The following is a 72,089-nucleotide window of genomic DNA, read 5'->3' as shown; positions in this document are numbered from 1 at the left end:
GTTGTCCTCCAACTACTTGGCTTCCATGATAGGATAAACTGTGTGCCCTTCAGGTGTGCTCTAGGAAGCACCAGGCATGTGCTGAAGTGCTGTGTGTGTTCTCCTAGGGGCCTTGTTTTACTTAGCCTGGCATCCAGAAGCCACTGGCTGATCTCCAAATTTAACTATGAATTCTCACAGTTGGAGTATTTTTAATGCTTAATGACAAATGGCATTTTAATTTGAACTCCATAAGGCAAGAAGCTTCCATTAAGTGAACAAGTACACATAGACATGAAGAAGAAGAGCGACTGTCTTCATTACGGCTGTGCAGTTCAGCAGAAATGATGCTCTGAGTGAAATCTTAAATAGTGGAGCAAACTGTAGTCCCATCCACTCAGCTGTGCAGTCAGTGAATATGGTAATCTGTGTGGCAGAAGCCCACGCAGCTGGTCCTCAGCAGTGCAATCTGACTCAGGGATTTGTTTGTGAAGCAAAGCACACTGAACTCTCCATAGCACATGAAAGAGAAAAATGTGACCCAGATTAGCAATGGGTAACTCTTTAGATGCTGGTTTTTTAAAAATTTGATCTTGTTAAGTATGAAGAGTAGATAATGAAATTTAATGCGGAAGAATGAATTTGAGGTCCACCCCCACACACTTCCAATTCTGTATGCTCATAGTATACCAAAGATGATGATTTGAACATAATTGTAGATTTAAGGCCACTGATTTGCCAGGTCAAATTGTGTGTGGCTTGTTGTTGGTCCTTCTTTGTCCTTGTTCTGAAGGAGGCATGATGAGACTGTGGATACAGCAGAAAGATGGAGGGATGGAGGGCATTGCAAGTAGCCACAGCTAAGTTTCAATTCTGTCTCTGCTAATTTATTACAGTTAGAACCTGGTCAAGTAGTAGAATATTTGTTACCCCTCTATAACATAGAGGTAGAAGAATCATGGTCATAGAATCCATGTTATGAGAAAATGGTATCTCATCAGGGAATCTTCCTCCTGAAGTAGACAGGAACTAATATAGGGATCCACAACCAGACAATGTGCAGAGTGAGAGTCCTTGAAACTCTCAATCCTAAAAGGGATGTCTCAAACAAATCCCTCCCGTCAGAGATCAGGGAACTACGTGGAAGAGGAGCTGGGAAGACTGTAAGTGTCAGAGGGGATGCATGATACCAACAAAACAAGGTCCTCTAACTACAGGAGGAGTGACACACACACACACAGAGACACACAGACAGACAGACAGACAGACAGACAGACAGACAGACAGACACACACACACACACACACACACACACACACATTCAGAGACCGTGGTAATATATTCAAAGCCTGCCTAGGTTTCAAGCCAGATGGGGTCCCTGTGCTGAGATAGGGAAGTAGACACAAGCTCCTACCCTCAACTAAGAAGCTGTTTTTAATTAACAACCACTTGCAAAGAAAAAATTAGTTTCCCCAAGGGAGTCTCACTGGGGAAACCACACTTAAGAGCAGGCCCCATGGCCGGCAGTAGATGGAAAACAGAAAATGAACTCAAAAGTGTTTTATACATTTTTTCTCATACTGTTTTCTTTGGGAATTCTTTTATTTACCTTACTGGAGTTCCTCTTGTATATTGTGGTTTCCAATTTTAAGTTTGTATGTGGGGTTTTTGTTTTTTTTTGTTTTTGTGTGTGTGTATGTATATGTCTGTGTTTATATATGTGCATCTGCACATGTATGCATTCCTAGTGCTCTTTCTTAGTTTCGTTCTTGTTTGGTAGTTTGTTCATTTTGTTTTATCCTGATTTGTCTTTTTTATTTGCTTGTTTGTTTTCTTAAGAAAAGAAAGAAAGAAGGTATAGAGTTGGAAGGGTGGAGAGGTAGGGAGGATCTGGGAAGAGGTGAGGGAGCCGCTGAAGGATGGATCTTTGTAAATCTGGGCTCCCCGAGTAACAGTGTGAAGCAGGGCTTGATTGATGTATCCATGATTATGACTATGGTGGCCATACTGTGGAGAACTGAATTTTGGTGCTGGAACCCAAGTGCTATTTTTGCCTCTTACTGCAGCATGCTCTAGCCCGTCCCCATTGCTATAGGTCCTATATCTCAATTCTTTTCTGAGTAAGAGCTTTGTCTCACTGCTAACAGGTCCCTCAAACCACTGGGATCATTTCTTCTTGTCGGCTTATTATGCCCACCTTGTGTCTATCCACTTGGGGAGAGCAGCCTGAGGTTTTGCCAGATCCACACTTTTCCATTCTCCAGCTGCTGCTTACTTTCTGTACTTCAATTAGATGTTACTCAGCTTTCTGTTACTGTCATGAAGTACCCGAGAACTCTTGAAAGAAGAAAGCACTCATGTGGGCTCATGTTTTCAGAGAGGCTTTGCTTCTGCCAGTGTCATAATACGTCATGGTAAGAACATGGGGCAGCAGCCTGTTCATGTCATGTTGGCCAGGTGCAAAGACAAGAGTCACGATCTCCAAATCCTCTTCAAGGACATGCCTCTACCAACCAAACTTCTTCCCATTAGGCTTTGCCTCTTAAATGTGCCCCTAGCTGGAGACCAAGACACATATGGACCTTTGGGGAATTCCAGGTCTAGCCATAGCTGACTCTACCTTGTAGATGGAATGGTAACACAAGGATGTAAGTGAAGTCCTAGATGAGGAATGGCTGCTCTAAGATGTTTCAGTTCTTCCACTTCTCCTTCATTTCCTGCTGCTACTCAAACTCATTGTACCTGTGTAGTTCTCTGTGCACTACAGATGAGGGCTAGATCAAAGCAGGAGTTGGGCAGTGTGTATCTTTGGTTGCTTCTGGAATTCTCTTTCTTGTGATACCAAGTCTCTTCATCTGGGCATGGACCCTCAACCTGCTCCCAGTTTGCAGGATATAAGCCATTTTGAAGTTACTTTGGGTGGATATTGGCATGGCATTATCTTGACTTTCTGAATGTCTCTGTGGACCCTGATCTTTAGCTCCTTTTGACCTTTACTCAAGACTTAGGACCTTTTCAGAATAAAGCCTTCTTTGCACTCACAATCTAGCGGTGTTAGCCAGTACCCAGAGCTAAACTCATTGGTTTCAACTCTGTCACTTTCTGATGTCAGTTAATTGGTTGTCACAAAGAAGAGAAACCATCTTGAGAAAAAGAAAGCCTTACTTGTGGAGGCCAATTTGATTTCTAAAACACCATTGACTGGGTGGTTCATAAACAACAGGAATGTGTTGCTCATAGAGACCTTGTGTCTTCATTTAGGGGATCACTCTTGTCATGAGCACCATGTCCTCAGGACTTATTTTAACCCTATTTACTGTACAAAGACCCTCATCTTCAAATGTCACCATCACACTGGGGATGATGAGTTCAGCCCAAGAGCATTGTGGGTACACAAACATTTAGTCGATAGCACTGCGAGACTGCAGAAGGCCTGGAACTACATAAGCTAGATCTTTGGAAATAGAGCATGATGGCTAGTCTTGGTTGTTAACTTGACATGCCTGAGAAGAGGATACCTCAAATGAGGAATTGCCTCCATAGGATTTCCTATAGGTACATCTGTGTATGTGTGTGTGTGTGTGTGTGTGTGTGTGTGTGTGTGTGTGTGTGCAAATTTTCTTGGTTTCTAATTGATATAGGAGGGCCCAGTCCACTGTGAGTGGTGTTATCCATAAACACATGGGCCTGAACTATATTGGAAAGATAGCTGAGCAAGCCAGCGAAAATAAACCATTCTTCCATGGTCTTGGCTTCAGTTCTCGCCTTCGGGTTCCTGGCTAGAGCTTTTTCTCTGGCCTTCCTAGACTCTAGCCTGTAGGTCATGGTGCTTATCACAATGGTATCAGCCTTAGTACCAAGCTGTTAGGACCCTCGTTTTTTCTCATAAATGTGTGGTGATTTTTTAGTTTCCGTTACTGGCTGTAACTATACTGAAAGGCTGGAAGTGTTCTTCCTATGATGAATAGGAGCCAATGCTGCTGCCAGAGGGCAGCTCACCTAGCCTGTCTGTTGCTGGGGCTTTGTTTTTTTTTCCTGCATGTGGTACTGGTAGCAGTTATGTGTGTCTGTCTCAAGGGCACACTTTTGAGGTGGTGGCCATGCCAGGGAGGTTGCTAAAATTCTCCCTGAATCCAGCACTATAGTAATGTTCTGTGAGAGGCACAGAGCCTGCTTTCTGCTACCCACAGCATCTGCTTTGTCCTTGATCGCCTTCCCAGTGAACAGGCAGGTGCCGCTCTTCATTTTACCTCTGCCTGGTTAATTGCAGTGATTTCAAGAGACACAAATGCATCTGACAAGTCTCATTGGAAAGAAAATTCCTTCAGATTAACAACAAATTGATCTGATTACCCAATCCTAGTATCATTCACAAGAAAAAAGGCTGGGCTGAATTGGAGTGGCAATCTTTATTCAAATCAGTCTGGGAGAAAATAGAGTGTAAGAAAAGCTTGGGGCAATGATCAAAAGCTGCCTGCACCCTGATGTTCCCCCAAATACCTGGATCTCAAAGATATTTTTATGTAGACATGGATGGCACATGCATTTATGAACTATTAAGAATTCTACAAGTTTACTAATGTATCTTTTTGTAACAGTGCCAAGGTCTCAAGATGTCAATATTTGGAAGACAGACTAGGGTAAGTTTATTTCCTGGTAGTGATTATCTAATAATTTTTACTTTAAAAGATATGTTAAATCATGTGCACCTAGGGAATATCAACAGAAGAGTGGTGAATCCTGGATGTGTTTGGCAGTAGACCTGACATACATGTTAGTCTTATCACTGTAATGGTAGTGAAAGACTAATACATTCACTTATTATAGATTTCTGTCATGGTCACTATCAGTTTTGATATATTAGCTCTGTGGTAAAGACTTATCTGACTAATAAGTTACTTCTTTCTTCCTTTCTTCTCACAGTCTTTAAATATATCTCTGTAAAGAGATTATTCAAATCTCTTCAATCAAATTTATTCCATCCTCATCAGATGTCAAACTCTATGCTACAGTGCATTAACAACACATTAATTCATGATCTCCCTGCTGTTTTATATTGCGTCCTTTTTAGCCCTTTCTTGGATTGTTCGCTCAAAGTATTATCCTGATTCCCAAGCAATTTAAAGTCTATCAAGAGATGATTTTAGATACTATCAGTTAACGACCAAGTAAGCTTTACCTGTTTTCTTGCTGTGGGAGATCAATTTTTTTCTGCTGGACCTTTCCTGTCACAAGATGTCATGGTTTGAATAGGAAATGTCCCTCATAGGCTCATGTTTTAAGTGATTGCTCCCAAGCTCCTGGCAGTGTACGAAGGGACTTGTGGAACCTTTAGGTAAGCAGTAGTCAGTCACTGTGGAAGGCCTTTGAGAGGTCTAGTCAGATCCCCGAGTCTTTCCTCATTTGCTTTTCCCTGACCTGCCTGATGTAAACAGTCTCTGTTCCGAACCCCTGCCGTCATAGATATAGTTGGTTTTCCATGTCTCCCTTTCTTTGCCTTACAGAATTCCTCTGAAAACACAGCCCAAATAAATCGTTCTTGTTGTTTCTGTCATAGTGACACAGAAGGAAATAATACATGCAATTTAGGTGTGATCACAGTTAGTAGAAATACATCATGGTAAAGCAGTGACTTTGTTGTGGAGGGAAGTCATGTGATTCGAAGCTGGTTAAGAAGCCATAAGGAGAAATTGACTGGAAAGGCTTCTGGGGAAAATCCTATCATTGTCATAAAGAAACACACAAGAGTGAAGTTTGTTTTTTTTTTTATTCCATGCCTAAAATGTGTATAAGTATTTGTTTCCAGAAGGCAGCTTGCCACTGTTGAAGCTAAAAGGGTAGCAGAAAGGTAGAAGCAATCTGTCTTCAAGAATGCCATCTTTACCTTGCTGAAATGAATGAAATCAGAGGTAACCTACAAGGGAGTATCTATGTGAATGCTTAAGAAACACCCTGGTGCAGTTTTTGGCTGAAGACTTACTTGGTAATACAGGGGCATAATGATAGGGGCTGACTTCACTGTGACCGTTGAGCGGGCCACGAGAAACAAGAGAGAGGTGTGAAGTGCTTTGAGAGTTCTGCAGAGGGAAGGAAATAAGATCCACAGAGGTGAGGAGAGGTAATCCGAAAGTCAGATAGTCACACATAGGCAGCACTTTTAGACCACAGACATCTTTTGGTATGTGTCTGGATTACAGAATGTCTAAAATTTTAAGCTAGATAGAAAATTTAAAAAAATCCTTATTCTTATAAAGCAATGCTTATTTTTTTTCATACTCCGCTTCAGCGCCCACCTGAGAATATAGGCTGTGGTTGAGAATTGGGGTTCCTTGACGCAGAGCCTGGGCTTTGCTCCAGATGTCTAACTTCTACTTGGCCAGAGTGCCTTTTGACTGCTCTTTCCAGGAAGGAGGAAGCATATGCCATAGAAAAGCCTGTTGTGTTTGCTGCTGGGAACTCTTGAGACCAGAGCTTAGCTAAAGAATGGAGATATAAGCTGTGAAGTTTATAAAAACAGGGCGTGTTATTCAGTCAGTCATTTATTTAGGTCCATGATGGAAAGTAGAGAGTTATAGACTCTCTGAAGCTATTTGGAGGTTAGCAAATGACTCATTTTTTTCTTACTAAAGGGGAAACTATTTTTTTTTCAAGCAGGACAGAGCTCATTTTCTATAGAGAAAAACAAAATCTTTTTGTAATATGAATGAAACTTCTGGAATTCAGTTCCGTCTATAATTTCAATGGTTCCTCATTGATGGGAATCTTAAAATACTATAGATCCTAGATTTTTCTATTCCCAAGCACTTTGGAGTATAAATGACACATTATGGATTTCAAAATCCTGTCACTACGTGTAATATACTATTGTATTTACCTACTAAGGTAGAGGGCTGATTAAGATAAGTTTAGTCAATGATCTCATCCTGTAAAAAATTTCTACGGCAAAAATATTTGACAAGAAGATCCCACTTTTATCTGAACAATAAAATACATCAATTTTTCAAAGCTGTCGTGTTTGGCCAGTTCATCTGGTGAGAGCATAAAAAACAGAGGCCATTCATCAATTTTTATATTTTGCAGTCCATTACCCATAGCAAACCAGGAGGGAGAGTATATGGAGAGTACATGGAGAAGAAAAGTTATTTTCAAAACATCTGGAGTAGGGAACAGATCCCATCAGCTCAATTCTAACATATGCAGATAAAATTTTGCTCTTGAGATATCTCCATTTGCTCCCATTATCTATAGTGCTTCTACCACAGGGCAACAGCAGCATATTAGAATTAATAATGTGGCTTTTAGAAATGCAACAGTGATGTAATTAGCATATTAGCATAAGGTTAATGACTTTAAAACAGGAAGGCTACGGATGTGCTTAAAAATAATAAAAGAAATATATCAGAAGAGATGATCTCAATTGAATTGGCCCCTTTCCATTCTTCTGCCACGTGTTCATGCAGCCAGCCTGGGAGAAGAGTTAGAATTTATGCAGGTAGGAATAGCCACAGACACGTTAAACAGGTTGGGAAACGCTTCATAAGTGAAATCCAGCCAGAAAATGAACATGAGTTGAGTGTGTACATGGAAGAACAGTGCAGCCTGGATAGCAGAACTCTCCAAATGCACTGAAGACACCGTTGAACAGTATATTTCAGATACTGCATAGCTACAGATATGAGAGTAACCAAAACACATTTTCCAAACTTGATGTAGAGGTCTGGCAACCAAAAGGAAGACCTAATGTACAGCTGAGTTTTGTTATGAGTCTATATCCTCTTCTTTCTTCCTCCCTCTTTCCCTCCTTCCCTCCTTCCTTCATTCCTTTCTTCTTTTCTTTAATTTTAGCTTTTCAAAGAAGTGTTTCTTGTATAGCCCTGGCTGTCTTAGAACTCACTCTGTAAACCAGGCTGGCCTTAAACTCACAGAGCCTGCCTCTGATTCCCAAGTGCTGGGATGAAAGGGGTGCCCCACACCCCCCCCCAGCTTATATTTTTATAGTAAACTGACGATTTTCATACATAATTTTCACAAATAAATATGATAAAAGAAGAGAGAATATTTCTAACAGGATTTTATAGCAAATTCTAGTAGCAAATTTAATCTAGGCTGTGTTGTACTACAGTAGGAATTCTAGATTTATTTTTATGTATATATATGCATGTGCATGATCTTGCCCTTGGAGGCCAGAGGAGGGCATTGGATGCCCTGAAGGTGGAGTTACAGGTAATAAGCCTTGTGGTTGTGAGTTACCAGTGTGGGTGCTGGGAACCAAACTTGGGTCCTCTAGGATAGCAGCAAGTTCTCTGAACCACTAAGTCATCTCTCCAGCCCCTGCAGTAGGTATACTACATAGCAGTGACATTTGGGAGGCATGCCTGAGTCAGGAAGATGACATCAGAGTTCTCGGTTTGTCTTCCAGTTCTGCCTTTTATAAAGGCGTGGTCATGAGAACTCACTGAACTTTTCAGTGACTCAGTTTTCTCACTGGTAAAATTAGGCTACATATGGGTTGTTTGGGATGGGGGATGCTTTGCAATGTGCATGACACATTCAAGCATTTTACAGTCAATAGACAGTAGATAGACATTAAATATTGCTGTGATTAGAAAGAAATTTTGTATTTGTACTTCTTAATTTATTGAGACTATCAAAAATAAAAACTTGGTGAGGGGAAAATAATGACATAAAGATATCTACATTTGAATATTATTTTACATAGATTAATTATATATTAATTCCTGTGAACTAATGAATTTTAGTCATTTGGTTCTAAATACTGATATGGGAAAAATAACAAATTGATGTGTAAGTAACTTGAATATAAAATGATATTTTAAATTTATTTATTCTTCCTTCATACATTGCATCCCATCTGCAATTTCCCCTCCCTCCTGCCCTCCCAGTCTCTCCCCTACCTGCTCTGTCCCCCAGATCCACTCCTCCTCCATTTCCCTTCAGAAAAGAACAGGCCTCTCAGGGCTCTCAACGGACCATGGCATCACAAGTCACAAAATGAGACTAGGCACAAACCCTCACATCAAGGCTGGACAAGGCAACCCAATGGTAGGAAAAGAATCACAGAAGCAGGCAAAAGTGGGAGTGGGGGCTGCCTCGGACTAAAATGATTTTTAATATTAAAGCAAAATAATATTTAAATGCTATTTTAGAACCGAAGGCAGCAGTAATATCATCACAGTCAAATCTACATATGTTTGAGAAACAATACATTTATGTGTAAAACATATTTTACTCAATGAAGGGTATTTCATAGGTATGTGCTCAAGTGTCAGGCAGTCAGGTGAAATGTGAGACCAAGGAGCTTCCACCTTCAGAGAATTTCCTTACATATAAAAGAACTAGTCATGAATATATCATTTGGGTTTGCAGCAAATATTAAATAAAATAATTCAAGTGTCCCATTAGCACCCTTCCAGGCATGGAACATAAATACAATATATGTTATCATGGCCTTCCTTAGTATCATCGGACAAGTCATTGTACACACACGAACTGAGATAAAATCACCATTGTTCTATTATCCTTCATGAGAATGTTTGGGGTTTGAATCTCAACCCTTTTCCCATTTGCCAGCAACATGACTCCACATATCAATGGGGTGTTATTAGTTAGATACTTCTGAGAAATAAACCATCTCAATATTTAATATATTAAAGGAGAAAAAATGTACTATTTCCATCTTCTAGAGGTCGCCAACATGTCTTGTCTCATGACTCCCCTTTTCATGTTGAATTGTGTTTCCCAATATTCATGTTTAAGTCATAACTCTCAATTCTTATAATGTAATCATGCTTAGAGTATTTAGGAGTCGATAGACTGTTACATGGGACTTATTCTGATATAGCTGGTGTTCTGTTAGAAGAAAAAGAGGCACCTATAATAAGCATATGTGGGGATATTTTATTTGTGCTTTAATAAATAAAGCTTGCCTGGAGATCAGAAGAAACAACCAGCCATTATAAGTAAACATAAGGGTCATGCAATGTTAGCACAAGTCTTTAATCCTATCACTTGGCAGGCAGGGATCTGTCTGTATTTCTGTGAGTTCAAGGCCACACTGGTAACAGGTGGCATACACCTTAAATTCCAACACTAGTTAACAATGGAGGTCTGGAGGTCTGTACAGACAGATAGGAAGTGACAGAGCTGGGCAGAAAGAGAAAGTGATGTAGCTGGACAGAGAGAGCAAATCAGATGGCAGAACAGCAAGGCATATAGGTGTGGGTAGACAGGAAGTCACTTGCATTTGGAAGCTGCAGAGGTTGGTGAGGTAAGGTTAGCTGTTCTTATTCCTCTGATCTCTCTCAGGCATTAACTCCTATATCTGGCTCTGTGTTTTATATTTAATAAGACCATTTAGAAATTCGTCTATAAGCATGTACAGCAGAAAGGCCAGATGAGCATACAGCAAGGAGGAAACTTCTGAGAAAAGATGAGAAGTACTTTAAAGAGCTGGAGACATGGTGCAGCAGTTAAGAGCACTCATTGTTCTTACAGAGGACCCAGGTTTGATTCGCAGTACCCACTCATTAGCTCACAACTATCTGTAACTCCCAATCCATGGATCTACATCCTCTACTTACTTCAGTGCACACAGCATACACACGTGGTGCACATGCAGATAAAATATTCATACACACAATTAACTAACTAACTAATAATTCATTGGTTAATTAAAAATATGTGTTTTTTGCCGGGCGGTGGTGGCGCACGCCTTTAATCCCAGCACTCGGGAGGCAGAGGCAGGCGGATCGCTGTGAGTTCGAGGCCAGCCTGGGCTACCAAGTGAGCTCCAGGAAAGGCGCAAAACTACGCAGAGAAACCCTGTCTCGAAAAACCAAAAAAAAAAAAAAAAAAATGTGTTTTAAGAGAAACTCAAAATCTGTTAATATCTTGATCTTAGGCTTGTAACTTTTCACCATAGAAGTACTTTTATGCTGTTTGAAATATGCAGTGTGTAATATTTTACTATGATTTCCCTAGTAAACTAAAACAAAGCCCACTACTTAATTTTTTTTTAACTTGTCACTTAACACATCTCTGTTGGAAAAGGGTCAGAGCTCTTAGTTAGACTCATGTGGTCAAATAAGTCCTAGCAAAACCCAACAGGATAACCTTCCCTTCAGGTGTGAACATCCTTCTTCTGTGGAGGATAACACACAGGCTCTGGCGATAGGACATGGAACACACATACCTTTGGGGATAAAGGACCATTATTCTGCCAATTAGCCAACATAGTATTCTTGACATGATATAACTCAGAGTTCAAGTATGATGATGTTTTTAAGTTACAAAGTGTTGCCATTTTTTTTGTTAGTTTCAAGAAAGACTATTGCAACAAGAACAGACATTCAATAGAAACCTTTGTTGTTTTTGTTATTGGTCCTGCATCCTCTCATTCCCTAATTCTGGAGTCCAATTTTTAGTTAAAATTCACCTTGCTCTTTGTTTTCCCAGTAGAATGCAAAAGAATTTAATCCACAATTTTTATGTTAACTAGCTTTTTAATCATCCCCTTTCTTAGTAGTTTGTCTCTTTTTGCAAGTTTCTTCCTTGAAAGAGAAAGATCTATCTAGTGACTCTGTCTCTCTATTGAGGAAAGTTATTAACAAGAGCTGTCAGCTGCAAGGGCCATTCATCCAATCTATCAGTAGAACTCATAGAAAAGCTTCTCTAAGTCTATTTCTTGGGAAAGCCTCACAATGCTGGTGGAAAGCGAGGGAATGAATTGAACGGCATAGCTTGCTTTCTGTAATTTGGGGCTCAGAAGTGCTATTAAAAGTCGATCAAGTATTTTATCAGCTTTGCTTGAAGCTGTGGATGATGGCTTCGTGTTGAAATTCTTTTCCCACATGCTAGTGACAGTATCAGAAAATACGTGGAGATGAATTTTCACATTTTCCTTTCCTGGCTAGGGCCTGCTGGAAAGCATTTTCCATGTGAGTGATGTGGCATGTACAACTTTTAAATTTAGATATTAACACAGCATGCATACCAAACGCACAATGCTGGAATGATGAAATGAAATAGCCAAAGGGGGACCTATTTTGGGCCAATTCACAGTTAATCATGCAAGCGTCAATCAATTAAACATCTCTGCCCATGGTGGGGCATGAAGCTTATATACTCTGATCACAGATACACATTTGGCAGTGGTTAGACACCGACTTTCTCATTCCTGTGTTAACATTTCACTCTCCAATACCTTAACATTCAGCATTTGTATTTGACAATAATTCTCAAAACACAAAGTGACAGTTGTTTTCCAAGTTACAAACATAGCCCTAGATCCATTATGACTTCTTTCAGATACTTTGTCTATGACATCAGTTGGCTTGCTACAGGAAAAACTCAGGCAAAGTTCACCTGCTTCTTCAAAATGCAATACTTCATGGCACATTTAAAATTGAGTCTTAAAATGCAAGGTTTGATGGTAGGAGCTGAGTGCAGCATCCTGGCGGCATCTGTCAGTTTTTGATCTAAGGCAAGTAGGTCAGGAGCTGCTGGTCCCCAGTGGCTCACCCTTGTGGAGTGCAGCGATAGTTTTTTTGGTCCTGCCTGGCCCACGGTCAGGACAAATCTCTCTCACTTGCCAGTCCCGCAGCTTTTTAGACCCAACCAAGTAAACATACAGAGACTTATATTGCTTATAAACTGTGTGGCTATAGCAGGCTTTTTGTTATCTAGTTCTTAGATCTTAAATTAACCCATTTTTATTAATCTATAAGTTGTCACATGGCTCGTGGCTCACCGGTACCTTACCTCTCGATTATGATGGCGGTGGCTGGCAGTGTCTCTCTGACTCGGCCTTTCACTTTCCAGAATTTTCCTCTCTCTTTGTCCCGCCTATACTTACTGCCTGGCTACAGGCCAATCAGTATTTTATTTATTAACCAATCAGAGCAACACATTTAGCATACAGAACATCCCACACCAGTGGAGCTCTGTTTAAGCAGAAGGATAGAAATGAGGACTTAAGTGCCATGGGTTTCCTGCAAGAAAAATTTAGATATACATTCTGTTATTTCAGCTGCCAGCTTCCTAAAATGGGTAAGGATCCTTGTAGTCACTCCATGTGGCTTATTTTGTGTGGGACTAGCTCTTGGCAAATTTAGAGAAAACAACAGTGATAGAAGTTCAGCAAATATTTCTATCAAACCCAAAGGATATAAACAATGACTAAGAGGCTAGATAGCCATCCTTACCCACAAGTTTTATTGCTTCCTAACTGTGTGCTGTTCTGTGAAGCCCATGGGCAAGTGAGAAAAGGAACTGATTCATTGCTGATGCTGCACCAAAAAACAAAAACAAAAAACGAAAAATGTTTCCATTTACACTAAGCTAGTGAGCACTTATCACCTAATGATGAGGGTTGGAAAACACAACTTTGAACAATTAGATATCGAAGCAACATTTTAAAGTTTTTCACCTTAGATAGTCTTCTTTCTTTTGGCTTCTTCAGAGGACTCCCACACCAAAGGGAAAGTGAGAACTTCCTGTGGCCTGGCTTCATGTTGTTTGTTTCTGCTCTTTGGGGGGCCCCCACCCAGCTCCCAAATAAATCACACATGGAGGCTTATTGTTAATTAGGACTGCCTGGCCTTAGCTTGGCTTGTTTCTAGCCAGCTATCCTTAACTTAAATTAGCCCCATCTGTCTTTTGCCTCTGGGCTTTTCCCATCCTCTTACCTCTGTAAATCTTACTCTTAATCCATGGCTTGCTGTGTAGCTGGGTAGCTGACCCCTGAAGTCCTCTTCCTTCTCTGGCTACACCTCCTTTCTCCCAGATTTCTCCTTCTATATAATCCTCTCTGCCTGCTAGCACCACCTATCCTTTCTCCTGCCATGCTATTGGCCATTCAGTTCTTTATTAGACCATCAGCTGTTTCAGACAGGCACAGTAACACAGCTTCACAGAGTTAAACAAATGCAACATTAACAAAAGTAACACACCTTAAAATAATATTCTACAACACTGGCTGACTTCTTCATGCGCCTCGGTTTCTAAACTATGTGCGATGTTATACACAGCTGTTCTCTCACTGTAGAGGTAGAATTGACTTCTTCACCCTATAGGATTTAGCAGAAGTGGCTACATGCTGCCACTGAGCATCACCTCAAATTGTCTTGCCATTTGTTTGTTTTCCTTTTGGTGCTTTTTTTGGTGCCAAAAGCAACACTTGGCTATATATGCAGGAAGAAGGTGCTGCCCGGTATAGCCATAGGAGTGAGACAGTTAAGAACAGCCTAGCAAACTCTTCAATGGCCCACAACACAATGGATGTCATAAACCACTGCATTTTGAAAAGTTGACTGAGTAGCCCCCCTGGGCAATAGCACATCACCAAACACACAGATATGTACAAAATGAACACATAAAAACATATCTGCAAAATTTGTGTATTTTATGCATATATGTACAAATATGTATCAATAGATAAAATATATAAATCACACATGTATTTATTCGGTCTTGTAGCACATATGTCTCAGACAAAGATGCACACATACCCAACAATGATCCATTAAGGTTATTTTGGAGCTGGAAAATATCTGTCATCCAGTGATGTCATTACCATCGTAGTGTCTTACCCCATGCTTGTAATGTTGGTACAAGCAAGCCTATTGTGCTGCCAGTCATGGGAGCATATGTTGCACATCATCATGTACTAATCTTTACATAATGTTAGTGTTAATAAAAGCTTGTGTTTCTGCTCTATGTATTTTTGTATGATTCTTTTATTACTACCCTGACATCTAATCCTGTTTATACAAAGGTTGCTGTAGAACAGTGTGCTGTATTACACTGATATCAGCTCCATACTTCTTGGGTTTATGTGTCTCTTGATCACATTAAGAGGCAATGTCAAGTAATTGACTTACACTCTTTAGCTTCATGGAAGTTTATTCTGTGAAGTTTGTATAAGCACAAAAATCATTTATTAGTATGTTTCCTGGACATTTTCCTCATCATTAGGTGATGTATAATCGTACACAGAAATGGGAGTTTCACCTTTCTGCCAGAATAGACCTTTCTCTGTTTTGCCTTTGACAATTCCCCTTTGAAAGCACAGCTGGAGTTTCTTGGTTTGTTGCAAAACTCACACAGAGTGAATGAGAGGCAATTGTATATCTATCATGTATTCATAATTATGTAGTTTAGTGTCCTATTGAATCTGACTTTGGAAGCTGTGACAGTTAGTGTTTAATTGTCCACATGACTGAATCTAGAGTCACCTGGAAGAAAGGTCTTAGAGATTGCCCATAGGGAATTATTTTAATTGTGTTTACTAATGTGGCAAAACTCATGTTAATTGTGGGTGAGACCAAACTTTGGACAGGAGATCCTGGATGGTATAAAACATGGAAAAAATGAGGAAGACACTAACATGTATGTGATGTGGGGTATTCACAAGAGAAGACCATGCAGACATGGGTTTAAACCAATAGAAAGTCTTTATTAGTTGGCCAGAACTTTGGGTATTCAGGATCCCAGCGGAGCGCCGAGCCTTCCTCAGGGTCAGATTTTAAGCACAAAACCCATGTTCTGGGTTGACATACTTCAGTTAACAGGGACAGTCATCCAGAAGTAGAACTACAGAAGCCATAAAGCAAAGTTAGGACATTTAGAGATATCCCAGAACTATGGATTTTGATGGATTAGGCTTTTGTTTTAGTTTTGGCTGGTGGTGCTGTCAATGTGCTGAGTTTTACAGCTTGAATGGCACTTCCATCACGGAGTCAGTTGTGTTAAGGTCTGGGGGTCTAGCTATATTTGGGGCCCTATTATGATATGTATTACTCCCTTTCTGCTTCCTGACTGTGGAATCAATGGGACCATCTGCTTCAAGCTCCTGACTTCTTGACTTCCTTACCATGATTGTACCTGGAACACAGAATAAGCCCTTTCTTCCTTAATTTGCTTCTGTCAAAACATTCTGTCTCTGTGACAGAACAAGAAAACAGTTCAGAAACAGTGTGACTTATTTATAAACATTCTGTTTGTTGAGAGATCATGCAAATCAAAATAAGTCGAGTGTTGAAACAAGACGGCAACATTGACCTCCGTTCTCCCTGAAAATGAACAGATGCATAATGTAATTTTCTTAATGTAATTAATTTCCTAGCTGCTACTGTGCCTTTAAAATACCATCAGGTCTGTTGTTGGGAAATACAGGGCTTTGCTGCAGGAACCACTCGGAAGCAGTGTCTTCCACATTTATGCCACAGTTGCATTTAAGGAGACTAGAGAAGGATTAATTAATTTCTCTGCTCAATGGGAGTTTAATTATAGCTTGCTAAGTAAGGCTGGAAATAAAACTTGGAGTTGATAACGGTATCTCTGCTTTCTGATCGATCTCTCTTCCTCGACATGTTTGGCATGGCGTTTTCCCAGAATGAAAAAAGGGCATGGCTTTTTGGAAAAAAAGGAAGTGGAGTTTGACACGAAACTAATCAAGTCTCTTATTCCCAACACATTTTTAAGTTGCTAAAATTTTATTTTAGTTTGCTTAGAATATTTAAAAATAAACATAGAAAATTTTGTGTGCTTTTTTTTTGTTGCTGTTGTTTAGGTTGTTGAATGTGAAATAAATTTAATTTAGTACAAGCACCATTGTTACTGGGGTGTTAAGTTGGGGCTAAGTTTAAGATTACTGTGTAGAGATCTTTGTAAATTCTCTTATTAATGAGACTAAGCAACTAGAAAGCAGCCCCGATTTCCCCAGTAACATTAATAAGGATCATCCAAAGTGAGCATTTCTATAAGTTCCCAGAATACCATGACAAGTATTCTTGTTTATTGCTTTATACATACATCTACTATATGCTTGTACAATCTACTATTGATTTAGCATTTTCTTAATGTAAGCAATAAAATACTGCATATCATTATAAACTAAGGAAAATCAATAAGTAATCCCCAAAGAAGAATATTCTTTATACTCTCTAAAAGCAATGCATTGTCTATAAAATGTATTTATGATAGCAATCCACAACTTGCAAGTATTTTTTATGTAGTTCACATGATGCAACCTAAGTTAGACCAAGTGCATGGAGTTAGGGAAGTGGCTCAGTGAATAATGAACATTTGCTGTGTGGGCATGAAGACCTGAGTTCAAATCCTCAGAATCTTTCGTTTTAAAAAGAAAGATCAGTTGTCTCTACACTCATTTCTTAACCCCAGTGCTCATAGAAGGCTCTCTGGGTCATGCTGGCCACAAGCCTTGCTCCAGCTTCAGAACTAGACCCTGTCTCAAGGGAATAAGTAGAAAAGTGATCCAGCAGGATATTAGAAGTCCTTATCCGGCCACTGTCTGCATACAATCACTCCAACCTGCATATATCACACATTCACATTCACCTGTACACACACACACACACACACACACACACACACACACACACACACACACACAATCATACACACACATATGCGCACATACATACATATACACATATACATACATGCACACACATACATATATACACAGACACATACATGCATACACACAGACATACATACACACAAAACGTACATATACATACGCAGACATATACACACATACATACACACAGAGATACACACATACATACACACAGAGATACACACAGAGACATACATACACACACACACATGCACACACACACACACACACAAAACCATAACCTTGAAAACATGACAAAAATGTCAAAAATACCTTTCTCAAAGTGTTTAACTTATTTGAAGACAACATTTCCTAATGAATAGAAACATTTAATTGTATTTCTTGGTTTTAATCTTTTTATGTTTAAGTATATTTCATTTTCTTAGAAATTTTAAGTGACTCTGATATTCCTCTATTACTTTTGCATACTACAAAGGATGATTTTTGTGGAGTGTGAAATTAATGGCTTATCCACATAATAAGTGAAAATGAAGGACTGTTATACATCTTTAATGTTGTCTGCATATTTCCCAATGATGAAATTTTGATAATGACTGGTTGGTGACACCTCTGCATTGTCTATGTGACATAAAACCAGGAAGTGGATCAGATGGTGAAACTTCTGCCATGAGAGATGCTCAGTGATAGCAAAAGCTATATGATGACTAGGTACCAGAAAGGTCAAAGAGGGGGTTGTTGTCCTCAATTCTGTCTTCATTGTGCTACAGCACATCTATTCGGCAGGCAGTGGGACTCTGCCTTAGGACAAAAGGGGATATACTGAGGCAGAAATAATTATGCTGGGGAAACTGACATGAGAAAAATATAAAAATGCCAGCAACTATTTTAGTGACTGTACAAAACAAATGTTGATAAAACCGAGGAGAGCTTTGCTGAGTGATGTTTGAGTGGACTCTTGGAGAATCCCAGCATTATCGCAATAAATTTTCATTCTTCCTCCTTTATCCACATATCCAATTGATCACACACCTCGTTACATATGCTCTCCAAATCTATGTGGAATCTGAGCCTTGCTCATCCCTTCTGATCCCTTTCTCTAGTTCACACCACTGTAATTGTGTCATGGAAACTTTTAGACTATTTTGTTGCAGGGACCCCTGCTGTCCTCCATCAGTGTGTCTCAAGAGCCAAGTGAATCAGCTCAGCACTCACAATGTGGTATCAGTGTCTTTCAATCACTATTAAAGTCTGGCTCTAATCTTCACTGTGCCCTCGAAGCCCACATCTTATCTCTGACACTGTTATTTCCTCACATTGTGCTAATCTCCTCCTGGCTCATTTTCCAAGGAAAGCCTTTTCTTTTTGTTACCCCAAAGTGAAAAGACCGATATAATAATAGTTAATTCTATGTCAGTGTGGCTAAGCAATAGTGCAGATATTTAATCAAAAGGTATTCAGTTGTTTTTATGAGACTAATACTTAAAGTGGTCAACTTTAAGTAAAAAGAACATTTCCTTGCACAATTGGTGGCCCTCTGCCAATCAGTAGAGAGAGGGACTAGAAGAAAGATTAATATATGAGGTAAACTGAATAGGCAGCCAGCAGTCTGTGGTCTCCTGATTGCACTTGCTCCCTGGGTCTCTAGTTTCTCAGTCTCCCATTTGTATTTTGTGTTTCAGACCTTCATAACTGTACAAGATAATTCTTAAAATAAATATCTCTGTTTTGGTCTATCTCTATCTATCTATCTATCTATCTATCTATCTATCTATCTATCTATCTATCTATCTACCTTTCTACCTATCTATCTCACAGTCTGTTTCTCTGGAAGCTCTGACTAGTGAACCCCTCAAAGCCTCCACACATGCTGCTCACACCAGAGGAAACTCTTCCAGCTAACTTTCATAATTTCCTGTTTCAGCTTAACTGAAACAAAGATGTGAATTTTGGTGCTTTTCTTTTTGTCTAAATTCAATAAGACCTCTTGTTTAAATTTACTTTTATAAATTTTGTGTTGCTTCATTGTACATGTGAGAGTGAGTGTGTTCATATATTTTTGTAATTATATAATATATGCAACTCACCTTAGGACTGAATTTTCAATCTCGCCCCCACCATCATTCTCTAGGGACCGTTAGTAGACATTTTCACCAATTTTGTGACACCACAAATATACTATGTACACAAAAATAGCCAATTCAACACCCAGAAGAAAATTGCTCAGTTGTGATCAGGTGCACCATGGTAGAGACTTTGTGGCATCCAAGACACTGCCTTTCCTTCCACTGTCTTCTTGACCTCATGCTAGACCAGATTCTGCAACATAGTGTGTCCTTAATAAACATACTGTGGAGGGATTAAGTCAACACAGAATTAGGGATGACTTCCTGGAAAACACTTCTGGAATCAACATAGCTTGGTCCAATTCCTGATTTATTTCTTAGTTCCCTTGTGTTCTTGGGCATACATCTTCAGCTCATTCCTTATTTTTAAAGCGGGAATAATGATCAGTTCTAAGTCATAGTGTGTTACCATGGGCAAAGTAGAAAATGTATGAAAAGTCTCAGTAGAGCACCTAATATAACATTAAATAATATGTAAATTAAAACATCCCTTTTGCCATGTGCTGTGCTTACACTGGGAGGTGGGTAGACTGTCAGCAAAAGATGAAAGGTTGAAGAAACATTACACACAGCACCATCTCACTCTTTCCCCTAATCTAGAGTTAGGGATCATTTAGTTCTTCTTATCAAGAACCCTGACTAAATATATCTGAATTTCCCAAGACAGGATGCTTGGGACAGCTATGAATATTTCTGTAAACAGTCAGTGTACTGGGGAATAAGACCAACTCACCAAGAGTTCGGGAGTTTGACCATTGGGTGGTTCCTGGAAGTCATTCAATCTCTTTAATTCTAATTTCGTAAGGCGGTGGTGTTGATCACAGATGGCCTCCTTCACTTATACTGACATTGAAGGAGGAGGAAAGTTGACATGTCTTTGTAAAAGAAAGGTATGTTTGTTTTTTTATGAAAGTACAATTATTTAGTAGTTTTTTTCAGTGTAAGCCTGAATTGTGCTAAATGGATAAAGATGAGTTAGCTTAACTGCTAGTCACCACATCTCTGGAATGAAGGAGATATCATTGCATTTTAGAGCTTGGGAAACTGAGGCTGGAGCAGAGTTATTTACCCATTGAAAATTACAAAAGTGGTGAAAGGTGGAACCAAGATTACTCCCTAAGGGGCAGTATTCTGATAACAGGGCCAATCTAAAAAAACATGGTTCTTGGTTGTGACTTCAGTGAACTGTCATGATTGGTGATCTTGGTTGTCAACTTGATACAGCTTGGAAGAGGGAACCTCAACTGAGGAATTGCTTCCATCATATTGGCCTATTTGCATGTCTGTAGAGCATTTTGTTGATTGCTAATTGATGTAGGTAGGTCCAGCTGACTCTGGGTTGTACCATCCATTAGCAGGTCAGCATGGGTTTGTATAAGGAAGGTAGCTAAATGTAACCCTGTGAGGAAGCCAGTAAGCTGTGTTGCTCCATGCTCACTGCTTCAGGTCCCACTGTTTTGGCCTGTCTTGAGTTTCTACCTCGGTTTTTCTTGATGATGACTATAACGAGTAATCAAATTAATCCTTCCTTCCTTAATTTGCTTTTGGCAAGTGTTCTATCACAGTAACAGAAAACCCAAATGTATGTAAGAGCAGATTCAGTTCTCATTTAATGCCTATGTTTGCATGCAGGAACACCAGAACAAAATTTTATATGTCAGAAAAGCAGAAACGTAAAAAGAAAAGTGGTCTGCCATCCAACTGACATGCTCAGGTTAGGAACTGCATAATCAGGGAGCAACTGGCCCATCAACGTATTGCCAGAAAAGTACCTTGAATTGTTACTTCCATCAGGTGCCCTGTGTTCGTTAAGTTTTCGGCTCCCTCATCAAAATCCTTGACAGAAACGAGTTAAAAGTGGAAAGGTTTGTACTGGCTCATGGTTCCAAAGGATTTGGTCTATGCACAGTCCATGCAATTCAGCTCACGTCATGGTAGACCAGAAAGGAGAGAAGAAAATAGGAGTGCCTGGCTGGGTCTCTCATTCTTCCCTTTTTATTCTATCCACTCATCTAGTCTGCAGGTATGGTGTCACTCACTCAGAGGAGGGAGTGTTATTCTATAGAAAGAGTCTCACAGGCATGTTAATGGGTTTGCTTGAATATCCTGGTGATTTTAAATATAGTCTTGTTGACAAGGTGAAGCACCACATTTTCCAACAAAGGAAATCTTTCTTAATAGTTTAATGAGATGAAAGATCAGTTTTAATTGCATAGTTCTCCAAACATTTTAACTAAATGAAATTATTATCTATTTTCAGATAACTGTTCAAAGTGCAAACTGCTGCTGGAATGTCCATGAGGATCTCTTAGGTTTAATTTACTTTTGAGTATTTACATCATTTACTCTCTCTTCCCTCCCTCAAAACACTCCCAAATCCTCTCCCTTGCTCTCTTTCAAATTCATGGGCTTTTTCTTCATTAACTGTTGTCATATACATATATGAATTTGTATGCACACAGATATTTGTAAATCTTACTTATACAGGTTTTATGATGTTACTTGTAAGTATGTTTTTATGACTGACCTAACACTGGCCTTCACTAACCTCACTAGCCTTTAACTGGTCAATTCTTAAAGCTGAAATGAGAAATAATAGTTCTTCCACAATGACAATAGAGTTCTCGACTCCTAACCCTTCCATCGTCAGTATCTCCTTCTGAGAGAGACCACGGGATCATTTTATTCTCCCAACAACAAGATCAATGGAAAAATAGCAGATTTAAAAAAAAATAGATGCAAGCTTCTGCAGATAATACTACACTATTGATGATTTACTGCCTGTCTGGTATGTCCATGTGAGTGCATGCAAGTGTGTGCTTGTATATCCAAATGACTACTCACTGGGAGAGGCACTGTGCCCGTTTTTTTTTTTTTCCACTGAATTTGAGGAGGGTATTAGACAGGTGTTTTGGTGTTTTGGTGACTTGCTGGAGCAGTGCTTTTTTATTATGGTTGCAGAGAAGAAGACAGAAACCCCAGAGGCTAAATTACTAGAGACGGTATCACACATCTCTTCATTGTTGGGGCTGATAGTTTGAGTATAGATTTGTTCTACTCAGCCTTTGATCTACAGTAAAATGTCAAGGGAAAAACTGTGTGCTTACTAGCAAACAACAGTCAGCAATGGGTGCAGGGTCTCTTTTACATCATTGTGTGCTGTCTTTTATGATTATTATGTCTTAGGTTAGAGGCTCATTTGTGTACTTTGTAGTGTTGTTGTCGACTTTCCTGTGATTCAGCTTGGGAGTACATAAAAGGTTCTCTACTTTGGTTTTCCCAGAGGCGGGTGAGATTACTGATGTGAAATGGGATACAGGGTAGCTTCGTAATTTGAGGAGAATGTCGGGTATCACACGAAGATTAGTTAATATACAGACTGATGAGCAAACTTGTAGGTACCACACGATGAGGCTGAGTCTCAAATCATACTGAATGAACTCAAATATCATCTTTACTGCTTTCTAGCTTTTTGACCTTTATAATCCTACTCAACCTTTCGAAGCTTTGATTTCACTGGTGAGATGAGTAAAAGTATTTGGATAGATTTATTGTGAAGATTAAGTGGGTCAATAGTTACAAAGGACTTAAACTTCCAGGTACATAATAAACATTTAATGCAATGATTCATAATAACAATAAATAAATATACTCTCGATGTTGCCATTAGATGTCTTCACAGAGCTTGGGAATATATAAGGGAAGCCAGTAGAAGGCACTTGGCATTCAGTCGTCAGGCTAAGCACATGTAATGGTGTGTAATTTGCTCATTTTAAAGATTCCATGAAATTCAGTTGGGCAATGAGAGTGAGGAACCACCAGCTGAATGTAGAAAAAGATGAAGCATACATTCTTAAAGGTGTGCTATAGCCTTCAGGAGCTGCTAGAGGTGAAGATCCACAGTGAAGCGAGTGTTCTCTCCCATACAAAGCCCCGTGGTTTATTTGGGGCTTGGTCGAGGAGAACATCATGTGTGATAATGTGCTGTCTCTGAGCCATTCTTACATGGAGTATCATTGCTTATCTGGGAGTGATCACGTATGAGATGGTGTTCCTTTAGGTCTGTGGGCAGAGAAGAAACCTTATACTATAGTTCCATCCTCACCAGCCTTCATGAGAACAAACCTTTATTTTAATATAAATTGTAGAGACAGTTCTTTCATTAATTTGAGTGACTTTCCTGTTATTAAGTTTGAACTTATGAAACAGGAATTAATAGTAACGTTTATACCAAACTCACAATGGGGTACACTCAGCATCCCTGGGGAAGCATTTTAGAAATGTATATTTCCTGACCTTAATCAAGCCTAATAAATACACACTTCTACGAGTGGAGATGTGGGCAAGAGTACGGAAGAGGGTAGGATTTGGGGTCATACATTTCCAGTGCTCTAAACCCTTTCTTATTTCTACATCTCACTCCTGTGTGTGTTTGTGTGTGTGTGTGTGTGTGTGTGTGTGTGTGTGTGTGTGTGTGTGTGTGTGTTTATTATTTCACAGTTCCACACATTTATATGACACTCACATATGTATGAATGCATGTATATTGATCATGCTTATCTATCACTACTTCCCTCCAACTTCTTCCTAGTGTCCCCTATTCCCTATCTTCCTGTCTCCCTGTCCTCTTTTTGTTTGTTTGTTTTTTGTTATTAGTAAGCCCCTGAGTCGAATTAGTGCTGCCCATATGCAAATAGATGTGTGGTCTTCCACGGAGGGAGGCTTGTTTTCTCTCAGAGAAGACTAAGGCAATTGGGAAGTCCCTTTTGCTTTTGAGCATCTTCAGTGTTTGGTGCTAGCAGATTGGATCTCCTTGAGTTGGATGGAAAACTATTTACGAGGAGGCTGAATCTGTTGTTCTGATTTACCACTCCATCTGGAAACTGCCATTTGGAAGGAGTTTCTGACTTCCAATGACTCCCAAGAGCTCTGGAAAATAAGTTTCTAAGGACCCCTTGTAAGTTTGAGCCAGAGGTCAAAATGTATTTTTCTCAAGTCACTTTCCTGCTCCAAGCAGGATGACACCTGGCCAGATAGGCACTTTCTTTAGCTTTTGGCTTTGATGTTCTGTGGTGGAACAGTGCCTAGCTCTGTGGAGTGAGAGGGGAAATCAGATGAGGCAAATCAGAGTGCACGTAGCAGACAGCAAATAATATTATGGATATCTTCCAATTCACATACCTTTTTTCTGTACCCGTTTTTCATTATGAACACAGTGTCTAGGGATTACAAGGATGCCTAACTAAACAAGCTACTAAAGTAACTAAGATTACCATCAATATAGATCCACACTCTGCTTCCCTATGTGATCTTCATTTCATGAAGGAAATGTGTGTTCATCAGAGGCTTAGAAATTCTTGGTTAGCAATTTCACTGAATCAAGATGAGGAATTCTCAGGAATCAATTTCCTGCACCTACTCCCTCATGGCACTTCTGTGGTCTTAGGGTTGTTTTTTGTCTGTTGTTGTTGTTATCAGGCTTTTGCTGGCTTGTTTTCACCTAGACAGCAGTTTCCTAACTTTATAGCTATAATAAGACATCACTTTATTTATTTTTTTACACTGTGACTCCATTGTGTGTGACAGTCCTCCCGTAGATCCTTTATCCCCAGCCATCATCCCTATGACCCCTCCCTAAAACATGCCCTCCCCAGAACCCCATTACCAATGCATCACCATGGAAACCCTGAGCTATGTAGTCTAGCATCCTTGATTGAATATCTTGACCCTTTTGATGTTTTACTTGTTTGCTTTGAGACAATGTTTCTCTCTGTAGCCCAGGCCAGCCTTGAACTCTGAAACCCTTGCTATACAGCCTCATTAGTGCTGGGATTACAGATTTGTATCACCATGGCCAAGTACACTTATGTTCTTAAGAATGTGAATTCTTGTACCAATTAAAGGGTGAAAACTAATAAACATTCCTAAACCAGAAGCCTCATGAGCCCTTTCATGTCTTCAATATATAAACATAATTTGGAAATGTACCAGTGTGAGAATTTAGACTCACTGCTGGGAAAGTTTGCTTGATGCAAACTCCTGCCCTGTTACTTCCATCTGTTTTTCTGTTTGGTGTTTATTGCCCTGAGAACACAGCTGACATTTTTGTAAATCTCATCAGCAAACTGGTATTTTTATTGCTAAGGAAAATGGGAAAAATTACAGTGCTAATGAGTCCCTCCCTGTATACTATCCTCTTTCTGCATCTATTAAATGATTTTCAACATTGCTCTTTGCCATTGTTATTAGAACAATATTTATGCATTTTTGGTGTCTCAATGAGGCAAGTCCATTATCGAGAGAGAGAGAGAGAGAGAGAGAGAGAGAGAGAGAGAGAGAGAGAGAGAGAGAGGTGTATGGTATGGCAATCACTTTGCAGTTATAGCTGTTTTCTCCAAGATTAAATTATTTCACCTAAATTGAAGAAATACAAGTTGAAGAAGTCTTGTTAATTCTCCTCTTTTTAAATCCTCTCTCTCTCTCTCTCTCTCTCTCTCTCTCTCTCTCTCTCTCTCTCTCATCTGTTCCCAGCTCCCTACATTAATTTAGACAACTAAATGGCAATGTTCTAAAAAGAGACTTGATGTAGCAGGAATCTTAAAAGTTCTTATTAATAAAGTCAAACCTGATGCCAGTTATTGGGGTGAACACTGGAAGATGAGAGAGACAGAACAAGCCACAGCTAACCTCACCTGGACAACTTCTCAGCTGATCGTGTTTCCTCAGACAGGAAGCCTCTGTGTCCTCATATCCGAATGGCTCTCAGCTGAACTGTGCTGCTCAAAACCTAAAAGCTTGAATGCTTAACCAGCCAAAATGCTTCTAGTTTCTGGTCCTCGTGCCTTATATATCTTTCTGCTTTCTGCCACCACTCCCTGGATTAAAGGCTCACTTTCTGGGATTAAAGGCGTGAGTCACCATGCCTGGCTATATCCTTGAACAGATGGATTTCGGCCTCTGGAATGCTAGGATTAAAGGCATGTGATACCACTGCCTAACTTCTATGTTTAATATTGTGGCTGTTCTGTCTCTGACCCCAGATAAGTTTATTAGGGTGCACAATATTTTGGGGAACACAATACCACCACAAGACTCAGTCTTGTTCAAATCCTGGCTTCATTGTAAATTAGTTATATAACTCTGGGCAAGGTATGTCTCTTTTAATCTGGCTTCATTGTTTGTCAAATAAGAATATGAATTTTGCTTGTGCAAATGTGGTTATAGTGTTTTCTGTCCATTTTCTAGAGCTGTAATTGAATGCCCCACACTGAGTAATTTATAAAGAATGAAGGTTTATTTAGCTCATTTGGAAGAAGAGCACTACAGAGGCATCTGTTCATAATCTGGTGAAAGTTTCATGTTATGGGAGTATTGCCTGCTGAGACACAGCAAGCCTTTACATAGAGAGAGATTGTTTGTATAGCAAAGCCACACCCCCATAACCAATGAATCTGTAAATACATCTATGACATCAGAATCCATGTGTTCCAATCACTCCCCCAAAGGCTCCAAGTCTACATAGTAACATACAACTCTAGAAATGCTTCCAATATATGAATCCCAGGAGACACATCACAACCATAAAGGGCTACTTATGCCAGATACCAACTCAGTTCCTCAAGAATAAATGACTCGCTTTCCTCCAGATTCATATCTCAGCAATATGATCTACCATAATAAAGATTGTAGTCCCCAGCTACCATCATGATAACATGTGGCCATCTGATGAAGTTCTGGATAGTGAAATGTTAAGTGGCTAGAATGGAGATGCATGAAATTGCAAAGAAGCAGCTGTGTTGAACTTCAGTGTAAGGTGGCCACAAGGAATGGACTGGCTCATTATTCCATAATATCAGGATGCAACCTTATTCACTATTGTCACTCTATCATGTATGGGCAATATTTTCCTTCCTTCCTTTTGTTCCTTCATTCCCTCCTTTCTTCCTTTTCATGCTTAGCAATTGCTGAGACCATCTGTTTACTTTAAAATTTATTCCACTAGAATTTAACAACAACCCCACTTATTTACACTGTATCTGATGCCGAAAGACAGTGGCTTGGCGCAATAAGTGCTAACCCTTGTTTGAGTGAATCAGCGAATGACAGTAGACTGCTAAGAAGATTGAAAACTCAGGGTGGCCACTTTGTCAGGGACAAGTGGGGCAGTTAAATAGCAGGTGGAATAAGAGTGCTATGATTGGAAATGAAGAGATAGTTGTGTAGTAAATCTAATCAACTTATTCATGAACAAAGAGTGCAAATATCCACTATGGTACATGGAACTAGATGAGTATATAAAGAGAGGATGCTTTATGTATCATGGCCTTCCTGGGTAAGTTGTTCAGAACATTGACCTTGTAACAAAATATGAACTATAGTTGTTTTTCAGAGGTTGTCTGTGCCCACAGACTAGTGAATATCTGGCCTATAATCTTCATCATTTGTGGTGTCAAAGACAAAGTTAACTTTACTTCTCATGTCCTGCACCTTATTTAGTGCTGACTCCATCATAGCATTTTCATTTACATCTGGCTCTTGGCTTCTTCTGGACCCTGTATCAGGGTGCTCCCTGTTCACCTATCCTGCAAATGGATCAGAGGTTCATTAAAACAACCTACTTTATTTGTCTCCTGCTTCTCCAGTCAATAATCACAGGGCCCAGACTTTTGATTAGATGTGCTTTTCCCTGTGTGTTATCTGATCCACATGATTCACAGAGATAACTTACACTTAACACGTGTTTTGTCTGAGTCGGCTGCAAGTGGCTGGAGTGACCCGCAAGGCAATGGTGTGTTCACAATATGTATGGAAGGAAAGCACAGATAAAATGCTCTTGGAGGAATTATAAAGTATAATGGATTAATTCTGTTCCACCTGAATTCCTCTCCTTCCCAGCCTCCATATCATCATGTGAAGAGCGAGGAATGAAGAGGAAGAAGGAAAGTATAAGCATTCATGAATAACATCACTGACTTCATTTGAAAGAGGCAACAGAGCTGCTTCCAAAGCTGGATAAAAGGAAAAGAGATACAGAAGGTATCTGTGGCCCCAATACATTAAAAATTTAGAAATTTGGAATAAGTTGCTGACAAAGATTTGGAGTAGGAATTTGCCAATAGAAAAATGATTTACCATAAAGCATGCAGAAAATCAGAAGGAAAAAGGAAAAGTCAGAAGAGGATTTACCTTATTCAGAATGATCAGCACACACATATTTTAACAGTCTCTTTCTCCTCAAGTATAAGTGAAATATATTGTCCTTTAAGCATAGAACTGTGAAGCATTGAATTTCTTTTGTTTGGGATTTTCCCCTCCATGAGAAATCTGTCTGGCAGCAAACTATTGTGTTCTTGGATTTTCTCTATTGATAAAAAACAATTCTGATTTCTTGGCATCTGATTTCTTGGTGAATAAAAAAGTTTTTCAAACATTCAGCTAATGAGAACCTTGAACACAAACTGCTTTAGGCATTTACAAAGACTGATGGATTGGTCTAGTGCTAAAAAGAGCATGGAGATCATGCAAATCAATTCACACACTGGGTGAAGAAGCCAGAAAGATTAAATTATTTAAGCCATGACCATGTGGCTTATTGTTAGACTTCAAGGCTGGGGTGAAGTGTTGGATTTTGACTTCTCAATGCTAATTCTTTAATGCTGAACTGGGCTGAGTTTCCTGGCTATAACTGGTGTAGTCGTACCTCATCTCATACCTCAACTCACTCTTTTCTCTCACATGTCTCATAAGAATAGAACAACGAGAAAGTTAATACTGAATTCATGGAAAGCCTCCCATCTTTTGTTCAGAATATAAAATCACTTAGTGGAAAAAAGAAAAAGCAAATAATGTTTAGGTGAAACACCTCAAACCCAAGAAAACTTGACTGGGAAGCCCTGGGTATTAAGGCAGTTTGTGCTGAGTTTATGAACATATTCCACTGCAATTCCAAGAATTTCTGAAGCTCTGATTATTCTTTGAGACCAAGGATGGAACTTTTCATATCACCAAAGGGTAAGATCTTTACAATGGTTATTTTTACAAGTATTATCATGGCATCTACTGTGGGATCTAAAGTAAGTACATGCAAGTATTACATCATGGTATTTCAACAGCAAACTGAATTTATAGTAGTCCTACAGATTATGATTCTGAGTGACATCATCGATATCTTTGTAAAAGTATACTTTATGATGTTTGCATAACAATAAAATTATATTATGACCTATTTATCAAAATTTAACCATGCTAAATGACATGTAGACTATACCTAATCTTCACAAATGTCATTCATTCAAATCCCATTTAGTAGTTTCTATTAATTTATTTAAAAGTAAGCCAATCGTGTATCAGTTTTTGTACATCCTAAGCAACATGGAATTGACACACTTATTGAGTTCACATTATAATAAATGAGTGCTGCAAGCCAAAGCTACATAATTATGTGCATATTTTATGGATGAGGAATCTTAGACTCAGGGAACCTAGGGAACTTTCAAGTAAATGATAGAAATTGCCTTCAACCTAGGTTTGTCATTCAAAGTCATCTCCTCTTGCTCCCAGCTTGTTTCCTTTGCCACCTGGGAGCTGTCCTAGGTGCTGAGGAGGCAAAGGCTTGAAACTATTCTATACTATTGTTAGAGAAATCAGGAGGACAATGTCAACATAGAATAATGTGAGAGAACAATTTGTGAATCACAGTGTGAATCAAACTATAATCTGAGATGGTTGAGAAAAAAGCTTTATAGGGGAAAAATGTCCATAAACGGGGGCCTGGAAGATAGGCAGAGTTTTAGGTAAATAGATAGAACAGAAGGTAGGAAAGGGTACACATTTCACATAAAAGACCCAGAATTTCAAATGATTAATTAAATACTTGAGTTCACCCATCTTTCTACTAGAAAAGTAATAGGATAGAGGATTAAAAGTTTCTTGAGATTGTTTGATAAGAAAATTTTAACTTAGACTAATTCTGTAGGCAAGGGATCCATGGATATTTTGTTTAAGTTAGAATATGTATTTTAGAATGGGAGGAACTTGAAATTGCCATTTTAACCACACAAATCTATTGGTGGTGTGAGTAAATAGCCACAGGCATCTTTCAGTGCTTTAAATTCAGAAGTAGAGGTTTTGTAGAAGTGTGTTCTCATAGAGAGATGTTAATTATAAGAAAAAGAACGGCAGATGAAATAAAAAAAATCAATTTGAAGATTATTCTAGCCATGATTTTCAAAGTATTAAGAGAGAAAATATGCGTGGGTGGGGAAAGACAGGTAAAACACAAGGTATCACAAAGTGAAAGCGTGATTTAAGTTCTACACTTTTCAGATATATAATTGTGTGTGAAATTCTTTAAAAGAAAACACACAATATTATACTTAAATAGTTAAATAACTGACTAACAATTACCAAGGAGGTATCAAAGGAATTAATTAGGATTGTAAGCATCAAAACATAATTATGGAATTGTGGAACAAGATGATAAATGAAACATTTTAGATATAGCTTAAGGGAATATTTGTGATTAAAGGAATTATCCACAGTACTGCAGTAGAGTACTAAGGGATGTAAAAGCACACACACACACACAAAAAGGCTAAAAGTCATGAAGGATAAGTTCAGCTCAGACTTGCAGGATGAGAAAACTGGGAATATGAAGAGAGTTTAATTGGAAGCTTCAGAGTTGAGAAACATGGCATTAGTCACAAAAAATAAAGAAAACATTATTTTCAGAAGGTGTGATATTTCAGAGAATGCCAAACAGAAAAGAGCAAGAACTATAGCAGATTCCCCCTTAGAGTAGACGTTCAGCAACAGTGGGAACCAGAAGAGTTAGATGGCTTCACTGTTCTAAGAAAAAGTGTCTGTCAACTTGTGAACATAGCAAAATGCTCAAGAACAAGTACACATAAAACATAGACCTCTCCAGATTTAAAGAAAATGATTGGAGGAAAGAAGAATTTTTTTCTTTCCTGTTTTGGTGGAAGAATAAACTGCTATAATCACCATGGAAGTCAACATGAAGGTTCCTCAAAAAAAAAAATTGAACTACCATATGACCCAGATATATCATTCCTGAGCATATACTCCAAGAACTTTATATCCTGCTACAGAAATGTTTGTGTATCCATGTTTATCACTGCTCATTTTACTACAGAAAGGAATTGGTATCAGTTCATATGTCACTCAGCACATGAATGGATAATGAAGGCAAGGTCCATACACACAACAGAATTTTACACATCTATAGAGAAAAAATAGAATTATGAGATTTTCAGGAAACTAGATGCAACTGGAAACTGTTATATTAACAGGAGAAAATGAGGCTCAGAAAGGCAAATACCACAACTTCTTTCTCATATGTGGATACTAGCTTAGAATCGTTAAGTATGTACATCTACATACACTAAATGTGAATAAAGTCAGAAAATTAGAAATGGTCCCATGAGACTAGAGAATCAGGATAAACTTGAGGTATGAAAGTGGTTGGAGAATTCTGATGGTGGAGGGGCAGAGTGGAGAGGTGGAGACAGAGACATGGGAAATGGAGTATGTGGGATTGGAGAAGGGTGGGGAATCAACCAAAACTAAGTGTGTATGAAAATACTGTAAAGAAATCTGTTTCTTTGTAAGCTAATTTAAATAGATAAATAAATAAATAATCTAGTGGAGGGTAGCCACAGATATCCACTCAGGAAGCTCTAAACAATATCTAAACAGTTTTTCTTTCTTTCTTTTTAGATGCAATGGTTTGAGTGTGAACCACACTCGCATATTGTGTGGCTTCTTGTTCCTCCCTGAGCTTCAGTTATCTTATTTGCATAACGGGAAAGAGTTGATTCACATCAAGACTAAATTGGCTCTTGGCATTCTGATTAAGCTGGTGTTTTGGCAGAGGTACAGCCAAGGAGCTATGGAAAAGAGATGATCAAGACGTGACTGCTACTCCTACTGTAAGTGGAGGCTGCCACACAAGCCCTACGTTCTGTGAGTATCTGCGTTGAACTTGTTTATTATTATTTCATCCTCATGTTGAATGGAATTGTCTCTTTGGTTTTTAGTGTCATATAATTTTGCAGAAAATGGAGATAGTAAAGGACCTTTGGGACAATAGATCAATGTGTATAATGCAAACATGGCAGCCCAGATACACAAACAAGATTTTTCATGCTATTTAGATTAATTGTAGAATTAAGGTGCTCATTACCTACATGAAATATTATATGAGTAAGAATAACTCCACACGTCAGCATGCAATTCAGCATGCTGTCATCTGATGTCATTGGCTTACTCAATCACTGTTCTCTTCCCTTTTTTTTTTTTTTGTAAATCTGCCCTGCATTGAGTCAGTCATATACATTGATCTCATTCAGAGTATGGTGCTTTCTCAGTTATTTCTGATCATGCAATCCATTTGGTTTTCCCCACTGTTAATCAACTGTTCTAGTTCAGCATCTAAAATTACTTTTTTTTTTTGAGCTCCTCCTACTGACACATGCCTGTAATCCCAGCATTTGAGAGGCTGAATCAGGAAGATCCTCAGAGTTCAAGGCCAACCTGAGCTATGTAAGGAAGAACCCGTCTCAAAACATGCAAACTACAACAAAACAAACAAAATCAGCTAGCGAGAAAGAAAATGCCATTTTTCTTACTAGACTCTCACTCATGACAGATTTTCACTTTGGGATTTTCTCTTCGCTGATACCGCCTTTTGCCTTGAGCATACAGTCTTCATTCTTTTCTTTATTCTGCAAATGATGCCTTAGCCCCAGTCTGGGCATAGAAAATATAGAGGCGGTAAGACAATCTGTTCCCTTCTCTGTTGGTAATGATGCTAGGCGCATAATGGGAATATAGTGAGCGAAAGACTGTGTGCATAAAAGCCTTAGTTTAAAATGAATTCCTCAGGATGAAAAGTGTTTACATCTCAAGAGTTATTCATGTGAGGCCGGCAGGACACACCATGTGTTACTAGCCTATAAGTCATCTTATGGGATCTCATTAGTCTACCAATTTGTCACCAGGCTTTAAGGGTTGCTTGGTTTAAAAAACCATTAAATGTTTTAGTGGAAGGATAACCTGTCCTCAACCTTTTTAATAAAGGTTTAATAACCATTTGTTTTCTCCCCACATATAAGTAATTGTTCAACAGATTTCAGAGGAAGGAAAAGTAGTGCGCACTCATCTAAGCCCCTGTAATTACCAGAGACTCTTCATTATTTTTCCAATAGTCTACCTCTCAGACCTAAAAATAATCTCAACAATTAGATAACTACTTCACAACATTGGAAAACAGTCAGCCTTTGAAACATAACAACAACAATCCCCCCGCACACACACAAATCCTCATTTTTTCTAATTATAAAAACAGTGAGGCACTGATTTGAAATCATGTAACAGTGAATAGTTTTATACGACAATGGAGAGTTTGAAGCTTTCTTCTCATCATGGATTGACACAGGGATTTTTGTCCTTTTCAGCAACACAATTTACCTCTGTGATCCAGTCATCTGCTACATGGAGACTTTCATTTGGAGAGACTAGGATTCCTATCATATAAAAGCTGCTTCTTCTGTTGCTGAAACAAATTCTAGGATTTTTAACACAAGGCTAATTATTAGACATATGGTCTATAATATCAAATGCCGATTTGAAATACTTGCTGAGAATGTGAATAGCTTCACATTGAGCCGAAACAATCTGCCAAGTCTTTTATTAGATAGCTGGAGGCAGAATCAAAAGATTTGGGTCTGACCCTTTAGTCTATTTCACTGTAACTGAATCATTTAATCAGATTTTATAAAACTCGGGGCTATAGTGCAACGAAATGTTAAGCACATCTTGCTCATTAGAAACAAATGAAAAACTCATCAGCCTTGAGATTCAGCCATTTATATTAAATATCTTCATAAAATGCTACCATAGACATGGGGGCTGGGCTGCTATAATCTTTGATATAGCCTATTTAAGAGATTTATAAAAATATATAGTCTATTTAATACTAATATTTCCATGGCACAAATGAATAAAAATCCAATGAATAGAATTCTAAAAGCATATTTTACTTTTTTATTTGCTGTTTAAGTGTTCCGTCTCTTTCTTTTAATTTGGAATTATCTTCATGCTATTGTCTCAGGAAACTGAAGTATGAGGCTAAATAAAGAGCACCCAATAGCCCTGTCTTTGGTTTGTCAAAATGGAGACATTTGAAATTGAAAAAAGGAAACCATGTCCCAAATATGCTACAGGTCATTCACCATAGAAGTCAACACTGATGATCAAACTCCAGTTGTAACACAAATTCCTAAATAGACTCTTAATAAAAAGTCTGGAGCCAGAAATTGGTGTAAATGCTGAAAGATCAGAGAGACAAACGAAGAAGCCACTGCAACTTTTTACCTCTAGGACTCCTCAGCCTGAAAAGCCTTTAGTTCCTGTCTCATCACACATTACATACCTTTCTTGCTGGGATTAAAGGCATGTGAGTCCCAAGTATTAGGATTAAAGGTGTGTGCCACCACTGCCTGGCTCTGTTTCTCTCATAGACCAAGTTAATCTCATGTAAAGTCCAGTATGGCCTTGAATTCACATAGATCCAGATGGATCTCTACCTCTTGAGTGCTAGGATTAAAGATATATGCCACCATTGCCTGGCATCTATGTTTAATCTAGTGGCTTATTCTGTTCTCTGATCTTCAGGAAAATTTTATTAGGGTACACAATATATCACCACACTAGTTAGAAAATTTAAATAAAAACAATAGCTATATTTTGGAAAATAATCACTTGAATAAGGATTATTTTTTTTCTTCATTATGGACTGTGGTCTCTGTGAACAAGAAACTCTGTAACCCCAATAGTCAGGGCTTATAGTGGCTACTCTATAAAAACTCAACAACAATTAGTTACACTGTACAAATTCTATATTTTTGATTGGAATCAAATCTGGTTAAAGGTGAAAAAAGAATTGCACAAAACCGTTTTCATAAGCACCAGTAACTAGGCTTGTCCAAGCAATGTGGGTGTGGGCAGGGCAATTTTAGCAATAGGGGCGTGGGCATTCCTGTGCACACTTTCTGCTCATGTTTGGAGGGAAGATATTCTAACTTTCCTATGAGATACTTGAGTAATATTTTTAATGCAATTTTTTGTTTAGTCAAAATAGAAAAATGCATTCACCTCTTGATCTCCATGAACTTCACACTTGGAGAAAAGCCAGGCATAGAGACATGTAAAATAGATCGGAATTAGATCTGTAAAATACAGGACACAGGCCTAGCTTACATGAAGATGGAGAGATAAGTTTAGCAGGGATTGAAGAAAGAAAACACAGAAATGTATCATTAGATGAGGTCAAGTCTGGGCAGGGTTTGAGCGATTCCATGCATATGAGTATTTTTCAGATTTCCAGAGGTGCGGCCAATGTGAGCATGCCCAGTCCAAGGAGTAGAAGGACCCTGATGTCTGTCAATAAATCAAATTTGAAATTATACTCTTTTGTTTCATGTTTAGAGTATGTTAAAATGTATAAGTCACATTACACATTGTCGGAAGAATATCAGTATGTCTTTTTATTTTCATCCTAACTTATCTCACACTAATTTAATTTTCATTCCAAAAAATTCACCTACACTATAGATAACACTCACATTCATTTCTAAATAAAATTGGTATCTTTTCCCCTGAGGACCAAATCTAGGGCCATAAGCTTGCTAATCAAATATTTTATTACTGAACTAGATGCCACCCCTTCAATGGCTGTTTACAAACATAAGGACCAATTGAACACATTGCAGGTGTCAATAATTATTGATTTTAGTGAATGAAAACATCACATCAGGTTTCATAATTGCTAATCTCACAGTAGCTGTGTGTTTCCAAGTAGGAGAGGCCTTCTGAGGTGCTATCTATGCATTTGATTTAATGCTTCAATTTACATCTTTAATGTAGCTAATCTGAAGAAAAGTTTCCTGTTCCTATTAGGTTCATCTGTATTTTTTTTTTAAATTTATTTGTTGGTATGTGAGATGTCTGTATACCCATGTGCATGTGCGTGGAGGCCAGATGTGGAGATCAGGAATCTTTCTCCATTATTCCTCATCTTAGTTTTTGAGACAGGGTATCTCATTAAACTTGGGGTTCACGGATTGCCTAGGCCAGCTGACTAGCAAGCCCTAGAGTCCTACTACTTATGCTTCCCAGAGCTGGGGTTATAGACTCATACTGTCCCATCCACCTTTACATGGCTGTTGTGTTTCTGAACTCAGGAGGTCATGCTTGCATAGAAAGGACTTTATCCACAGAGCCAACTTCCCAGTCTGGTCTTTCTGTTTTAATGGGTGAGTGTACACCGAAGAGTGTAGAGGACACAATTAAGACTCTGTATCAAAACCCAGATCTACCTTTCTCATCCCCAAAATTCCTGATGTTCAGTAGATGCTTATAAAATATCTGATGACAGAAGGAAGAAATACAACTGGAAAATAACGATGACAACCATCTCAGATTGCTAGGAAGGTCAAGTGCACAATCTAACTAGAACCAGTCTTGCATGAAGGATACTATCAATGTGGCGATATTTTATTTGTGGTGATATTTTATTTGTATGTTAATAAATAAAGTTTGCCTGAAAATCAGAGGACATAGCCAACCATAAACAAAAGTCAGGTGGTGGTAGCACATGCTCTTAATCCAATCACGTGGCAGGCAGAGCCTCTGTGTGTTCAAGGACACAACCAAGCATGGTGACATATGCCTTTAATCCCAGTACCAACTATAGAGACCTGGAGGTCTGTACAGACAGGCAGTGATGAGGAAGTGAGATGGCTGGGCTAAGAGCCAATGAGAAGGCAAAACAGCAAGACAATAAAAGTATAGGTTAGACAGGAAGAAGTTCATTCACTTGGGAAGCTATGATGGCATGGTGGTTGGCTGGTGGCTATTCCTATTTCTCTGATCTCTACAGCTTTCACCCCCATAGCATGAATCTTAAAGAGTCTTATTAATAAAATCAAACCCAGGGCCAGTTATTGGGGTAAAATGCTGGATGGTCAGAGAGACAGAACAAGCCACAGCTAACCTCACCTGGCCAACTTTTCAGCTGGTCTTGTTTCCTCAGATCCGAAGCCTCTGTGTCCTCATATCCGAATGGCTCTCAGCTGAACTGTGCTGCTAGAAGCCTGAAAGCTTAACCAGCCAAATGCTTCTAGTTCCTGGTCCTCAAGCCTTATATATCTTTCTGCCTTCTACCATCACTCCCTGGGATTAAAGATATGTGTCACCATGCCTGGCTTTTTCCAATGTGGCCTTGAACTCACAGAGATCCCAGATGGATTTCTCCCTTTGGAATGCTAGGATTAAAGGCATGAGTGCCACCATTTTCTAGCCTCTGTATCTAGTGGCTGTCTGTTCTCTGACCCCAGTTGAATTTATTAGGGTACACAATATTTTGGGGAACACAATACCACCACACTCTGTGTTTCTTATTTAAGACTGTTTAGAAATTCATCTACACATCAACAAACCTTTCTTATTATGGTGGTATTTTATTTGTACTGAAATGTGATTTTCATTGTATGTTAATAAATAAAGTTGCTCAGGGGTCAGAGCTATTAGAGCCATAGCAAGAGCGTGGGTGGTGGTGGTGGTGGTGGTGGTGGTGGTGGTGGTGGTGGTGCACGCCTTCAATCCCAGCACTTGGTAGAAGAGCTAGGTAGATCTCTGTGTGTTCAGGGATACAGCCAACATTGGAGACATACACCTTTAAGACCTAGAGGGTGGTACTTAAGGCAGTCATGTGTTTGGGTTTACAACCAATGAGAAGACAGAACAGAAAGACAATTTAAAGATAGACACACAGGAAGTAGCTCTCTTTTGGGGAAGCTAGGAGCACTGCAGGAGGTAAGATTTTAGCTCTGAGCTCTGACCTCTCGGCTTTCTCTTTTACATTGGTTCTGTGTTTCTTATTTTAATAAGACTGTTGGTTACATCTACACTTATGATGGATTGAATTGTATACCATGACACTCCACACCAGTTTGTATTCTGAAATGCTGACTTTCAAGACCTTGTTTTGAAATAGTTTGTTTGCAAAGGTAATCAAGTTAAAATGATGATATTAGGGTGGATTTTAATGTTTTAAAAGGGATTTCTTATAAAAAAAAAAACAAAAAAAAAAAAAACAGGGATTTAGAGACCAGCAACACAAGAAGACTCTATAGAAACATGAAGGCAGACATCTAGGTGATATCTTTCTCTTTTTTAAATTATTTATTTATTTAGCTTTCTGGATATGGTTTATTTCACTGATTGTAGCAATCATCTGCTTTTTTATAAGTGGTATCGTAACATACATTTTTCTTGACAGTTGAACAAAAGTCCATTGTGCATAATTAGTACCTTTTCAGTATCTCCTCATCTGTGGGACATATAGGCTGGGTCCTTATCCTAGCTATTGTGAATAGTGCAGAAGCAAACTTGAATATGCAAGTTTCTAAAGTGTGCTATGTTGACTTAAAATTCTTTGGCTATATACCCAGGCGTGGCATAACAGCTAGGTCATACGGCAGGTCTATATTTAGTTTTTTGAGAAATGTCCATGCTGATTTCTATAGTGGCTGTACCAGTTTGCACCCCACCAAAGAGATGTAATGATCTTACTTTTCCTATCTCTCCACCAGCATTGTTTATTTTCTTTTTTAAAATTTAATTTAATTTTATTTTACAATACAATTCAGTTCTACTTATCAGCCATGGATTCCCTTGTTCTCCCCACTCCTGCCCCCCTCCTGCCCTGGAGGAGGTGGGAATGGGGGGTAGGCTGGGGGGAAGGCGATGTCTCTTTTTAAAGATTGATTTTCTGATTGGCATGTGTGTAGGGGATGGACTGTGGGAGTTTATGTGCACCATGTGTGTTCAGGTGCCCATGGAGAACAAAAAGGGTCTCAGATTTCCTGCAACTAGAGTTACAGGTGGTTGTGATTCAGCATGTGGATGCTGGGAAATGAAATTTTATCTTTCGCAAGAGCAAAGTGCTCTTGACCAATGAGACACCACTCCAGCCCCTAGGTGGTACTCCTTTATCCCAAAGATGGCCAGAAAACCATGGTGGGATGGGAGAATCATTGGCCACATTCTGTATCTGAGCTATTAGAAGGAAGGAACCTACTGATAAAATCTTCAGACTCTTAGCCTTCACAAATTCAAGAAGATACCTTTCTATTAGTTAAGTTTGTTTTCTATGGCAGCTATGCGAGATTAACATCATCCTCACGCCCTTTCCAGATTACATCCTCATTCCTGCTTCTGAAATGTATTAAGAGAGGGGAAAAAGTCCAGAATTTTAATGAAATCTAGAAATTACTACACATCTAAATAACTTTTGAAGCATTTTATGCAGTTGGTATAGTGTTTATATAGAGCTTATGCTATGTGGAGCTGTAAGCTCTGATGTTTTATTTTTGCAAAAACACCTCAGTAGAAATTTAATTTGCTCAGTATTGAATTTGGTTTGTCATTGGGCTTTTAAACCACAAAAGTCATTTCTATACCTTAACATTTTCTGATCCTAGAAGTGTGATTTCGAGATGAGCCAAATGCCTTGATCCGAAAAAGCATTATGCTAGCTGTCTCCATGGAGAAGGCAAGGGGATGAAGTGGTATTTTACACTGTGTAATATAAAATCTGCCTTGTTCCTGGTTCCTGAAAAGAACCTCTCAGGCCCCGGGGGCTCTGGAGGGGTTTGAAGCTAGTATTTTTCAAATCCTCATCTAGCATCCTGGAATACCACCACTACTCATTCTTCCCCTGCTGTGGACCCTTTGTCAGGTGGTACCAGGCAATTTGTGCCTCTGGAGTAAAGAAACAGACCTTAAAGATCACTGTGTTCTCTGTGAGCTTGGGGATCCCAGTGCAGCAGCTGCTAAGGCACTCAGCACCCCCCTTTTCCAGGTCAAGGTTAAGCCTTCGGGGTGTACCTCAGTTATCACACCTGTTACCTTGTGTCAGATGCATGCTTATCCATCCACATATGTATCACTTCCTCCAGACATTGAGTTCTTAGAGAGCAGCACTTGGGTTGTATGCATTTCTATACCAGTAGCAATTTGCAGAGTGCTTGACTGGTTAAGGCAAGGGCTCCTTCTGTGCATGGGTGCACAGCATTCTCTTAGCTAACTAAGAGAATGTGAGAGGAGAACAGCTGTTTCACCATTATCTTCCCGAGGCCTGAGGGAGCTAGAATGTTTACTCATCAGTTCCCATCAGCTGGGAATTAGCTCCTTCATATTCTTGCTTTATGGTGTCTATATGAGCTGAGATAGTTTTGGTAACCCGAGATACCTAAGACCAAATAAGCCAGATGCTGCGGCAAGTAGAAGCCTATATTTACCCTACCTACCCTTAACTAGCCCATTCCAACTAAACTTGTCTTATGCCCTTAAATTTGTTGAAACTCTAGATCTTTCTAGAGTCTTGTTTCTTATAAGATCTCTTTCATGAATTATTACATCGGTTCCACCCACAATCAGGTACATTTTTTTTTGTGTTAGCAATAGCCACAGTGTATGTAACCATGACCTTCCTATTCAGTTCTACTGCAGGCACATGGGTGAGTTCACACATTTCCACATTGTGTCAGTGTCTGAGCTCCGAAAGTACATGCTTCAAAGTACAAATGGCTCTTGGCCCATCAGAGCGAGTGCTCACCCTGAGAAGGAAAATGGACACTTTCTAAGTCACCACAGGTACGGTACATATTCATAGTCACTGTCTTTGTCTGTGTTCTATTGCTGTGAAGAGACACCATGACCACTGCGTCTCTTATTAAGGAAACCATTTAATTGGGGCTTGCTTACAGTTCAAAGGAGTAGTCCATTGTTATCAGGGCTGGAAGCATGGCAGGATGCAGGCAGACATGTGCTGGAGACAGAGCTGAGAGTTCTACATCCAGATCTGCAGACTGCACGAAGAGAGAGAGAGCCACTGGACTTGGCTTGGGCTTTTGAAACCCCAAAGCCCAGTGACACACTTCCTCCAACAAAGCCATACCTACTCCAATAACACCACACCTCCTAATAGTGACACTCTCTAGTGACCAAGCATTCAAATGTATGAGCCTAAGGGGGCCATTCTTATTCAAACCACCACACACTCATACTCTCGTGTATACATAAATGTCCACATGTACGTTGTATGACACATCCTGCTTTTATTTCGGAGAATTCCAGCCCCGGGTTAAAATTAGATAAAACATCAGATGAATGAGAATGTAATTTCCATTCAAAAGGTAGAGCCTTCTTGTAGCTCTTCAAGGTAGGTTGCCAAGGTTTATTTTCACACATCTGACTATACAACTTTGATTGCAACAGTTTTGACTTATGGCATTTATTGAAGCATTAAAAACAACAACAACAACAACAAAGTTGTTCAAGGAATAAAATCTTTATGGAGACTAGAGACTACGTGTTGGTTTTGGCCCCTAGAGAGAGAGCCACCTCCAAGGATTAGTGGACCAGTTTTTTTTTTTTTTTTTTTTTTTTAACCTAGAAGTCTGATTCCTGAGGGACCAATGCTGTCAGACTCACTGTGGTTTGATGCAGTGAAACAGTTTGTGTCTGAATGTTGCCTACTTACTACTACAAGAGACAACAGGGTCAAAGCTGAGTTAAACTACTTTTTTAAAACCTTTAAATACCTTAGAACTGAAGACCCATCTTAAAATTTCATCTTGAGTTAGCTTTAGCTTGGACTAGTGGCTATTGGTTAATTGATTGATATTCATTCATTAGACATACTTGAACATTCATTATGTATATTGTAAGATACTGAGAATGCAAAACATAAAGGGTAAATAAACTTTACAACTGCAAATGAGAGCATTATCGGTAACAAAAATCTCTCCGTCAAGCCCTAAGTTCAAGGTGGTGCTCTAAGTAATTTATTTGGATAACTATACCAAGGAGACATTATTTCTGCATCACTGAGCAAAGGCAGAGACTGGGGCACAGGAAGGTTAAGTAACTTGTCCATTGTTATCATGCTAGTAAGCTCTAGAGGAGAAGTCAGAGCCAGGTCATCTGGACCTCTCCTACTGCTCAGTTTTCAGATCTTAAAAACCCTGCACTTTCAAGAAGTAGACAATCGATGAAGAGATAAAGTGTGGGGCCCGGAGATGGATTTCAGTCGTTAGAGTCCCTGTGGAGTATGCATGAGGCCTTGGGTTTGATCTCCAGCACCACATAATGGTGTGCTGTGTGATGCTGTACACCCAGTGATCTAGTAATCAGCATGATGAGAGATTCCAAGTTGCCTGGTGTTCATGAGATCCTGTCTCAAAAACCAAACAAAAGCAAAACAAAATTAATCAGAAAGGATGAAACTGATAATACTTATTAAGTGCTTTCTACATGCCAACCCGAGTAATATTGGGCTTCATTCAGTCCTCACTGTCAGTCTCTACAAGGGGACATTGCCGTTATCCTGAATTTGCAGGTAGAAAGTTGAAGTCCCAAACAATGGATGACCTAGCTGGTAAATGGCAGAATCAAATTCTGAAGCAATCAGCCTAGCCTCCCAGCAATTCCTCTTTTGTCTCCTTGTTGATGTCTCATGGGGTGAACTCAAAGAGTTGTGATTCCAAGGAAAATGTGTCAAAAATAAGTTAGGTGGGAGATGGTGAATAATAAAAAAGTTCACATAGTATCAATAAGTCATCTGAAACTTGGAGGCTGCGCAGTGGTTGGGCCAGGTGATGACACTTATGGGGACAATAATGGCAATGACAGAGAGGATCACGGGAGGACTCAGTGGCAAGAGGGTGCTTGGTTTGCTTAACAGAACTGCAAGAACCCTTTGTTCTTGTATAGTCAGCCTGGAAGAGTGAATAAGAAATACAATGAGTTACGTCTGGACCAGAACTGAAGAGCACAATGGATCCTGCCTAGATAATGAAGACTCCTGGATTTCAAACAAAGTAGTGTAGGTGTCGGCTGTCTGTTCCGATAAAGGTCATTCTGCTGTATAAGCTATGACTAAAGGCAGAGAAACATGAAGCAGGCTGATACAGTTGTTCTTGGGATGGGGAGACAGTAAATTGCCCATTAAGATGGCAAACTGGGCCAAGAGAAGTAATGTTATGTGTTTTACAAAAGGAAAAATGATGGGGTACATGTGAGGGTGATGGGAGAAGGGTGAAAGATAACCCTATGCTTTCAGCTTGGGCAAATGGGTAGAAGGTGGGCTATTTGCTGAGGCAGGATGGATGCTGGACTGACAGTTTCCCCTGAGGGCATATAGAGTTTGATTTAGCTATTGGAAAACCTGTCAGCTGCCCAACATGATATCAGAGATTGGAGGGCACCTCCAAGGAATTTCAGGTTCTTATACCTGTGAACAAAGGATTGAACTGAGAAACAGCTGTAGCAGAACAGAGGCCATTTATTAGGAAAAAAACATACTTCCAAAGGAGGAAGTTGCCTGGGGCAAAAAGAGGAAGTTTTACAGCTCAACCACCTTGCAGAAGGGTAGTAGCTTCTATGCTTTCTTGTGCATTCTTTATCTATTACACGCTCTGTTATATACAACTTTATGCATCAGATATCTCATTAGCATCTGAACTCTGCACCTTTAATTTTAGTATTGCAATGAGCTACAGGTCTTTCATCTTCAGACACTCTGGAGTACATCTGTGCCTTTAAGAATGGCCAGATTCATTTTGCCTCAGCCTTCTTGGCCTTCTTGGCTCCCAGGTCTACTTCCTATGCTAATCTGCATACTTCACACAATATTTTCTGGATCTCACTCTCTACCCTAGTCTCCTGCCTCAAACAAGTAGTGTGAAGTCTGATGCTGGAACACTGGAGAGCCTATTTAAACTTCTATAAGAACTGAGGAGGAACAAACTTATCCATCTCTAAAGCATTTAGGCTTTAGAATACATGGGGATGTCCGCTTAAGAATCAAATAGCCACATTATAACTGATGAGCTCGAATCAAAGTCTAAAAAAGTAACTTCATCTGGTATCACATTTTATTTTCTTTTGGAGACTTCAGTGATATTGTATACCAGCCTAGCCTCACGCTGCCTTTCCATAACTTTCATATGTATTATCTCTTTAACAAGTTTACCTTGAGAGCCCCTAATTGTTAGATCATCTCCAAAAATTAGGTATGGTATTGTAGAGGCAGGAAGAATTTGATACATTCCTGGTTAGACTAAGACACGGCAGGGGTGGTTACAGAGGTGCTCAAGTTTACATCCATTTATTGTGATTCTTCATGGATCTGGTGGATCTTGATTTGGTGTTGCTGGTGGCCAGAGTCTCTTTTCCAAACCACTCCAAGGTGACTGTGAACTAGATGATGAGAGAATGCAGAGATTCCTTTTTTTCCTCCTCAGCGTTATTTTGTTATATAGATGGGAAGAGATACTTTTCCCTCCATTCCCTATAATCCAAATTACAGCAGCAGCTTCAGTTCTTGTGTCCCAGGCAGAGAATTCACATCAGGGCATGGATGGAGAAGACAAGTAATTGAGTTTTTTGGTTTTTTTTCCAAAAGACAAGAAAACAAAAGGAGGAACTGAGCACACCCTCCATAGTTGAGGGTGTATCAAACCACACGGCCAAGGCAGAGGGCCGTGTCTAGTATATGGGCTTCTAAATCTTATCAGGGCTTCTAAATCTTATCATTTCTCGTCCCTTCCCCTCCCTTCTCCATCCCAGGGCCGTCTGGGGTTGTGTCCCTCCTGGGTTAGACAGAGGTCTTCTAAAAAAGCAGCCATCCTTTCCCACAATTCAATGTTTGTTAGTCTGTTTGTTTTCTTTACCATGAATGAACTAGATGCAAGAATATACACAAAAGTATAATTACCCACAAAGTTGAGAAGTTTCCTAGGTGAAAGGGCAGTAGTGTTTTGTTCCTTGGGTTTTGGGGAAGAGACTTCATGGCAGTCAGCTGGAGCATGGTGAAGATGGGATCTGTTGCTTTGTTTTCCAGAACCACGTCTTTCCTATTCCCCAGCCAGTTTGGCTGTCCTGATTGCAACCTCTCTTATTTACCACCCCCAGTGTTTTCAACTTCTATGTTTTAATCCTAATGTTTACTTTATCCATAACATATTCACTAATCCATGGTAAATTTAGACACAGTGCTATGAGTAAGCCAGAGTAGGAGATGTCATTCCTGGACCTCCGGTGGGAGAAACTTTCAGATCTTAGGAGCACATCTTTGAGATCCTAGATCAAGCTTCACTCTCCACAGAAAGAGAGTTGCTATGATTTGTTTTCACAGATCATATGTTGAAGTCTTAACTCTCAGTGTGGTGTCAAGGGGAAGGACCTTTGGAAGATAATTCAGTTCTGAAAGCAGTGCCTTCATGATGAAATTAGTATTTTTAAGAAAAAAGGCCCCAGACAGGGCTTCCCCCTTCTGCCATTTGAGGCTGCTATGAAAAGAGGCCTCCGCAAACCTCTTTGTGGGATGAACAACATAGTGCACAGTGAGTCTACCAGTGACTTCCTCTTGGGCTTTCCAGTCTCCAGAACTTAGTGACACACATTTTTTTCTGCTTTCCTAGTCACCTAGCTAGTTGGCATTTTATTATAGCAACCACAATAGCTTGAAATACTGAGAGAATGACAGGACCCATCATCTCCTGGCTTATAATTTGGTGCTTACAACAATGCATATTTCCCTTCATGCAGATTTGGAGGCATAAGGAGTTCAGTGGGATTCAACAGATTTGGTGTTTAAATGTCGATTCACATAGGATGTTTTCATCCTCAAGCTTATTCAACTGCACATATGCAGGAGCAAATTGCCCCAAGCTGTGTTTGGGAGGAAGGGCAAGCTTCTATCAGAGGTAATTAATAAACTCAAATAGAAAAGAGAAGAGAGGAGAAGCATTGATTCTGCTGTTAATACCAACCAGAAATCACACCAAGTTCTGGCCCTTAATTCTTACAGGAAGCTTGGGGTCCCAGCTGACCCCAGATTTATTTATCTGTGCCCCACTGCCCCTGAATTATGGAGTTACACTTTTAAAGCCCAATTACTCTGTCTGGGAAGTGTCTTCTGTGACCAGCAACGGTATCATTTTTCATGAGATGATCTTTACTTTCGTATTTAAATCCAATTTTCTTTAATTTAAATTTTGCTGAAAGCAGCCATATTGCTGTATGTGTAAATGAAGGTAGATGAACATTTATGGTGTCAGTTCACAGCTGTTCTTAAGTTAAATAATTACTGCTCCCTCCCATGGATCTCAGTTTGCAATGCCTACAGTAGTCAATTAGAAGCATAAGTCCTTTTCTGTATCATTGTGATTAGGAGTGGGCTTAGGTGGAAGAATCTGCATGGGCTAAGAGACATGGAAATAAGGCTAGAGCTTAGTTAACGAAACAGAGCTTGTGTGCATTCGCCAGAAGTCCAGAAGCACTGTTGCCTTTCCAGATTTATTGCATTTTCTTAAAAGGATCTAAATTAATGCTACATTAATTACTGCTGGGTATGCACCCTGCAGCATATGTTGCTATTAATTGTATCCATTATCACAAAATAAACATCTCTTTATAACAACAAATGATGCTTCGTTTTCATATGTGGCTTGCAACGCCCTCCTCCACAGCTGCTGTTACTTCTGTTTTGGTGCTTTCTTTACAAAGAGCCACCTGTTACAAAAGATATTTCATTTGTTTTTATTTGAAGAGGGGAAAAAAGCCCTTAGAAAACAAAACCCTACCACCTTAAAACACTCTAATCATACTAGCTGTAAGACACGATGATAGTGGGAACTTCAGGGGAAGTTAGCGTTTTTTCCTGTCCCATGTTTTCAACACCTGTGGCTTCTGTACCTTTCCCTTATATCTTTCATACCTCAATCTATATTTGTTAATTTTCTATCACATCTAGAAACATATTCTACTAGTCTAAATATTTTTATGTTGCAGACCAAGAGGCTAAGGGTAGCTCCTTTGGGTTCAAGGCAGGATTTATGTCCCCTGGTTCTGTAATAGGTTATTTTGTGGCTTAGCATTTGGCTATGCTGAGTGTTGTGGACTGTATAGAGGAGCTGTGTGACCTTGTATAAATCACCCAACCACCCTGACCTTCAATTTTCTTCACTTCACAAAGGGTAAATAAATAATTTGTTAGAGTTAATGAGAAGACCAAATGAGTTGACACACGTTTATTGCCTAGAATAGTGTTAGGAATTTGGTTGTTCCTCAAAGCTATTGACTAGTGTGATAATTGATGTTATTACTATTAGTGGAAGTAATGAGCACCCCATAATCAACATTTAAAGCATCTGCTAAAGCGTAAGTTTTTTTTCTCCCTTCTTTCATGTATCCTTCAGAGACCTTGGGTGTCATTTTTATACAGACCCTGATCTTTCAGACCTGGGAATTGAAACCAGGTCCTTACACTTGCTATGCAAGTGTCTTAGTTAGGGCTACCATTGGTGTGATAAAACACCATGACCAAAGCAACTTGAGGACAACAGGGTTTATTTGTATTACACTCCCATATCTCTGTTCATTGGTTTGAAAGAAAATGGCCACCAAAATGAGTGGTGTGGCCTTATTGGAGCAGACATTGTCTTGTTGGAGGAAGTGTGTTGTGGTGGAGGAGGGCCTTGAGGTCAAAACTCAAGCCATGCCCAGTGAGAGAATTCTCCTCCTGTTGCCTGGAGATCAAGACATAGCACTCTTAGCTCCTTCTCCAGCACCATGTCTGCCTGCATGTCAACATGTCCCACCATGATGATAATGGACTGAACCTCTGAACTGTAAGCCACCCCATTAAATGTTTTCCTTTATAAGAGTTGCCATGGTCATGGTGTCTCTTCACAGAAATGGACACCCTAACTAAGACACTCTAGTCATCATTGAAAGAAGTCAGGACAAGAAATTAAAACTGTGCAGCAACCTTGAGGCAAGAGATGCTGCAAAGGCCATGGCAGGGTGCTGCTTACTAGCTTATTCCTTTTGGCTCACCCAGAGTGTTTTCTTTTAGAACCTAGGACCCCAGCCCTAACCACAATGGGCTGAACCCTTCCCCCACCAATCACTAATTATGAAAATGCCCTACAGGCTTGCTTACAGCCCAGTGTTACGAAGGCATTTTCTCAACTAAAGCTCCCTTCTCTCTGATGACGTTAGCTTGTGTCAAGTTGCATAAAACTATTCAGCACAGAAAGCATTCAGCCCCTGAGCCATTTAGTACTAAGCTAGGCCCTTAGTATTTATAAACAGAATATAATTGTGAATTGAACTGACATTGAACTCAGTTTCAATATGTGTTACTGACTACATCACAAAGATTAAAATTGCTACCCTTATTAGCAAGATGTTCTTACCATTGGTTGCTTTGCTGCCTCTTTGTATAAAGAGAAAAAAAATTACCTTAGGATTTTTATCATTCACTCATTCATTAGTTTTGAAAGCCTTGTTTTCAAAAAATACTTGGCTATGTTTGGCACGGAAAGATAGAGTGGTACGTCTTAAGCACTTAGAATGAAAAAGAGATTGGGCAGAATTATAGCAGCCATAAATAGCTTACAACCTGTGAATCACATGCAGTCAATGATAGCTATGGTGGTGGTCAAACACAACGTAATAACTTGAAAGATGATTAATTTTTGTGGGTTTTTTTTTTGTAACTCCACTACACAATTCTCATGTGTGAACATTGTGAATGACACTCTCTTATTATAGTGTCAGAGGTTGGACAAGCTTGATACTGCCTGATGTCAGTATAATGCTTATAGGCTACTGAACAAGAGAAAGACTGTCCCTGGTGAGGCATGATCCCGAGATACTTTTCCCACTGTTGTCCCTTGGACCGGCCTTCCTGGCTCTCAGTCAGGGGAGGCGGCAGCACCACCGTGGAAGGGCTGTGCTTGTGTGTTCAGCTATGTGCCACATTTGTACATCACCTGATTTCCTCACCATTCTCCCACATCAGAGTCTTGATTTGATGCTTGTGCCTTTTTGTGAAATAGTTTTTGGGTGAAACTAAAGGTGGCATGCGTACCATGAATCTTAAAGCGTCTTATTAATAAAACAAACTCAGGGCCTGGTATTGGGGTGAACCTGGAAGATCAGAGAAGCAGAACAAGCCACAGCTAACCTCACCTGGCCAACTTCTCAGGTGATCTTGTTTCCTCAGACTGGAAGCTTCTGCATCCTCATATCCGAATGGCTTTCAGCTGAACTGTGCTGCTCAAAACCTAAAAGCTTAACCAGCCAAATGCTTCTAGTTTCTGTTCCTCATGCCTTATATATCTTTCTGCTTTCTACCATTCTCCCTGGGATTAAAGGTTCACTTTCTGGGATTATAGGCGTGAGTCACCATGCTTGGCTGTATCCTTGAACAGATGGATTTCTGACTCTGGAATGCTAGGATTAAAGGCGTGTGCTACCACTGCCTATCCTAAGTATCTAGTGGCTTTTCTGTTCTCTGACCCCAGATAAGTTTATTAGGGTACACAATATTTTGGGGAACACAATACCACCACAGGCATATGCACCTTCTTAGAGATACAGAGTCAGTTAATATGGCTATTTATTGTTACACTAATTAAATTCTGTGTTGTTGTTGTTGTTATTATTATTATTATTTATTTAGTGCAGTATCTCTTAGCATCTCCCAAAATCTGGTGTTCTACACTGAGGCCACTTGACATTGGATAAGGACTATTTTCCTCCCTATGAAGGATGTCGGGAGGGAGTCTGCCTCCTGCCCTTCCGTAGCTCTGTGGCTAAGACTCTTGCTTATCCTCCTCTTTTTGCATTTACTATTCCTAAACAGTTAATGTGAATGGCTCAGATTTTTACCTGATTCTGACAGTAGGTGACTCCGGGGAAGGTCTTACTTCTTTTTGTACTTTCTCACCTACATAACACACCCAGTCAGGTCTGCCTTCCAGATCCTATGTGTATTCTAGAATGCAAGTAAGATAAAGCATATTGAGATGTTTTGACTGGCGTGATACCAATTTTATTAATTATACTTTATCTTATTCATGGAGCTGATATGCTCCTACCTGGGGCTGCTTCCCTGACCTACCAATGCAGAAAGCAAAGTACAACAAAAGGATATCACTTGGGCTATATAAAAGATTACTCAGCCAGACAATGGTGGTGCATGTCTTTAATCCCAGGACTCAGAAGGCAGAGGCAGGAGGATCTCTGTGAGTTTGAGGTCAACCTGGACTACAAAGTGAATTCTAGAACAGAGAAACCTTGTCTTGAAAAAACAAACAAACAAACAAACAAACAAAAACTGCCCCCTAAAGGAACCCCCCCCAAACAAAAACAGAAACACCAAAAAAGAAAAGAAAAGAAAAAAGATTACTTCCTTTTATAATCCTAAAATTTCCCTGTTGAACCTATACCACAATTTGCAACCTGCTTTGCTTGGCACTTAGAAATGAATAAAGGAAAGACAGACACTAAAGGAACATCAGACACGAAGAATCAGAAAAGCTGAAGTCTGGTAGGATGTACTCTGATGGAGTAACACCAACTACTGGCCACTTCAGCATGTTTATTATATAATTATAGAGGAAGGGGTTAGCAAGTCTCAGAAGGTCTCTGGAGGTGAGAAGTTTGAGGCTGTAAACATCTAGAAGGAGAAAACTAGGTTTTGTAGACTCTGGTCAATCATTCATAAAGTCTATCACTTGCACTTGGACCAAAGGAAGGAAGGCTTTGCCAATTGAGTCCAGACAATATAAGGAAGACTTTGCTGGTTTCCATGGATTTGAGGCCTTGGCCATTGACATGGCCATGACCATGTCAACAATACATATTCACTCAGGACTTCCTCTACTCATTACACATTTACTCTGCGGTTTCCTAGTTCTTCTACAAACCCAAGCAACACCTCTGAGGTTTGTGAACATGTGCCTCCTCCGGTGCTACTCAGCTTTGTACCGGTGACACTCTGTATCTGAGTAGTTGATCTATACCCTAAGGTGTCACCTAGGGCATACATTGGTTTATCCTTTTTCACATCCACTGCTAATTTTTAGTCTCAGCCTCTATCATCTCCTAAAAGTTGGAAGGATTCTCATAAATAGAAGAGAAATGGAAGCAGACATAGAAAAGAAAAAATAAATGTATCATATAGTATCTAACAGCAGAAATAAACAGTGCTGTGAAAAGTGATGTTAGGCACATTTGGTGGAGCAACTCACTCTTCAGTGTAGTATGCACAGGCTACTGTGCCAAGTATGGGAATAAGGAAACGGATTTTAAAAGATTGACTTAGCCAGCAATCCATCCTCTTGAGCTCCCTGACACAGGCATATGTATATTTTAGTAGCTTTAGAAGCTTCACATTAACAATAGAGATACATGTAGGTGCTTGGGGGAAGGGGGCTTTTAATTCTTGACTGGGATCAGAAATTGACACTTCACAACGTAATCTGGACATAAGGATTATTTTGAGATGAAAGTAATTAATCAAGAGATTCAGAAAAAGTATTATATGTCCCCCACTGACCTAAAGGTAAAGTGGGGCATACGCTTGTAAAAGCAGTACCTTCCTCTCTCTCTAACAGAAAATATGCAGTTTAGTCACCAGCCCTAAATCTAGATTTATATTAACTCAGAGGTGACACAGGGAATCTGTAACAAATCTTACCAACCAGCTCTCATCTCCCCTTTGCCCCTCTATGTTTACCGTCCCCAGAGTGGTTGTTCTAGACACTCAGTGTGTTCTTCCTTTGCCTTGTTACTTCTCTAGCCATGCTTTGTGAAGATGTTGCTTAACCTCCAGTTCTAACCACTCCTTTGAAATACCAGTTTAAATGTTCTCATCTGTAATTAAAACTCACTGGTTAACAAATATCCTTTTTCTCTTGCTAGTTTCAGGCCAATGAAACAAAATTAACAGGCTTTTTTTTTTCTTCTGTCCCTGCACTGTCCAGGAAGCAATGGAGAACACTTTGTACTCAAATGAGTATTATACTAGCTTAGAATGTTTCTTTCTAGCTTGGGGATCTGCAGCAGAAGTCCCTCTGTTGCGTTCCTCCAATATTTTTACACTGACGTGCAACCCACTGCTTAGCTATAAAAGCTCCATTTACAGGAACTGAAAAATTTAATAGACAAGAGTCTTTAAAAATATGGGATCTATAGAGGACACTTTTAACAAAAAAAAAAAGTTATCTGTTTTGAAAAAAGAAGTTAGTGTTTTTATTTATTAAGAAAATTTTTTATTCCTTTTACATACCAATCACAGATCTCCCTCTTTCCTCCTTCAGCCCCTCCAGCCTCCCCCCCACAACCCACCCTTCTTTCATTCCCTTCTGCAAGAAGGTAAGGAAGAAGTTAGTGTTTTGCTGTCTCAAAAATGCTAAGGTTTCCAGGCTAAGCTAAGTGTCCCTGCATTCTGGAGGAGATGGGAATGGGGGGTGGGTGGGCTGAGGGGAAAGCGTGGGGCGGGGGAGTGGGGAGGACAAGGGAATCCGTGGCTGATATGAAAAATTAAATTATAAAAAAGGAAAGAAAAAAATGCTAAGGTTTCATGGAGATTTCTGAGAGTATAGAATACAAGAGTACTTTTAAAAATCATCTTCTAAGTGACTAGAATTTGTACTGCTTTCCATATGTTAGAAGATAATTAAATTTTAGAGGGATGTTTAAAAGACTAGCATCCTAGTCAGTCTTATCCCACAGATTGCCTTGTCTTTCTCTCTAGCTTATTTCACTTACTGCAGTAACATTCAATGTTCTCTAACCATTCCCAGCTGCCCCACAGTCCTCTGCATATATGTCTGCATATGATTGTTTTGTCTGAAATTCCTCTCCAGGTGACCTGAACTGTTTTTTGTTTTTTTTCTCTGTTATGTAGGGGATTAACCTCAGGGCTTCATACATACTAGGCAAGAGCTCTATCACTAAGCTAAGGTCCCAGCCCCTCCGATTCTCCTTTGGTTTTTAGAATTCCTGCCCAGACTTCATTTCTTCTGGGAAATCTTTCAGTCTCCTCAGACAAATTCATCACATAGCTTTTGGATGCTTTGTTGGAAAGGCAATTACTGGGTGCTTTGGGGGTGCGGATTTATAGCCCCCAGAGTAGGTGCTCTAGCAAGCTTACTGGTTTTTCTTCCAGTGAGTCATCTGTACTTTTAAAAAGGGGTTTTAGAAAAGGAGAAAAAAAAAGAACAAACATAGATTTTAGTTTCTAGATTAGTCATTTACGTAAAGTTGTTATTTCAATTATGTAAAGAGAATGTCAAAACAATGGATTATACACTGAGGTGACAAAACTGTGGGGGAGTGACATTATTATTGGGGATTTGGAATTTAGGAATAAGAAAGGTTGCATATAGATTGGAGAATGACTAGGGAGCATTTTGCTTTTCTGTTGCTGTTGGTTTTTGTTATTCTCTTCTCATGGGAATGGTGAAAAGCCCTGGGAAGGAATTTGCAAGAACATGAAGAGTTGAGGGCTTTTCAGAATTCAAAGGCATTGAATCACCTTGGGCATCTTGTCAAAACACACAGTTTTGTCAGTCTAGGCCAGGATCTGAAACATTACCTTTTTACTAAGATCCCAGGTGTTGTAAAACAGAAGAATCAAGATTAAAGGTTATCAAGATTAAAAAATATATACATGGATAAAAGTATTCTCCCAGGATAGGGAAGATGATTCCATGGTTAAGAGCATTTGCTGTACAAGTGTGAAGACCTGCGTTCAAATCCTCAGCACCTACCTAAACAGCCAGGTGTGCCATATGTACTTGTAATTCCAGCAATATAGGATACAGAGTCTAGAGGATCACTGAGGCTTGTGAGCTTCCAGTCAGGCTAAAGAGTCAGTGAGGTTCCCTATCCTAAAGGAGTAAGCTAAGACTGAGGGCATTCTCCCAACACTCTTTCCTGCCTTCTGTGTTTGCACAAGCTTATGCACCTATGAACACATATGTATACAACACACACACACACACACACACACACACACACACACATACAAAGAAATATGCACACAGCACAGACACACGCAAACACCACACACACACACATACATACACACACACACACACACACACACACACATACATACACACACACACACACACACACACACACACACACACACACACACACACACACGTTTCTCCCAGGTTTAAGTTGTAAAGCTGAATGTATTTAATACCAATAGTCACTCAGGACTTCATGTAACAAGAACATAAATTCAGTTTTAGGCTTTTTGCCTTTCTACCTGTGATTCAGATATAGCCATTTAATTTTACCCTCTATAAGTCTGATCTTGAACGTGATTAAATATAAATTGGTTGCTAGGAGAAACAGTAAATGAGACTTCACAGCGGGAATAGATAGAAAATTTAGCTGTTAGGTAGTCAAGAGAGAAGAATGGAAAAGTAAATTATTAGCTATCTTCATTCCTATTCATCATATAACTTTTAATAATAACAGGATATCAATTAGGTGAAGATATCATCTTCTCCACATTAAATGTGTTAATTGACACTGCATTGCTTAATCAATCTTGTTAAGCACTAATTGCATAGCTGCAGCTTTTCTTCTTTTGCTCTATCATTTCTTTGTGGGGGGGTGAGAAAGGTAAAAGGAGAATTGGTTACCAACTGATAGCTGTCAATGTAAGCCCCCAGATTTCCTAACCTGGAAAACTAGCTTGTGTTTCTCACCCTATCATATGGCATGAGGAAACTGTAAATGATGAAACATTAAGATAAGCGAACATGACTTGCTTAGCTACTTTTTAAGGATCTAAACAATAGTTATAAAATGGATCTTGTTCCATGCAAATAATAATAATGATAATGATGATGTTGATGATAAATAGCAGTAAGAAATGTGAAACTGTTTTTTAAAAATACAGTGGGTCAAATCAATGGGTAGAACAAGGTCAGGGGCTTCACTGGAATCAAGTGCAGAGGTGGCTAGCTTACTTAGTACAGATGAGTGCAGCTCTCAGACTCCATCAGAGAAGCTTCTTCATGCAATGGATAGTGGTTAATGCAGAAATTTGTAACATATCAACGTTCAGAGAGCAAGTATCGGTGGGGTGCTCAGCCACACACGTGGAACATCTAAATCACACCCCTACACCTCTGCAAAAGCCCAGAGAGCATCATGGAGAAGGGGGCAGAAAGTTTCTAATAGCCAGAGGTGGGGGAGGGCCAGAGTGAAACAGTACATTCGTGGACTCAGCACAGCTGTGGTTGCCAGAATAATATCTGCACAAGATCAACACAGTGAACAATGAAGCATGGAGTGGGTAGGAGCTCATGAGCACCACCACTAACTGAGGAGCTATGGAGAGTTGATGGCTTCTGGGTGGGGGGAGGTAGAATCAGCTTTTATTTTGAAGATGTGGTCCCTGTTATGTTGACCACCCTCCTCTATTAGATGCCCCACAGCTATGAGTTTGCACCAACTGGACTTGATGGGCTATTAAGAAAAGAGAGGCCAGAAAGTTAGGAGAAAGTGGGGAGGTGGGATGGATCATGGAGGAGTGAGGGGAAAGGAAGGGGTATGAATAGAATCAAAACATACTGTATGGCATTCTCAAATAGTTAATAAAATTATATGTTTAAATGAGTGGTAGGCAGAGGGGAACAAGAGAAGATGTTTGGTGGGTGAGTATTATCAAAGAATTATATGCATGAATAAAAGATAACACATTGAAACTGAAAAAAATTAACACTTATGTTTAAATTGGACTGAGACAGACATTTCTTACAAAATTAGAATGTTTATTTGGAAAGCATAGGAAGGGGTCATGAATGAATTCATTGTGAGGCCAAAAACCTTTCCAACCCCAATCTCTAAATCCACCTCTTGGTACTGCCATTAGCATGAAATGCACAAAGAGATTCCAAAGTACCAAGAAAAGTACAGTGGCCTATAAAACACTGCTCAAATTATAGTTTGTATTTTTCTTATATAGTCGGATTGAGGGAAAAGAAATCATAAATGAAATTAAATGCTTTCTGAGTCTCTGTTGAGCCTATTTTTCAAGAATTGCAAGTGAAGTTTTAAGCATCCATAAGAATGTAATTATGCTTTCATTGCTTAATGTATGGACTCAGATTCCGACTTAATTATTCTGTGACTAAATTTATATGTCATTTGTGTAGTAAATCTTGGCAATTGCTCTCCCAACTATCATTGGAAATGTAATTAACTTGGGTTAGATAAGTTTTTACAGTGAGAACTAAATGCAGTGTAATACCGTGGCATTATTTAAAAGGCAAAGGCCAAATACATCTTCCTTCTAAAGTTTCTTCTTTGTTTGCGATTTCTTTTCCCAGAAGGCTAAATGCTGAGTTTTTCCTTTCTCTGCTTTCACATTTTTGTCTGTTAATTGGCTGCTCCTTTTTATGTTCTCTTTTCTTTTGAAAGAAAAGATTCTTTTCTTTGTATTGCATTGTTTATGAAGAAAGTAGTTTATATTGGAAAGAAGCTTCTCTCTATGATAAAGCTGTTTGACTGTTTTCAAAGCTAAGTTCCTTTCGTTTTCCTAGTTAACTATTAATTTTGTTTTTTTGTAATTTGTAGCTGAAACTTCCCCAGAAGGGATATTCTACTGAATCTAAAAAATTGCATTTTTATGGCAGTGAAGATATGATGCCCTGTGTTACTTTTATTTTGACAGACCCAAGTGATAATTGAAGAAAAGACTTACAATGAGGAGGAAAATCATTGGATAATGTAGTTAGTCTCCATTTGAAGTTGAATCAGAAGGGCCTGCTGGATATTCTGTCTTGCTTGCCTTGCTATAAGAAATAGCATGGTCTGCCAGGCTCAAACAGTGGAAATTTATCCCATGTGGTTCTAGAAAATGGAAGTTTCAGAGCAAGAAGCCAGCAAGGTTGGTGTCATTGTGATTCTTGCCAGGGCCACTTTACTGTCCTCAAACGGCCTTCATCTGTACATAACCCAAAGGAGAAAGTTCTTTACTTTTTCAATTTAATGGGGGCACCAATTCTACCCCTAGGTCTCAAATTCCATGAAAGAATATGAATGCAATTATGCTCCAAGGACCCCATCTCTACAAAGCACAAAAATATGAATATTGGAAAGGAAGAATGTACCTCAGTCCATAGCAGATAATAATTACCTTCCTAGAGGTTTGAGATTTTTGGGGGAAAAAAGCATGATATCACATCACAGTTGCATACTGTCATGCCTGAGCTTGATAAATCATTTTTTTTTATCTCTTGTTCACAATGGAACTACTGTGGTAGTAAAATACCACAGTACTTTAGCACAATACTTCCTAAAGTATGGTGCTTCCTTAGAAAATTGGGAATCAATCTCCCCCACATACTTGTAAGAAAGCACAATACTTTAGGAAGTGGAGCCTAATGTGAGATCCTTAGGTTACTGAGGATGTGTTCTTTTTATTTTCCCAAACATTTTACTTGAATATTAAATTAAAAAAACATAATCAACTAGTCATGTAGTGTACATTTCTCACATTAACATGAGAAATAAAACAACTCCATCATAATAAAAGAAAAGCCTATTACACAGACACACACACACACACACACACACACACACACACACACACACACACACACACAAACACACACACATCTTAGATCATGTAGTATCTTTAAATAGGTAATACCACTGCAGTCCAGGACAGGGCTGAAAGAATCCACAGAAATACACCACACTTGTCAAAAACTAAAACCACTTGAAGGGAATCTATGTTGTTTCCAGGTTCTGGCTATTACAAATAATGCTGCTATGAACATAGCTGAGCATGTGCCCTTGTGGTATGATTGAGCATTGGGTACATGCCCAAGAGTGGTATAGCTGGATCTTTGGGGAGATTGATTCCCAGTTTTCTAAGAAAGCACCATATTGATTTCCAAAGTGGCTGTACAAGCTTGCATTCCCACCAACAGTGGAGGATAGTTCCCCTTGCTCCACATCCTCTCTAGCATAATCTGTCTTCAGTGTTTTTGATCTTAGCCATTCTGACAGGTGTAAGGTGGAATCTCAGAGTCATTTTGATTTGCATTTCCCTGATGATTAGGGATATCGAGCAATTCCTTAAATGTCTTTCAGCCATTTAAGCTTCCTCTGTTGAGAATTCTCTGTTTAGCTCTATAGCCCATTTTTTAATTGGACTGTTGGGCATTTTGATATCTAATTTCTTGAGTTCTTTATATATTCTGCATATCAGCCCTCTGTCAGATGTGGGGTTGGTGAAGATCTTTTCCCATTCTGTAGTCTATTGCTTTGTCCAAAACCAAAACAACAAAAAATCCCCAGTAAGACTTAAACCCTTAACATTACTATCCCCAGAAAGGGGTGTTTTTAAGAGGGATGGTGGGGTCTGGGTGTCTTCCTCTGTCTGTCTGGATGTTTGCTGTCTGGGTGAGTGTTTTGCTGATCCATATTCTTGCTTTGATGCTCTTGCCAGAGGCCCAAATCTGATAGGGTCCCGTGATCTTGTACAAGAACCTCGAAAATGGTAAGATAGCCTTTTTTGTTTTATATATGTTAATTTCCCCAGAAAGTATATCATAGCAATGGGAAATATGTGACTACAAGGTTATTTAAACTTCTATTACAAAAGAACTCAACATCTTAAGGATCAGAGTTTTCTTGGATCAGGTTTTAAAGTTTTGTTGAAAATGGAATTAATTTTTTTTGAGAAGCCGGAGTTTACAGAGGTCAACTGCTAACTTTGCTCTTTGTTTAGACAGATGGCTAGCCTTTCTTCCTTTAGGTGCATCTCTAAAATCTATTACTGTCTGTGAGTTTCGTGCAACTGAAAGGCAGCCATGCAGCACTAGTCCCTTTAATACGTCTCTGTGACAGATGATAAAATGGTTTGAGTTGATGAAGTGCTAATTCTAAATAGACACAGGTATGCTAAAGGAACAAAAATTAAATAAATAAATAAATAAATTTAAAGCAATTTTTCTTAATTAATAAAAACCCATAGCTTATTCATTGGGCACTGAAAGCATGTTTTATATTGGGTTCCTCTTTTCATGTTTTTACTGTATTCTACTTAGCATCATCTAGAACAGCTCTGAGGACGGCCATTGAAGCACCGCTTTTCCCAGAGATCTGCTTTTTAAAGAGACACTTTAGGTTTTGGTTGGAAACAGAATTGTACTCCCGGCTAACTATCTAAAAGTTTAACAGAAACTAACTAGCATTTTAAAATAACATTTTAATGATATCTTTGCATGCTTTCCTCTATATAACCAGGAAGTACCAGTGTGGAATGTAGAAGGCCTTATTTTTTTCATGAAAAGTTAAAGACAAACATTTATTCTCAGTGCTTAACTGAGTGCCTCTTTGGCGTGCATTAACAGCGAAGATGAGAAAACAAATCATTTGCCTAAAGCTGGAAGCTTTAAAGCTGCTTGCTTTGCCCTCATTTATAAACGTGATAGTTAGTCTCCACTGTGGAGGGCTTCTTAGGGGACTTTTCTGGATTAGGTTCATGGCAGCGGGAACGTAGACACTAAATGTGACTGGTACTACTCCGTGGGCTGGTCTTACGGGAGAAAGGGAGTTGCACAGCAACCTTTATCACTCTATTTCCTGACTGCAGATGCCACGTGACTGGATGCCTCCTGCATCCGCCACTGTGCCTTCCCCAGGATGGATGTACCCTCGAACTCCGAGCCAGCCTGAGTCCCTCCTTCCCTCAGCTGCTCTTGTCTGGCATTTTGTCTAAGCAACCAGGCAAGTGATTAGTACACTGGCTAGCAATGTTTTATATTTGTATTTTTCCTATTCTTGAAACAGTATTATTTCTCACATAATATATCCTAATGATGGCTTTCCCACCCTCAACTCCTCCCAGCTACTCTCACCTCAGCTCCCATCCAAATCTACTCCATTTCTGTCTCCTGTTATAAAACCTCCAAGCTCCATATATGCACTCCAGCATTCTCACACCCACATACATAAATAGTAGATAAACAAATGTGATAAAAACAATTAATATCAATACATAAAATTTATTCCTTCAGGAATTCTTTTTAGGTTGTGTCAGTATGCTATTTCAAATAAATTAATTAAATTAACATAGATTAAATCATACAATATGCTTTTCTGTTTGGCTTCTTTTGCTTGTAGACCTCTCATTACTGTATACAACAGTCTCAGAGATAATCATACCTATCTATCCCTTTCTATATATTTATAGAAGTTCTAAAATCATACTTTCCACACCCATGCATAATGTGCCTACACTAGTTCCAGTTCTATACAAATTCTGTTCTTTTCTTCTGCAATATATGGGGTAATTTTCAGTAGGTAAGTTACCAGTTACTTGTCAATGTTTCCATTGTAATGATAGAGTTGTTAAACCCATCCGTGGGAAAACTTATTTAAATTTTAAACAAGAAAGCCTCTTCATCGAGGACTCCTTTGATTAATTTATCTTTTATATTTGCTCGCTACAGGTTTCTGACCATGTTTCCTGTTCATAAATAAACTGCATGTTAAGGTGTCTTTGTTATAAGGGATGAAATTGATTACTTTATTATTACCATGCTTTGCTGGTTTAAAATATTATAGCCTAGTAGATTGCTGTCATCTTATTAATTATGAATTAATTTAATTTGTGGAGGTTTAAAGCGTCAACTCGTTTTCTTTAATTAACTGTTTTGCATTGCATTGCTAGAGGAGTCCTTTATAATGGTGATGTGAGCTAATGACAGGGTCTTTCATTGTGGGAGACCAGGTCTTGAATTTCATGGGTGTCATAAATAATGTGAATCCTATCTTGTTTTCATTGCCACTCATAGGAACTGAGGTTAAATCCATCAGGTGACTTACTAGAGAGAAACTATGGAAGGGGATTCCTTGAGATTTGCTATTGGGAGGGTGACAGGAGCTGCTTTCTGCCTTTGATGGGCTATCAGTCCAGTCGATTCAGAATCCCTAGGGTCTATTAAAGTGTGGTCCCCTAAAGGCTCATGTATTTGACTTGGTGCTATGGGAAGGTGGTAGAAACTTCAAGAGGTAGGGCCTGGTCAGAAGGAGGAACTTGTTGGTGCTTGCCTTTGGAGGGTCTTTGAAAACCCCATCCTTTTTCTTCCTTTGCTTTCCAAAACCGGGTGAGCAGCCCTGCTCTGCCATGCTGCTACTTCATTTCAGGCCTACAGCAGCCTAGGTACAGTATCATAGAGTAAAACCTTTAAAACCATGGGCTAAAACAAATCTTCCTTCTCTTTTAAGTTGGCTAAATTAAATATTTTGTCATAGTAACAGAAAAAAAAGACTAATATAAGATCCTTGGATTATAGAACCTGCATGATTTCACACAAGTTGGTTCAACTCTCAGGCTACTGTATTTTCAATTCTAACTGAGAAAAAAATTTTAAAAATGTCTCAGAGAGACAATCAATGTCTTAGTATGTTGATAAAGGAGAAGAAGGAGGATAAGGAGAAGAATGAGAAGAAGAAAAAAAAGAAGAAGAACAACAAGAAGAAGAAAAAGAAGAGAGAGATAGAGATAGAGATAGAGATAGACATAGAGATAGAGATAGAGAGATAGAGAGATAGAGAGATAGAGAGATAGAGAGAGAGAGAGAGAGAGAGAGAGAGAGAGAGAGAGAGAGAGAGAGAGAGAGAGCGAGCAGGGGTATATAATATTGTGAATGTAGAAGTTCAAGTCAAGCTACAGGCAGGATCAGTGTCCGATGAGGAATTGTTCTTTGCTAGTAAGTGGCATCTTGAATATCCTCAGGAAAAGATGAATGCCACATACTTATATTACAAAAGGGGCAGAAAGGGAAAAGGGACTTAAGGGGTTCCATTTAGCCCTTTCAGTAGGTCTTAACCCTTATAAAAGGAGCTGCTATAATTCATTTAATTTATAAAGGTCCTACTTAATAACACTATCACATTGGCAATTAACTTCCAACATATGAGTTTCAGGACCACATTCAGATCATGGCAGATGGTGATGGGAGTGAAGGAAATTACAAATGGATGAAGTGGCACCTTCATTAGAAGCTAGCGGTGTTCTAACAGTTGCTTTCCTGGTTACTAATTAACTTCGTTTTAGATCTCTGCTTCTTACCCTTCAATTAGGTCTTCTTTCTCCATTTAATTCTTCTACCAATCTAGTATTCTCATGTATTCTTTTCCTTGGTCCCAAGGACACCAAAGACAAATAAATCTGTTTTAATGTAAGAGTTTAAAGCTGCATTTTATTATTCTGCTCCTTCAGCTGAACCTTTTACCACATAAGGAATTTTCATTCTATTTCATTGACTACTGAATAAGTGAGATAATATGATAATATGCTTGTAAGTTGATTGATACATTTTAAGTTTGTTCATTAAGCATTGTGTGTGTATGAGAGCGAGAGCCATATGGGGTGGGGAAAGAACTTAGAGAGTTTGGAGGCCACATACTGTGTGTCTTCCTTAATTACTTTCCATTCTGTTCATTGAGGCAGCGTCTTTCATTAAACCCAGGCCTTGCTTATTTGGTTAGTGTACCTACCTAGTTTGCCCCAGGGATTCCCTGTTTCTGCTCCACTAGCATTAGATTGCAGATGGTCCACCACGCCCACCAGGACTTTCCATCTATACTGGGAGTCTGAATGTATACTAAACACTTTATAAACCGAACCCTCTCTTCAGCCCTTCATTAAGAAATTTGTACATACAATTTGGAAAATGTCTTTAATTTGCCATGCATTGTGTGCATAACTCTGTAACAATTTGAAAAGTCTTCCTCACTGTAAGCTAGCACTGTTCACAGGTATTAACCAGTAATTTCTGACATGTGCCAGGCATGCTTGTAGTTACTGATGTATAATTCAAAATTTACCCTGTAGTTACCAATGAGGGTCATTGATAATCTTGACAGCTCCTAGCATGATTGGACTTGATTGATCAAGGTGAAGAATAGAGAAATTGAGAAAAACACATGCAGATAATTCCTTTGGGGATTTTTCCTTCAAAAACAGAGCAACCCAAAAATAGGGAATTAAAATGAACTTCTGATTTCTGGATAGTATTATTATTTATACACTAACAAGAGTTACTCACCCAGGCAGGCAAAGGACGTTGGTAGAGAAAAGAAAGGCATCTGCTTGTGCAGTGTCCTTGAGAATTGAGGCAAGGTAAAATTTGTCCCATAATAATGCCAGACTGCAATAGGTCTTTGATGGAAAAGGGTCACTCAGAGTGAGAAGGAGAAGTTGAATATGGCTTTTCAGTGTTTATCAGCTGAACTGTGCTTAGCTGTACTTTCCTCACAGCAGTGTGACTGCACAAAGCTGTTGCCCACACGGTGGCTGTTTAATATCTACTCCAATCTACCCCTTCTGCTGCCTTCTTTCTATCACCAGGTTCCAGGCCTATCTTTGCATTTAGCACAAAGGTGCATCATGGTGTGTGTCCAGCTCTTTTATTGAGAGATAGCAACATTGGACCAATAGCACCTGTGCATCTATAAAATCTAGAGTGCTGTGTGAGTACTAGTGAATGAGAAGTGGTTTTTAAATTCCTGAACACAGTCATTAGTTAGCTTGATGTTGTTCTGCTTCTGTTTTGTACTAATTAGTGCCTACTTATATAGTTAAAGTTAACCCACAAGTCAGGAGTGGCATATTCAGCATATATATATATATATATATATATATATATATATATATATATGCATAATCTTTTTTACCTAAAAATGTTTTGAATACATTTGGGGAAACTGAAATGTTTTTGAAAGTACATGGGAATAATATTACCTTGACTTTTTAACTCTTTGTACACAACCCTAGGTTGCATAATTTATGAGAAACCTCATGCAGACTAGAAGTATACATTTGACTTGTGGCATACATGCATGGAATTAAATATTTGTGATCAACTGATTGATCAGTTGACAGGGTACTGTTACTTCAGTGGCTGTTGGTACAGGAGAGGCTGAATGACAGGACCGCACTGAGAGAAAGCTGCTCTTTTCCCTTTGGCCACCGCATAAGAGGGAAGTTTTAATTGCTTTAATTACTGCTGTAGGTTTCTTTGAAATTCCACAGCTCCTTAGCACAGTCCTGAAAACATTGCAGCCTCTCTGGGAATCAGTGCCATGAGCAGCAGGGGCCACTGATGTTACCCACATGAAGTAGCCTTTGATTTCTTCTTATGTAAAAGCTACTTATCATGACTACCACCTTGACTTTCCCAGTTGCTCTGAACTGATTTCTCATTCCTATTAGCAGATTGATGTTTTATTTAAATGAAACATCTGAAGAACTCTTTTTGTTGGGGGGGGGGGCAGGGTAAAGAAAAAAATTATTCATAAAATTGTTTCTACTCAATAGGACTTTCAGTGCTTGATGGTCCTGTTTAGAATCTAGAATCAGTAATAGACAATGGAATAATAGACAAAATTTGAATAGCTGAGGGTGTAATGTACATAACAGTGCAATGTCAACATTGCTTTCCTGAATTTGAAAATTGTACTCTGGTTGCTTACGTTTGGTGAATCCAGATGAAAAGCACAATGGGATTCTTTGCACTGGTTTTGTGACTCTTTTGTAAGCCTAGAATTTTTTTTGTTGTTGTTGTGGGATAAAATAAGTCACTGTTCTGGAGTTTTTTGTATTATCCCAGCTCTGGAAGATGAATGTCTCAATAAAGCCAAATCTAAATTTTCTCTGGTCGCATGACATTGGGGAAAAGTGATGCTATGTTTTGGGGGAAAAAGAACATCTATTAGACATGATGTATTTCAGAGCAAGGGCATCCGAGTTCCTGGGGATGACTTTGAGGAAGACCTTGAAGATAATCCGAAAAAAATCCATTAGTAAAGATGGTGGTCACTTGTGACTTGATGTCCTGTGGGAGAAGAATTTGTTTTCCCTTCATAAACTTAACAAGTTAATTGGGACCAATGGATTGAAAATACAAGAAGTGGATTTGGGCTTATTACACGGAAGGAATTTTAACTTAGATGTATTCAATTATAACACAAACATGTTGTCTATCAATAGGACTTAAACTAGGAAACCTTTAGTTTTTTTTTTTTTTTTTTTTTGTTGTTGTTGTTGTTGTTTTTTAATACTACAAATGAAGACCTAGAATTTTCTACCAAACAATGAACAAACAAGCTCTGAGGACTTTCCCAGCTTTGGTGGTCTGTCAGTTTGTTTCTGTGACAAATTAGTAATGCTCCCAACTGTATGGTTTACTGTATTAATACTACTGATTGCACTAAACCACAAATACCAGACATGTGTAAACATGTGTATTTATATGTGTGTGTTTTCTCCTTAAGGCACAATGTTGGAAACCCTTGCCACAAAGTGATTATTTGTATGGATTATTTATGTGGCTAATATTAGAAGCTGCACAGTGGCTATTAAGTATGATTTATTTGTCTGTAGAACAGTAGCATAAGACTGTTCCAAATATACCTACAGGGTGCAAGTTTGAAATTAATGTGCCAGGGTACTTTAATATAGGGAATGTGCTGGCTGGGTTCACCGGTGTATGGTACAGCCAAAGGTTCTTACTTTGATGGATGCTTGTGTTTCCCCTTGATCAATGAGTGAAACATCTCTTCTAGGTCAACAAAGAGGGAGAACAGTGGGGGGTCCTGCCTACTGCTGGATGAAGTTCAGAACCTGGAAAGAACTCTGCATTTGTAGAATATATACTAGAGAGTGTGTTTGTTTGAATCCCCAGCACATCTTTTTTTTTTTTTTTTTTTCAAGTTCATGCTGCCCATTTTGGATAAAAAAAGAACGTCTATTCCTTCTTTACTCGTTGAAGGGTCTTAAATGAGTTAGATAGTATCACGGAACCATCTTGACGTTTGTATTTCAGTTTTTGGTTTGTTTTCAATGAACAACAGTTGAGTTTTGATTATATTTTACTCCTTCATTTTGTGCACACGTACAGGTTTTTGTGGAGGCATGGATGTGCCATGATATATGTGTGGAGGTCAGAGGACAACTCGAAGGACCTGGTTCCTTCCATTTTGTGGGGCTTAGGAATTGAACTCTGGTTAGTAGGCTTGGCAGTATTTACCTTTATATGTTGAGCCATCTTCCTTGCCCATGTTTTTAAATAAAAATATGACAGGTTGTATTAAACCATACTAAGCCCTTAAAGATACCTTTACTTGATTGAGGGAGCAAATGAAATCTTTGGTGAACGTGTGTTGTTTGACATTGCATGGCCATGCCAAGTACCTCAATGTCTTGCTCTATGAGAGTTGTATAACCTTCCCCAGGTGAGGCTCAGAGGAATGGCAAAGACTTCCTTTGATCTAAGTATGAACGTTAACAATGTGTGCAGAAAATGACCTCTATAGCTACCCCCATAGATGTTTATGGCCTAAAGACTGTTCTCTTAGAGAGACTGCTCCTACTGAGGTTAGCTACACCTTCCTTCTTGTTCACAAACCATGCCTTCTTGTTCATGTGTATGTCCTAAGCCTGCCTCCTTGCTTAGCTGTAAGCAATAACCCACCTCCCTGTCCACCTGTGTGTCATAGATACTCCGAACTTCTGGGTTGCCATGGCTTCTCCATCAGAGAACCAAGGCCACCCAATCCTGTCTTTTCTGTCTGTGTATCTGTCATTTCTTCGTTCCCTCACTTTCTCAATTAGATCAACCCCTGGAGCCAGGCAGAGCACAGCACTTAATAAGTCTTACTTTTTCTTAGACAATCAAAGACACAAAACAGTATTGGAATTGATCAGTTTAACTTCAGTTACTAGGATGTAGGGAAAAAACCCTCTGCTTCATCACAGAGGCATAGAGGCAACTCTCACAGCCCACTCTCACCTTGCAGGTAGCCATGACAAAGTTCTATGTGGAATATTCCTTTACACTGTGAGAGTATATGTCATTGTGATTGGTTTAACAAAGAAGCTGACTGGCCAATAGCTGAACAGGATAAGGTTAGGCAAGAGAACCAGACTAAGAACACTGGGAAGAAGTCAGAGGAGTTGCCAGCCAGACATGAATAGGAAACAAGAGGTGCAAGATGAAAGAAAATGTCATGTGGCAGAATGTTGATTAATATAAATGGGTTAATTTAAAATATAAGAGTTAGCTAGTAACAAGCTTGAGCTATTGACTGAGCATTTATAATTAATATTAAGCCTCTTTGTGGTTATGGGGGAGCAGGCTGATGGGAGAGAAAAGTCCACCTACAGTTCTACACAACATAATTAAAAGTCACTGAGGCATCAGGAAGTAGTTTTAAGGTATCATTAAAAATACGAGGATGAGGGAAACAAAAAGAGATATCCTATGGAATAAATTCCTACTGACTTGAATTCAGCAAATGAAACTCTGGTGGCAGAACAGCTAAAGGAGGACTTCTACACAAACAAGTGGCTGCTCTAGAGATGAAATGGGTCTCCAAACCAGGCCCATCTTTCAGGAATTCAGACACTTTGCTTAGCAACTTTGCAATTTTGGGAAAATGGCTTGTGTTTCCCAAGTTATATTTGCCTTACTTGTCAATCTGAGAAATATTTATTTCAAAAGGGCTGTTGAGTAGAAGGGATATTTGCAAATTTCCATCATACTGTCTTTTATTAAACTGACACTAAAATTTTAATTGTGTTTACTAAACAGTAGTCTCTTTCAGGACAAGAAAAATGACTCTGGATGTTGGGATTCTAGGACTCTAGTAGAGTCCTTGGGAAGAATACCTGACCACTAAGTATTGATAAACTTAATTTCAGAAATTTTAGTTTTTATTTTCTTGAGAGGCCTACTTGAGTGATCCTTGTCCTTGATGACAATGTCATTGAGGTTAGGCTGGGCGGCCAGTCATGGTCCTGAAGTGCTGTGGTTGGCTCTTTTTGTGTGTTAATTCAAAAATTATCTCCTGGGGCTGGGCATGGTGGTACATATCTTTAATCCCAGCACTCAGGAAGCAGAGGCAGGTGGATCTCTATGAGTTGAAGACCAACCTAGTCTACAGAGTGAGTTCTAGGACAGCCAAGACTACAAAGAGAAACCCTGTCTCAGAAAAAAAAAAGATTATCTTCCAAGAAACAAAGATCAATCACAAAGTCACAAAGAAATACAAATAAATAAATATATGCTCTTCCTTTTAGAACCAGAAAGAGTCAGTTGGCCCTGTATTTAGAAGAAAGCACTGGAGATTTTGTTGAAAGATTAAGAAGTGTTCAGAAGTATCTGAATGATAAAGCAGGATGGTTGTGGAAAGTGTATCCTTCTGGCTACTTCCCTTAAGTGCAGTGACATTGGTTGCTTTGAAGTCCTTCTGCAGGGCCATGGAAAATCAAGTCTTTCTGGAATGATCTTTATTAAAGTCAGGTGAAGGCAGCTGCTTCTTACATGGATGACACTGCCCTTACTCCTTCAAGATTTGGCTATTGTCTCCATCTTTCAATTAATTCCAGAATAAAACAGTGGCATTCAGTCTCTTCCTGGAAACATCTCTGCCTCCACCTGCCTCCTGTGAACAGTGCAGACTGCGATCCGCAAACAGATGAGTGTCCCATTGCGCAGAGCAATTAGTTCAGAAAGAGCCTCATTAGTTTTGAAAATTTTGCCATCAGGTCCCTGTAGTTAAATTTTCCAAATGACCATTTTTAATTTAAAAAATTATTAAGGTTTTTTTTTTGCTTCCCTATCATTATCCCTTGCTCTTTTATATCTCCACAACACTCCTAAAATTTCTGAGCTACTTTTGATCATTTCATTCTTTTTATAAAGATTTTAAAATATATTTTATATTAAATGGAGTGAGTGGTTCTATATTAACATCCCAAACCTTCCCCAAGCACTCTGCAAATACATCTGACTATTCTCGGGTTAATGGTCATGTAAAGCCTATGGAGATAACTGAAGAGTTTAAATGAATGCTTTTCCTACCATGATTGGCAGTTATGCTCCACAATGAAATACAAAGAAAGACCTCTTACCATTGATGAATGGTTTGGAGATGAAGAACAGTGCTATGGCCTGTGTTGACTGTATGGGTCTATAGGGACTTAATTATCAGTGCAGTAACTTGGAACGTCACGCCGTATATAAAAATTAATGAAACTAAATGGTGAATATACCAGGGTAAGCATTCATTGAGTTCATGATGCATATCAGAAACCATGAGCTTTGAAGCCAAGAGGCACCTTGACTTGTGCTCCAGACTGTGTACATGCATGATACCTCTGAATGTCCTTGTTGTCTCTGGAAGCTGGGGAAGCCTGTGTAGACACCTCAGGGAGCAATTCCAACACCAAGCTGAGAAGATGAGGAGAGACAGCTCCAATGACAACTGTGTTTCCTTTGTTCTCTTACTGAATGTGATATGGGAAGCAGGATCTAGATTTGAGACACATCTATCATTGGCTACCTACTGGAATGTGGGGCCCTTGCTTACCCTTTGAGTTATTTTGTTATTATGGAGGGATTCAATTTGCTACTGAAGACTGGATTAATCACCTCCTTGGTTCATTACATACCATTGCAGTTGGTGAATTCAAGGATCCTTTTGTTGTGTCCATACATTGAATTTTCATCTATACTATTCAGCTTTTCAAAATATTTGACTTTTATTTTGTGAGTGTGCTTATGTGTGTATGTATGTTTGTGTATGCATGCATGCATGCACGCACGCACGCACGCACGCGCACGTGCGCGCGCACGTGTGTGCGTGCAGGTATGCCACAGTGTGCTTGTGAAGTTCACAGGACAACTTTATGATGTCTGTATTTTTTTTTTCTTACCATGGATTCCTGAGATGGGAGTCAGTCTTCAAGCATGTACAAGCAACTTTACCTGATGACCCATCTTGCTGACTCAACTCTAGTTTTTAAATGTGTTTATATGTGCCATTACCAATATATGTTCTTGTAAAACACATTACTGTTTTGTTTGCATATAGTTCTAGTTTGCACATAGTATTCAATGAATTTCATTTTTATATTTATTCACAACAACCTATTTTATATTTTCCATCTTTGTTGTATGTGTAGAAACCTAAACCTTACTCTATTGCACATCGCTACTATATTTTAGTATATATCCACTTATCCAGTGGTGAATATATTTTCTTTATTGGATTTATTTTCCCCTATTGGATTGGAAAAAATTAGAAAACTGACATTTTCTAGTGAGAAGGGCCTAGAAGGCTTATGTATTCCTAAGAGGACAGAGAGGCTTATCTGAATAGCAGTGTGTGTGTGTGTGTGTGTGTGTGTGTGTGTGTGTGTGTGTGTGTGTGTTTGTGTGCATATTTATATAGCTATACACAAATGAATATGCATAAACAGAGAGAGATATATGCAGATTATGGTAGATAAAGAAACGCACAACTGTGCATGCACACAAATGCACAATCTGACCTATCAAGTGTGTTGCTGGAAGCATGGACAGTGTAGGCTCCTAGCATTTAATTGCTGTACAGGAAGATCAGTTAGGAGGAATCAGAAGTGAAGGCTATGTGTCAGATCATCCTTTTCCCACATGAGTTATGGTAAACTCAAGAGCCCATCTATGTTCCCCCTGGTAATATTACATCAGGGTCTACATCCTTCTTGCACTGTGACCCATGTAATAACTTGAGAAAGCCCACAGAATCCTTGTCAAGACAACATGTTTAAATGAACGAAAGAAAACAAACATGATTTCTCAGGTGATCAATTGTGTCAAAACTGTTATAAAATACAGATTGTGTGGTACTGTAATTAATGATGTGTTTTAATCAATACATCAAGGTAGTTTGCAGTGATATATACAGGAAGCAGTTGCTATAGCTGTGAAGGGATAATGACAGGAAGGGCTATTGGTCTTCCGCAGCTTTTATAAGATATCCCTGATCAAGCTGTTGATAAAGTCACGGGTACTGCTAGAATCCTGAGATGGCCTCAATTTCAGGTTCAGAACCCTCAGGAGCTTTAGATCATCACAGGCTACCAATGACAGTACTCATCTACAGGCTTTCACTGAGTGTCTACTCAAAGAGTGAATTCACGTTCTATTTCTAAAAGATTCAGTGTTGAAAGGTGTAAGATCCCTTCACGCTACCCTGGAATTTTGGAAATTTGGGGAAATGTAAGGATGCCTGGCCACTAAGATCTGCTGCATCACTCTATCGTCCCAATAGTGTGAATTATAGTGACTGTGAATTTTGTGGGGTGATGGTGTAAGTGGTACTTGTTCTCCCTGGTTATATACTGACAAAGAGCAAAAAGTATAATTGAATTCTCCTCCTGATGCTCTCCTCCCTGACACCCTCTGTCCCCTAGTCTCCATCTCACAGCCCCTCTAGTATTTGTAGACATCCCCCAGAAAGCAGGAGTTTTCAGATTTCCCAAGAGTGTCTGGCGGTTTTGTTATTCATTCCTTAGGTCCATAATCCCTCTTTGATTCAGTAGCTCCTGCAGCCTTTTATTTTGAGGGGAAGCAGCCAAGAGTTCCTGATAATTTGTCATTGTGACAAGAACATATTAGTTTTACTATTTGAAAAATAGCAACTTAATGTCTTTATAGGATTGTCATGAGAAAGAAATGGGGGAACGCAAGGTAACGTGGCTCAGCTGCTGGGCTGTGTACATAGTAGGTGCACATCCTAACTTCCTTACATTT

At 39.2% G+C, this 72,089-nt stretch overlaps 1 long non-coding RNA gene across 1 annotated transcript; it reads left to right on the top strand.

Annotated features, from left to right (window-relative positions):
- The first annotated feature begins 27,034 nt into the window (after positions 1–27,034).
- Positions 27,035–57,417, top strand: LOC143268552 (uncharacterized). The gene is made up of 4 exons (XR_013044613.1): positions 27,035–27,838; positions 28,402–28,542; positions 32,245–32,490; positions 57,161–57,417. It is a non-coding gene; the product is annotated as an uncharacterized LOC143268552 (long non-coding RNA).
- Positions 57,418–72,089: the final 14,672 nt, after the last annotated feature.

Source organism: Peromyscus maniculatus, chromosome 14 (assembly GCF_049852395.1).
Source record: "Peromyscus maniculatus bairdii isolate BWxNUB_F1_BW_parent chromosome 14, HU_Pman_BW_mat_3.1, whole genome shotgun sequence".
NCBI classification, from domain to species: Eukaryota; Metazoa; Chordata; class Mammalia; order Rodentia; family Cricetidae; genus Peromyscus; species Peromyscus maniculatus.
Note: the sequence above shows the minus strand (reverse complement) of the source record. Positions and strands in the feature narration are given on the sequence as shown.